Genomic DNA, 60948 nt, shown 5'->3' with positions numbered 1-60948 from the left:
TGGTAGCTGAGGGGGCTCAGAGCCTCAGTCTGTTAGAAGTATCCGTGGGGACAGCAAGGCCTACCTGGCAGCGGGTAGGGAACAGCTAAGATGCTCAGGTATGTGCCCAGACTTGGGCACCAGGGCAGCTGTGCAACAGCTGAAGAAACTGGGGGGTTAACCCAGAGAAAGGAAGGCTCAGGCCCTGGAACGTCTGTCTTCGGTGTCTGAAGCCCGGGCTCCGGGGCAGGGCCGGCCTTTTAGCGGGGATAAGCAGGAGGCAGGATCCTCCCCAGAAGCCAGGCCAGCTCTGTTCGGTGACCTGGATCAGCCAGGCTGTTTCCGGGGGGAGGTCGGGCGCTCCGCATCCCTGGGGAAGGGCAGTCAGGGGGGGCGCAGCGCCAGCGAGGAACGTCGGACCTTGCTGCCTGGGGGTGTACAGAGTAGGGGTGAGGAGGGGTCCCAAGGCCTTCAGCGAGGAGAGGGGGAAGGGTTTCTAGGAGCCCTGATCGGCTGACTTGCAGTCGTCCACAGACACAGGGGCTGGGAGCCTGGCCAGAGAACCGGGCAGGCGCCCAGCACCCTGGGCTAGGCAAAGTGGAGTTGAGGATGGGGTGGGCGTTCAGGCTTCCAGAGCCGGCAGGCAGCCAAGAGATGGTGCGCCTCGAGGTGGTCCCTGACGGATGGGTAAAGGGCGGAGACCCAGCCCCGTCGCCGCGGTGGGCCGACAGAAAAACCCCGGGTGCGGGGTCCTCTCCTTTAACGCGGCCACGGGCGGGGGAGCCCCGAGGGGGAGGGGCGGCGCGGGCGGCGCATGCGCGGCGCGGGCTGGAGCGGCCGGACGGTCCGGCGGCCGGGAGCGCGCAGGAGCCCCGAGAGCGCCGGGACCCCGTGCCGGGAGCGCGCAGGAGCCCCGAGAGCGCCGGGACCGCGCGGGGGGCGCCGAGCGCGGCGGACCCAGCGCCCCGCCTGCCGGCGCCGCTGCCCGCCCGGGCCCCGGGAGCGGCGGCCAAGATGTCCGTGCCGGTGAGTACCGACCGCCGGCCGGGCCCGCTCCTGCCCGCGCCGGGCCCGCGGCCTCGCGCCGCCTGGGGCCGCCGGGCTAGGGCGCCCCGGGCCCTCTCGCGTAGGGCACAGGGGCAGCCGGGGGCGGCTCCCCGAGGCCGGCCTCCGCGCCCCCGCCTGGCCCTGCGCCCTCTCCCTGGGGACCCGGGTCGGGCGGGGTCCGCGCTGGCCCCCAGGAGTCCCCCCTGCCAGGGTGGCCAGGCCCGGCGGGGAGAGGGCCCGGCCGCTCCCCGGGACGCGCTCCAGGAGGCCGGGCCGGCTGAGGGGGCGGGGTCCGCGGCCCCCGCCGGGGGTCCGCCTGGGACCGCCGCCCTGCGGTGCTCAGGGGCCTCCCGGCCGGGGCCCGGGTGCTCCTCTCGGAGACCCCTCGCGCCCGGGCCGGCTTAGCGGTGGGGATCTGCGCCCACCCTTCAGAACCCGAGGGTGCACTCTCCGGGAAGCGTACCTCTGCCGCTGAAGCCTCCAAGGGTGCAGGGCCTCACCTCTTTTTCCCCCTAGCCGTGGGGCTTCTCTTCTCACCTGGCACCCCCTGCTGCTAGCCCAGCAGGCGTCTCGGGCGGCTCCACCCCGGGCTCCACACAGGCCGGTCACCTGGAGGCATCCGAGCCCCGCCTGCGCGGGTGGCCAGTGGTCCCGGCAGCCCTTCGTCACCAGGCCTCAGGTGCAGCCCCCAGCCCGCCTTGCAGAGGCACCCACTGAGGTGGGGGCTGCTTCCCTGCTTCCTGCCGGGAAGAGGGCCTTGTGCTGTAAAGCCCTGGCCTCCAGCCATTGTTTCTCTGTGGCCTTTAGGGGTTTTCCCTCCGACAGGAGGGGGCAGTGGTCCCCGGGTGCCTATCCACCTGGCCTGTGTGTGAAACTGCTTCCCACTTGGGGGACCCCATCCTTACAATGAGGCAGACAGTTTGGGGCTTCTTGGCAGGGCAAGTGGCCTTTTAATTAACCACCATAGAGTGCGCGGAGATTACTGGAGAAGAGACGCTGTGTAAGAGCAAAGCATTGTTATTATGGAATTAAAGATCCCAGCTCCTGCCCGCCTCCAGAAGCGGTTAATGCAGAGTTACAGATGAAAAAATTAGGGCTTCCAGACCGTGCTGTGAACCCCCCACCCCCGTCTGTTCTGGTTCCTAGCATAATTGCCTCATCTTTAGGAAGAAAGAAAGAAGACAGAAAAGGCCTGCCAGATCCTTCTCCTGCCCTGCCTTCCTGCAAGGCTCTCGGTCCTTTCTGGCTCAGGGCATCAGGACACCTTCCCTGACCCTGTTGGGCACTGACCGGAGAGATGAGGTGGACCATCTAAGCCTGCCCGAGGGCCAGAGTCTCCAGGGCACGAGTGGACAGGGAATGGGACTTTAAGGCCACATCGGAGCCTGGACGGCCTTAGTTTGGGAGGTCCGTGCTCGATTTGGTGTGGTTTTCCACAGTCACAGCAAAGGTCTGGATACAGGGTCTGGGGTAGCACTCTGGGCAGCCCTCCTGGGCTCTGCCTCCGTGGCCCCGTCTGTGAGAGGAGAGGGCTGGTGGGAGGGCCAGGTTCTGGGTGTGACTAGCGCAGACAGGCTCCTGTAGACACCTGCCCTGGATACCTGTGACCCACCTCTGCCCCGTCCATCCACACTGCCGGCTCCACATCTTTTGCCACCCTTCCACCTGCAGCTGCAGCCCTCGGAGGTTCTGCAGGGGGAGTGGGGGCCTCACCCTCTGTGCGCACATGCCGGGCTATCGGGTCACTCTGGGCCTCTCCTGGGCCCGCTGGTGATGTGTGAACTGGTGGCAGTGGGAAACCAAGTTCATTTTCGGAGCAGCCATGAAATGCTCCGAAAATTGCTTTCATGTGCTGGTGAGTGGTGAGGCCAGCCTCCTGCTCAAGCCCCGCTCTGGGAACCCAGAATGATGACCGCCCACGTGGTGCTCACAGACACGTTTGGGTTTTAAGCATACCCGTTCATTTGGGCAGTCTTTTCCTGGATGGGGCTGACGCAGGCACTTTGGCCCACAGCAATTACCAGATGCTTCAGAATGGGGTGGGAGGCGATGGTGGGGGGCAGGGGGGCGAAGGGGTTGGGACAGGCCAGATTGGGCCAGGAGGGACCTCCTGAGTGTCAGAGCAGGGGGACCCTAAAGGGATCAACTGGTCTCACTCCATCATCTGACCCACATGCAATCTGGGGCTTCCTTCGTGGCTCAGACAGTAAAGAATCTGCCTGCAATGCAGAAGACCTGGGTTTGATCCCTGGGTCAGGAAGATCCCCTGGAGGAGGGCATGCAACCCACTCCAGTGTTCTTGCCTGGAGAATCCCATGGACAGAGGAGCCTGGTGGGCTACAGTCCATGGGGTCGCACAGAGTCAGACACGACTGTACGACTAACTGGGGCCCAGAGAATGGCATGCAGGGTCCTCCCGACTCCCTGCCTTATATCCCGCCTGTGCCCTGAGCTGAGGGCAGAGTTGACACGGCGCCAGGAGAGGTGCTTCCTGGCTGTTCTCTGACGTCTGCCTTCCTCTCGGGCATGGCTGCTCAGTGCCCAGGCCCGCCTTCTCTCTCTGGGCAGGCAGGAAGCATTTGGTAAGGGAAATGGCTACATCACTCACCCGAGACCCCTGGTGGGCCCTGGCATCTTCTGAATTTAGGAGTGACACTGCCCCCCAGCAGTGTCAGGTAGGAAGCCAGCTTCCAGCTGGTAGAGAAGTTTGCTGCCTGTTCCTTCCTCTTGTTCCCTGTCTGTGAAATGGGCACAGCCGCTCCAGCCTCTCCTCTGCTCCTGTATTGAGGGACGGGTTCTTTCAAGGAGCGAGGTGCTGATGTGTGTGGAGCATTCCCTGTGCTGGGCGCTGGGCTCAAGGACGTCTTGTCGTCCTGCCAGGTCGCACGGCCACTGGGGGATGGGGCCAGACTGGGAACTGAGTCGGGCGGCATCCAAAGCCAGCAAGCGAGCGTGGCCTCTGTAATTGTGGGGGCTGCGGCCTGCTGAGCTGTGCAGAGGCCAGGGCCACTAAGAGAGCGCCCCTCTGCTCGTGGCTTTCTGAGCATGAGTCCGAGTCAGCCCTTCAGCACCCATGGGATGTGGGGCTTCTGGGGCTCCCGGTGGCTAAGCAGCTCTCCAGGGAGGTGCGGCAGGGCAGGTCAGCCCGTTGGGAGGTCCACGGAGCAGGAGTGGCACCTAGTTGAGCCTCTGCCAACCGTCCCAGGGTGCCGTTTGTGCCTGGCTCTGTGTCAGGTGCTGCCACTGCTAGAGAGCTGGCCAGGGGACTGGGCGGCTCCGGCCTGGGCAGCCAGGCCAGCACCCATGGGGGCCTGGGAGAACGGGTGCAGAAGAGAGCAGTGGAGCTTGGCAGAGCCCAAGTCCAAGGTCCTCGATTCAGGCTCCAGAGCGCCAGGCACGCCCCTCCCACGGGCCTTGGGCTCTGCGGGAAGTGACCTCCGACCCCGACCCCGCCTTGCTCCCCGTCCCTCCTCTTGCTCAGCAGAGGGCCCCCTGCGGGAAGCCCTCCAGGATTCCCAGCGGTGGTTGTGCACTCATCAGGGGGGTTGCTTCGTTGCCGTCAGGCTCCTGGGGCAAGACCTGGGCCGCCTGGCTCCTCTCTGTCCAGCCTGCTTTGATCGCTTGCAGAGGAGGTGGTCCTGGGAGCACCGATGACCCCCGGCCAGCCCCCACAGCCTGGGGTCTGCATCCCTGCGCAGGCCCTGGAAGCCCGGCTGGGGGCTGATGGGGCCCCAGAGAGTCGCTTCTGGAGGGACGATGTTTGGCGGGTCAAGGGCCAGGGCTCCAGAATGATGGGGCAGGGTCGTCTGTACCTTGAGCGAACCCCTGAACCTCTCTGAGCCTGTGTCCTCTGTGTTCTGGGGATTGTAAGGGCACTGAGCTCTTGGGGTTTTATGAGATCTTGGCGAGGTTTGCAGAAAGCTTTCCATAAGAGGCTAATAAGTCATAGTAGCTACTGTTGTTGAGGTTATTATCTTTATCCTGCCACTGGTGGCTGGTACGGCAGCCAAGACCCACTCCTGGCTCCTGCACAACCAGCCCCCCTGCCCCTGTAATTCCCCTTGGCCTTCCCAGTCTGCCTCCAGTAGCCCTTTTTTTGTGGCCCGTTCCTGCCAGGGCTTAAGCCGTGGGATGCCCCTGGCTACTCCCCTGCCTGCCTGTGGGACCCCTGTCTCAGCCTTGGATGGATAGGTACTTGCCCTCACTTGGCAGATGGAGTGCCCTTCAGTGGGGCCAACAGCAGGCCCACCATGTCCCAGGCCGGCTGGATGCCCTGCCTTGAGTGCCCCCAAGAGTGAGTGCCATGTAGCAGGAGGTGGAAGCTGCTGGATTGGTGGGCGCCGGGCTGATTTCAGATGTGGCTGGAGCAGCCTGCCCAGCATGGGACAGGCAGGGTCCTGGGTGGGAAGGAGTCACCATGGGGTGGGTCCTGGCCCTTCAAGGAGGGGGCTCTAGTTTGTGGGTGAGGCAGAACCGCAAGGCTAGGAGGCGGCCCTTCCTGACCCGCCTCCCGTGGCCCAGCAAGAGGTGTGCCCCCTGCACTCAGCTGTGCCTCCCCAGCCTCTGACAGGGCTTCATCACAGCTGCTTGCTTTGATTGCATCCTAGTCTAACCCCATCGTTTCTTTGGCTTTCTCTTAGTTTGCTGGACCACTGTCTCCCTATCTTCAAGATAAAGATTTGGGGATAGGTCAGGGACCTGGGAGGTGGTGATGGATGCCTGCTAGGAGAACTGGTCACAAGTTATGGCTTTCAAAGTTAATCCCTTCTCTGAGGGTTTTTTTTTTTTTTTTTCAGTAATTCAGTTTTATTATTTAAACCCTGCCAAATTCCAGTAAGGATTTGAAACAGATTATAGTGAAGGCCGAGTTTGGGATCATCACAAAATCCAGAACTTTGTAATGTATGGGGAAGGTAAGCATAAAATTTAACTTGAAGCTCCCTGATGGCTAGGGCAAAAAGGGTAATGCAGTGGGTTTAGGATTGCAATACCTACTTTTGGGTATTCCTAATGCTTTTTATTGTTTCCTCTGTGATTTGTTTTATTTTTACTAGTTGAGACTCTCTTAACTGAGAAGATTTTCTACATAGTGAAATGGACAGACGTTAGTGTACAGTTGGGTAAATTTTGACTAATGTAGACCCCATGTAACCGTCAGTCGCATCAAGATGATGAGCCCCTCCATCATCTCAGAAAGTTCCCAAGTCCTGCCTTACTGTCAAACGTGCCCCAGCCCTATAGCATGGTCAACATTCTGTTTTTTGTTTTGTTTTTCAGAAGGAAAAACTATGATTATCCCATGATTTTGTTTTAGGAAATTAATTTTGTATTGGTATGTAGGTGATTTTACAGCGTTGTGTTCGTTTCTGTGGTGGTCAGCATTGTGATTTCTCCCATCATGGCAAGGTTTCACCTGTTTTTGAACTTGAGGCAAGCAGAAGCATATTATAGTGTATACTCTTTGGGGTCTGACTTCATTCAGCAAATTGATTTTGAGATTCTCACCCGCAGGGTATGTATCAATAGTTCTGTCTTCGCTGCTGTGCTGAGCAGTCCACTTCTGACTCTGAGTTTATGTATGTCCTGCTCTCTTGCTGATGGATGTCTGTCTCTAGTCCTTGTGTGCGGAGGGCTTTTAATACTGGAACATACTAGTGTTGGAGGTGGTATAATAACCTATTTCAGTATTTTATAAAACCTGATATCCGGGGCTGTGTGCCTTGAGGCATGCCCAGAGGTGTCTGTGTTCCCTAAATGCCGAGTTGCCCAAAGTACCGTGATTGTTCGAGTGGTGTGACGCATGCCTTCTTGTCCACAGCCCTCCCCAGGTATCTGGGGCTTGAATCCCCTCTTCCCAGGTCCTGTACCTGCCAGAGCTCCTGGTGGGGAGAGGCTTCTAGGAGGAGATGGAGCTCTCCCGGGAGCGGCCCCTGTCTCTCCGCCCTCCCTGGTCTGGACGGATTCCTGGGCTCCCCACTTTGTCTCTGGCTGCCCGCCAAGGTTCCCTGCCAGGCAGGCAGTCCACGGTCCGAGGACACCTGACGCCTCAGGAAGCTGCAGTGGGGGAGGCTGGCCTGAGAGCCTCTCCCGCCCCGCGTGCTGCACTTCACACCCAGGCAGTTGTTGGCATGCTTGTGCTATTTTTCAAAAACCTTGACTTACTTTTTTCTGTATAATGAGCCTGAGCAAAAGAGTCACACGCTGCTCAAATGCCACCTCCTCAGCGAGGACCCCTAGCATCTGTATAAAGAAGCCCCTCTCTGTGTCGTTCTCCCCCAGACATTCCGTGTCTCTCCGCTTGCCCCCCGCACCCACCCTGGAGTGGACGTTCCCCGAGGATGAGGACTTGTTTTCTGGCAGTGGTGTCCCAGCGGGGAGCGGGTGCTGGAGGACGTGTCCTGATAGACCCCGTGACGGCCACACCCCAGTCCCCGGGCTGAGGGAAGACCTTGCCCACCTCTCTGCGGTGGCTGGGGGCCTGGGGGCACCTGGGCTTTGCAGAGAGGTTTTTGCTGCAGAACCGTTCAGGGGATGCGGAAACAGGGCTGGGAGGGCGGGGGGGCTTACTAGAGGGGACTTGTGCACGAAGTGTGGGTGCCTGGTGGGGCAGGGCTGGTGTGTAAGGCAGAGGCATGAGTGTGCCTGCAGCATCCTGGCCAGTCCCAGAGGCTCTGAGAGACGCAGTGACCACGGAGGGCCCCACACTGGGTGGAATCAGAGCTCCTGGCCTACAGGCCAACCTGGAGAGGACTGGTGGGCCCGGGGTGCATGGAGCCCCCTGCAGGCTGGAGCAGGTGCGGGCGGGTCCACCGTGGCTGTGCTGTCTCTGCTTTCGCGCCGGCCTGGGCTCCCGAAGTCCTCTCCTGTGACCCCACTGGCCCCCTGACCCCCGCTGATGTCGGGGCCACACCGCTGCCCCTTGGGGGCCGCGGTGGGTGTCGGCACCTGTCCTCTGGCAGAAGCAGGTGGGGGTGGCAGATGGCATGTGCCGTCGCCCCTCCCCTTGCCCTCACGCTGGGGCCGGTTGCCATGGGAGAGGCAGGCAGATGGCGGGCTGGGGCTGCTGACCACACCCTGGCCCTGCCGCCCAGGCTGCCCGCCAGAGCTCAGCCGCCCAGCTTTCTCTCCGAGGACAGGGGCTCATCCCCGGCTCTCCTTTCCCCTACCCCCACCCCCCCCAGGCAGTGTTGAGGGGCCGCTGCGGGGGTGAGGACCCGGGGACTGGGGTCCCGGTCCCAGCAGCGGGGCAAGGACCGGGGAATGAGGGTCCCGGTGCCAGCGGTGGGGGGCAAGGACCTCGGGACGGGGGTCCCAGTGTCAGCGGGGGGGGGGGGGGGCGGGGTGAGGACCTGGGGACGGGGGTCCCAGTGCCAGCGGGGGGCAGGCCTCTCTGTGCACACGGAAGTGCGGGAGCTGGTTGTTGGTTCTCTGAGTCACACTGGGAGGGGGTACAGAAGAGAAGGGGGCACTCAGGCTACTGGGGTGCGCACCCAGGGCTGGAGTAGAGAGCCCCTGGGAAGCGCCCCAGCTGTGTGATCAGAGCCCCTCTCTGAAGCCAGCACCTCCCTGCAGGTGTCTCTGTGCCTGCTTAATTTTCAAATTAGAAAATCAATTAAAAAATTAGGAGACTGTGCTGCCCTTGAAAGAGCCTGAGAGCTGGGGAGGGAGCTGCTGGAAGGTGGGGGCGCAGGGTCGGCAGGGGTCCAGGCCGTGCACCCCCCAGCCCTCCCTCAGCCCCCACCCCTCTGCCCTGGTCCCACCCTTGCACCCAGGCCCCTGGGGGCTGACCCGGGGCCCTGTGAGGGGACTGGAGCCCACCCCACAGCTGGTCACCACCATCATGACGCAGGGACGCCCGTGGTTTCTCCACTGGAGGCAAGACTTCATGGCTCCGGCCCCGGGCCTGCTCTGTCTGAGGTCCCCTGGGTGCTCTTCTGTGGGATCACGCCCTGGTAGCTGGTTCGCACTTTGTGGCTCTGTCACTTCCTGGAGGTGTGACGGGGCACGGCCCTGCCCCTGTCCGAGCCTCTGGGTGGGGATGGTTCTGTCGTGGCCCCGGGAGGGCGGTGTGTGTGGCGGTGGCCGTGTGACAGCGGTTCTTGGTGCAGCCGGGCCCACACAGGGTCCTGCCCGCTCACCCGCAGGGCTGGCTCCGGCTCACAGGCTGCCGTGGAGCCTGCGGGTGTGCGTGGCCAGCCCAGGGCCGAGCATCCACCGCAGCCTTCCAGAGGCATCGTTTCTTCCTGTCCCTACGGCTGGCAGCCCTCACCTCCGGCCTCAGGAAATCCTTTCCTGCTGTTGCGCCCAGAGCCGGCTGGCCCCCTTCAGTGCTGCTGGAAAAGCCCAGGCTAAGGAGAAGGCGGCCGTCTGAGCCACTCGGAGCTAGCCATTTCAGTCCACGCTTCACCTGGCATCAGCATTTTCTTGTATGATTTTAGCCTTTGAAAATGGCCATCTTAATAGCTGCACAGGATTCCACTGAGAGGTTCTGGTGGCCCAACCAGCCCGCTATAGCTGGACACTTAACGTTATGCCCCTCTTTGTTTGCTGTTATAAATGCTGCCACAGACATTGTTGGGGCTAAAGCAAGAACTGTTCTTTGTGCTGTGGGTCTGACGTGGAGAATAAGACCCCCTAAAGCCCAGAGAGCAAGTGCCAGGTCTCCTCACTCAGGGCCTAGGATCACCAGCAGCGCCTGCCCCAGCGGGCCCATGATGGACGCACGGGAACCAGCGGCCTGGGGTGCAGGCCACCATCGGCCCTGCACAGAGAGCTGCTCCCCCAGGGCCTGGGGGGACACCCCAGCTGTGAGCTCGCCTGCAGCCTGGCAGAGGGGCAGGCCACTGGGGTGACTGTGGTGCTCTGGGAGGAGCCCGCGCTCTGCCAGCTTCTTCCGGCCCGTCCATCCAGCAGGGTCCTCTCCTTCCCGGCCACGCGGTGCGCTCACCCTGCGGGGCTGGCCTTCGTGTGAGAGGGGCGCTCCTAGGCCTGTTCTGAGGTCACTTGTGTGAGGATGGTGCTTGGGTTTCACATACTTGTCCTTTGGGGCCTCTGAGTGCGGCAGGGTCCTTGACTTCCCTGGGCACCCGTGTTCCGCGACCTCTTTTCTGTCCTGCAGGTCCTGAAGGTGCTGCAGGGGGTTCAGCGTGGGCTGCGCTATAGCAGCCCCGCCGGCCCTCCCTTCCAGGACTGCACTCTGGAGGGGGGCAGGGGGGGCAGGGGAAACTGGGTCTCAGCCTCTTCATCTGGAAAATGGGGCGAATTGGGAAGCCTGTTGTACAAGATCACTGTGGGCACGAGATGAGCACGTGATCATGGAGGCCTTAGCCCAGTGCTGGCCTGAGCGCTGTCCTGGGGGCTGCGTCCCTTGGCCGTTGGCCTGGGAGGGTCTGCTCCCCCACAGACCCCCGGAGCTGCCCAATGGGCACCCCTCCCCCAGTTCCCCAAGGCAGGCCTGGGAGGGGGCACTCTGCTACCCCTTCAACCCCTCCCCTTCCAGCTCACTGGGGCACAGATCCCGGGCCTGGATTCCAAAGCGGAAATGCCATTCTAGGAGGCACAGTCTTGGGGGGAGTGGGGAGTTTAAGTGGAAAAGGAGCAAATTTTTGAAATGCCTGGGCCAGAGCTGGGTTCTCCTCCCCCGCCTGCCTGCCCACGTGAGCAGCCCCGCCCCCGTTTGGCTTTAATCCGGCCTTCGGAGGAAGGGTCTCTGGTCTTTTCCCTCCAGGCTGCTTCCTCGCTCTCCCAAGGCCGGCCTGACAGGGCTGTCCCTGCCCACCTCTGTGGAGACCTACTGACTAGCTGTGGAGCCTGGTCCCCATCCGAGTGGAGACCCCGGGGAAAACCTAAGGACCCCCTCCACTCAGCATGGACAGATATTCACTCACGACCGGCTGTTCCGATGTTTCCTTGGAAGCGGAGGTGCCAGGCTGAGGGCAGGGCAGGCCCACGGCTTCCTTTCTAACTTTGGGGCGCAGCCTTGGGAACAAGCAGGAGGGGACACCCTTAACATTCCCCTGAGAGCTGGCTCTTCTGTGGGGAATGGAGCTGCTTTGAAGAGTACAGGGGGGCCAGTCCTAAGGCGGGCATAGGGTGGCAGCTTGTCCTGTTCCTTCTTGAGGACTCTAGGTCCCCCTGTGTGCAAACCTTGCTGCTCTTCACCCACACACTATGCTGAGAGTTTCGTCCAGTGGTTCCCCAAGCAGTTTTGGGGGAAGTGCAGATGTCCAGATTCCTCCCACTCCCAGTTTTTCTGGAGGAGGGGACCTAGGAATCTGTTTCTGAACAAGCTTTCCAAAGGATCTATGACCAGCCAGACGTGGGGCATCCTAGCCCAGCTCCTTCCTTTTATAGGTTAGGGAGAGCCTGCCCATGGTAGCACACCTGGAGAGGGGCTGTGTCAGCCTGGGTGTCAGTGGACGGTCACCTTTGGGTCTTCCTCGGGCTTGTACGTATTTTATAGGCCACGCCCGAGGGTTCTCTACAGGATATGCCCCGCTGCTTCGCTGGCATTCCGAGCTGCCTGATGGTGTCTGCACACTCAGCAGGTGGCTCGAGAAGGCAGCCTGTGGGAGAACCCCAAATGTGAGGCGCGGGAGCGTCCAGGTCTGGAGCTGGCTCCTTCCTAGATCTCCCTGCGTGCACCCTGGACCACCTTCAGGGACGGTCACAGCTTGTCTGCTGGGGAGGGGAAGTTCAAAACCATGGTGCCCTCCAGTCAGCTTCCCTGTAGTGCTTCTCCCTCCCGGTCATTCCCATCAGCATCCCTCCCAGCTCCTGCTGCTGAAACAGGGGAGTTGTTAGGCCAGAGGAGTCAGCCCTGGACAGGGCTGACTGAGGGGTCTGAGTGGGGGCAGAGGTCCTGGGGCAGCACTAGGGAAGCTGGATTCAGTTCGGAGAAGGGGTAAATGGACAAGCTTCTTGTCCCCGGTGCGCTGGGGCCTCCTGCACACTGTGGCTTCTAGAACACGATGCGCTCAGGGCCTCCACTCCCCGCGTTACCCACGGAGACAGCTGCCGTCCCCGGATTCCCTGCCTTCCCCGGCGTCCTTGCCGTGTCTTCACATTCTGGGGCTCTTGACACCACAGGCCTGACCAGAGTCGGTGCGGTGGTGGTCGGAATCTTAGTTTTCTGCCAGCTGGGACATACTCCTCCGGGTGCAGATCTGAGTCGGACTTGTTGGATGGACGCGTGTGAAATGACCCTCGCTGGCAGGCGGGGAAGGCGGGCGCCTCCGGGGCTGCCACGGCCGCAGAGCAGGAGGGCAATCCCGGCAGTCTTCCCGGAAGAGGAAGGCCACGGCCTTCGAGGAGGTGCGCGCTCGCCCTCGGTGGAGGGCAGGGACAGGCCTTCGGAGCGCCGGGCAGGCGGGTTCCCGGAGCCCCGCGCAGTCCCGGCACTGGGGGCGGGGGGTGGGGCGGGCCCTGCTCGGCGCCCCGCCCCCGGCCCGGCGGGTCATTTGCATGGGGGCCCGAGTGGCCAATGGGTGCGCGCGGCCGGGCACGACGGAGCGGGGCGCGGCGGCGGGCGGGGCGAGGAGGGCCGGCCCTGGGCGGCGGCAGTGGCCGGGTAGGCGCTGAGGCGGCCGCACCGGGGCCCGGGAGCCGCGCGGCTTCGGGGCGCGCGGGACCCCGCGAGCGCGCGGCGCGAGCGGTTCGCTGTGCGCCCCCGGGGGGAGCCCAGGCCCACCGGACACCATGAACTACCTGGTGAGCTCGGCCGGGGCGGGGTCCGCGCACCCGGGGCCGTCGGCCGAGGCCCCCCGGCCCTGCCCGCGCCCGGGCGGACCCGGCGGGCCCGGGCGGGGAGGGGTTAAGTGAGCGGCATTTCCTGCCGGACCCGTGGGTCCTGGGAACGGCCGCCGCGGGGGCGTGGGGCCGGGGTCCTGGGAAGCCCCTCTGCCCGGCCCGGGCTCGCGAAGGCCAGGGCTGTGGGGCGCCGCAGGCCCCACGCGCCCGCGGGCTGCTGGAAGGACCGGGTTCGGGCGCCGCGGGCCGCAGGGAAGTTCCTGGATCCGGGAAAGTAGCTGGCCGGAGGCCCGCTCCCGCCTGCCGGCCGCGCCTGCCCGGTGACCTTGGGCCTGAGAGCCGGGTCTCCGAGCCCCCCTCCTCCATCGCCTGGAACAGCGACCCGGGGCCCCTTGGGCCGTGAATTTCCAGGAGGCGGGGTGGTGCTCCGTGTGTTTTGGGGGGACGGTTGCCCCTGCCCCAGGCTAGGGATCGAGGGCGCCGGGAGCAAGTGCGTGGTCTTCGGAGAAGTTAATAATTAACCTCGGTCGCCAGCGTTGGACTCCGGGATCCGGGGCGGGCTCCAGTTATGGCCTTCGTTCTCCCAGCGTTGTGGGAGCTGGACGGTGGACAGGCCAGTCCAACCCCACGCGGCGGTCCCATCCCGGTCCCTCGTCTGCGCTGGTGGAGCCTGCGAGCCGGGAGGGGCGCGGCCGCCGCTCGCGTGGCCGAAGCCTGGGCTTAGGTGCCCGGGTTGCTGCTGCGCTCAGCAGAGCCCCGGGTGGTGGTGACGGTTTCGGAGAAACTGAGGTTTGTCGAAGCCTGGGGGAGGTAGGGGAGCGTGAGAGGTTAGAGTCCGGGGAGATGTTGGGGTCTCCCATCTCTAGCTGGTCTTGAGAACAGGGAGCTTGTTTTCTCCCCAGCCTTAAGACTCTCAGCTGGGAGGTCCTGTCCGGGTTTGCTCTGCCGGTTTCAGCCAGGCCCTGAGGTGTTCCTCATCTCCCCCCACCCATGACCGTTTCCTTTCCAGGGTGGGGAGCTGATGCTGGCGTGGAGGCACGTCAGGGCTAACAGGCCTGGAAAAGCAGGAGAGGGGCCTGAGTGCAGGTGGAGCCTGATGGGAAGGGAGTCTGGGAGGAGCTGTTGGCAAGCCCTTCTGGCACTGGCACCTGCCACCCACTTGACCTCAGCAAGGGGAGAGTCCAGTGGGTGCAGGGTGGAGGCAGGCTAGGGCAGTCTCCAACTCTGCCAGGACGGTCAGCCTCAGCTCCAGAGAGCTGCACACTTGCGCTGCGGGCTGGCCTCGTCCGCCCAGGCTTGGGCAGGAACTGAAGCGAGGGCAGTGCCCTGGGCGTCCTGCCCGAGTGAGAGGGGCCGCTGCTCCCTCCAGGTGCAGGTGGGGGCACTGAGGCCAGAGAGGGACGTTACCGTTCTCAGAGCTGACCCAGGGCGTAGTCTCCTGGTGTGGCCCAGCTCGTCCATGTGCTCCCCTCACTCTGGGACTGGGGGGACTGCCAGCTCCGTGGGGTCTCTCACTGGCTCCCACACTGTGCCTTAGTGGCCCCCACCTGGCCTCCGTCATTCTTTTAGGGGTCCCAGCGCCCGTTTTCTCTCAGCCTGGAGAGCTCTCCTCCGTCCCCCAGGAGCCCACAGCTGGCTGGGGCAGCTAGAACCAGCCAGCAGGTGGAAGGGGGTGGGGACAGTGCTTGGTGGGCGCTGGGTCATTCTCCGGGAAGACACTGTCCAAGTTCCTCCTCTCTGGGCCCTGAAGGCCCCGAGTACGGAGCTCCAGGGTGGTCTCCCTCCAGGGGGCGGGCGGGAGAGCCCCTGACTTGACCTGCTCCCATCTCTGCCTGGGGAGAGGGACGAAGTACTGGCTGGCCTGGAACGGGCTCAGGGTGGAGTGGCTGGGCCCCGTCTCAGACCCCTTTTCCAGCACGCACCCTAGACGTCAGGGCCCAGGACCTTTTCTGAGCTGGAGAACTGTGCTCTTTGTGCCAGTGTGTCTCCCTCCTCCTGCTGAAGCAGGTGGTGATGCTTTAAGGGCTGCTGAGGGTTACCATTTAGGACTGGAGAGGGGGCTCTGAACGCCGAGGTGGGGAAACCAAGGCGTTGTAAGGAACAACGCCTCTGCCACCCCACCTGGGCTGTGCCTCTGTCTCTGCCCCTCCAGTGGCAAACCTGGGGGTGGCCGTGGTGGCTTCCCAGGGCCTGATGCTGTCCGTGAACTCAAGGTCGGCCTGTGCTGGTCTCTGCCAAGAAGCCAAATCCTGAGACTGAACAGGCCAGTCTGTCCCAGCGAGTCTGGGGTCTGAGTCAGTTCCCTGGGCGGGTGGCAGTGGTGCGGGGCTCAGGGCGCGAGGACCACTCCCAGCTGTCAGCAGGTAGGTGGGCTCTGGGACAGTGGGCTCTGCTCTAGTCCCTCCCCAGGGGCTCCTCAGTGCCCGGGGCCAGGCCCGCCTCTCCCCACCATCTGGTGTGCTGGAGGCTGCAGGCCATGTTTGCGGCTCGAGGACCCTCTCTGCCCAGCCGCCAGGGTCTGTGCCTGGGACACCCTGCCCATGGCCTGCTTCCCGCCCAGGACCTGAATGCGGAGGCTTTTGCTCTTGCCACTGTTAACCAAGGCCAGGTCAGGGCACCTGCTGGTCTCAGGGAACTGCTGGCCATGACTCCCCACAGCTGGGTTTCCAGTCTGTGTCTGTGGACTTGTTCTGGCTGCTGGGGTCAGGGCCTGGGGCTGAAGACCCACACCCAGCCCCTGCTCTGCGTCTGGGGCTCGGGCGCTGCCCAGTAGGCAGGGAAGGGGGCATGCCTCCCTTGTTCCCCGAGGGTGGCTCTGGCGCAGGGTCTCACCCATGCTTCTCACGCTGAGCACTGAAGACCTGAGCCCAGTCCCTGAACTCTCAGCTGTCCTGGGTGACACCAAGGCCAGCTGTTCCGGAGTTCCATCCGAGATGAGGGTGTGGGGACCCCTGGAAAGGTGAGGGGCTGCCCTCCTGAACCCCCCAGCCCGGAGCAGAGCGGGGGCTTGTCAGGGCCCTGGGCATGGGGCAGCTCTCCTGGGGGCGTCCCAGGGCACGAGTGAGCTGTGGGTGTGGGCTGCGGCGGGGGCACACACACGTTTTGGCTGTATCCGCTGGCCGCAGGGTCTCCTTGGGACAAGCAAACAGAATACCCCAGAAATAAACTTGGCCCACATTTGAGACGGCCATGTATGAAGAGAACCAGTGTTTGCCGAGTGAGTGCCATGTGTGGGGCTCTGTGCTCGGGGCCTGGGTGTGTGTCAGGCAGGGATGGGGGGGTGAGCAAGGCCTGTGAACTTTACGCCCCGGATTTTGTGGACCTGACCAGTGCCCTGGGGCCTCCTGGCTGCACTTTGCCACACAGCTCAGGGCCCCTCTGCCACGTCCTGCCCGCGACGCTGGCAGATCAGGTAACGGTTGCGCACCTCAGTCTCCCTGTCTGTAGGATGGGCTTAGTCTTGGTGTCTCGGGGTGAAGGAGATACTGAGTGTGAAGAAGAGCTGTGTCGTCAGATTGTCACTGAGCCTGTCAGTCTCTCAGCCGCCAGGTAGCACCACCCCCAAGTCTGGGTTTGGGGACACCTAGAGCACACCCAAGACTCCCCGGGGCAGCAGGTGGAGGGCACACCCATCCGACGGGCACCAATCTCCCAGGCGCGTGCCCAGTGGCGACTGTGGCCCAGCTGCTCCGCGCCCTGGGCCCGTGGGTCTGGCACACACAACGAGGGCCATTCTCACCCCAGGCCAGCCTGCGGGACAGCCTCTCAGCTCCCCATGCAACAACCAGGCTGTTGTCCTGGGTGTGCTGATGGCAGGCCGTTGACCAGGGAGTATTGCTTCAGGCTGGGGGTGCCCCTCTGTCCCCTCTCTCTAGGGTGAGGCCGTGTCAGGGGGCTGACCTGGCTTCCTCGGGTGGCTCCCAGGGAGGCCAGGGCACCGCCCCCTCCTGCGCCCGGCAGGTCGGCAGCCCCAGGTTCAGCCCTGCTTGTGCGGGGGTCCCCTGCTAAGAGGGCAGGACCCCCTCCCCCCTGCCGTCCTGGATGCCCAGGTTGGGGGACATGAAGTGGGCAGTGATGAGGGGTGTCGATTGGCACCTCAAGGAGGGTGCACCAGGTGGTGGGTGCCCAGGAGAGAACGTGGTAATTTTCTGGGGGGTGGTGACACCCGAGTGGCATCCTGAAGGAGTAGGATTTAGCGAGGGGCTCCCCAGGTCAGGAGTGAGGGGCCAGAGGTGGCGGATGCCATCCCCGTGGTGCCTGGATGCGGGTGGGCCCCTGTGCTGTGCCCTCCTGGGGGCCCGGCTGTGCCCCCTGGGGCTCATGAAGCCTGGCAGTGATGGAGGCTGGCGGGCCAGGTGCTGTGCCCTCCTGGGACCCTGGCTGTGTACCCTTGGGGCTCGTGAGGCCTGGCGGTGACAGAGGCTGGCGGGCCAGGTGCTGTGCCCTCCTGGGGGCCTGGCTGTGCACCCTTGGGGCTCGTGAGGCCTGGCGGTGACAGAGGCTGGCGGGCCAGGTGCTATGCCCTCCCGGGGGCCTGGCTGTGCTCCCCTGGGGCTTGTGAGGCTGGTGGGCTGGGTGCTGTGCCCTCCTGGATGCCCGGCTGTGCACCCCTGGGGCTCATGAGGCCCAGCGGTGATGGAGGCTGGCGGGCCGGGTGCTGGGTGGACGGGCCCCTCTTCAGCCTGGAGCAAGGACCCAGGCTTGGGCACACGTCCAGTGCAGGAGTGCTCCGGAGTGGTGGGTCTTGCCTGTTCTCCCACAGCGTGCCATGCTGGACACGCTTGCGGGCCCTCCTGCGTCCTCTTGAGGCGGCCTGCCAGTCCAGGCCGTGACCCTTGTGCCCCGCCCGCCCGCCCCACATCACGGCCATGCCCCGTGTGCCCTCTGTGCACACGCCCTTCCCGCATGGTTTCCTGGCGCCTGGTTTTTGCCCTTCGTGAGTCACCTGAGATGTCCCTCTTAGGGAGGCCCTCAGCCCGGCCTCTGTGAGGTGGCCCTGTCACGGTAGTTTTGCGTCCCACTCTTCGCCCTGTCCTGGCAAACCGTGGTATGTTTTCTTGGTTGAGCTAGGCTTGCACCGCCTTGCTGAGGCTGGCCCAACACCTGGCCAGGCGAGCCTCCCATTAAACAGAGCAGCGTCCTGGGAAACCAGGCTCACCCTCTGAACGCAAGGGGTCTGGGTGCTCAGAGAGGCCGCGGGGCCTGCTTGGGGTCCCCAGCAGTGGGCGGAGGGCAGACCCAGGTGGGTCTTGGTGCTGCTGCTCAGACCGGAGAGGGGGGGCATGACGAGCAGCTGGAGCGGCTGGGAGGCCCCGGGGTGGTGCCCGGCCAGCTGGCGCGCGGCAGTGCCCGGACTGTGGCAAGTCCGCCCCTAGGGCTCGGGGTGGAGCGGGGGGGCACCAGCTGACGCAGGCTGAGGCGCTCCCAGTACCAGGCGCCTGCTGCTGTGTGCCCACCCAGGAGGCGCTGCGCAGCCCAGCTCAGTCGCCTGCGGGATAGGGCCCAACTGCTCCACGCGCTCACACCGCCTGTGACTGGGCCTTCCTGGGTGCAGCAGCCCAGTAGCTCCCTGGGTGCCCTCCTGGCCCGGGGGAGACTCTCACCCCGTCCCCCTTTCCTGCTGGCCCTGGCCCTGGGTGGAGCTCTCCAGCACCTGAGGCTAGCACTGCCTGAAGCCCCTCTGCTGGCCCTCCACCCCCGGCGGCCCTCCTCCAGGTCGGGGGCGTCTGTGAGGCATGCCCCTGTCTGCATCCAACCCCTTTGGCTGGAGGGGTTTTCCTGTGACTCACTCTGCTGGCACTTCCTGTGGTCACGGGCAGGGGCTGAGGGGACCCATCCGAGTAGCTCCATGTTCTGGGGTCACTCGCTGAGGGAAGGTGGGCTGGGCGCCCCGCCCCCCCCGCCCCCCCTCCCCCTCCCCCCGATGGAATCAGAGTGTGCTCTGGCGGACTGCAGACCATATTTGGGAAACTTGCTCTTCCTGCAGGCAGCTGGGGCTGGGATCCCGGGATCAGCGAGCTGTGGGGCTCCTCCCAGGCCTCTGCCCTCTGACCCACCTCAGCCTGGGCCATCCCATCCTGCTATGGAGCCCAGGAGGTTGTCAAGACATATGGGTTTTCAGCTCCCAAACCAAAAAATGCTTATTAAATACAAGTTGCAAGTTTCTGAAAAACAGAAGGAAAAAGCATCCTCTCATCGTCTCCAACATTACCCTCTCCCCATTTTTCAAGTTCAAGTGACTTTTTATTGAGGACTCACATATGCCTCTCGTGTTCATAATTGGCCTGGTCTAACAAGCTGCGGACGGTGCCATGTGGGGCCTGAGCCCCAGTGCTTCCCTCGGTGCAGGTGGGCCTCCGCTCCACGCCTGGGCTGACCTCCTTGGACCGTGTCCCCGTGGCTCCCAGCTTCCTGGCCTCCGGCTCTGCAGGGTTGCACTCTCTGCCGACACTCTGAGCCTGGAGTCTGAGCGTGCGGTCCTGGTGCTGCCTGCCCAGCCGGCTGCCTTCACACCGTGTCCACCCCCCAGTCCCCAGCGTGCCAGGGCTTGGAGGGGCTCTTTCTGGCCCCTGAGGCCAACATGGAGGTGGGGGAGACCCCTTCTCTCTTCTCTGCCTGCTGATGAATCCAAGGGACAAGATGCAGGCCCCAGTGGACGCGGGTGGTCCCGCCCCGGATCCCACTGCTGAGGCAGGTCCAGAGTAGGCTCTGATTCTTCAGGCCCCAGGAGATGCAGAGGAGGGGCTGGCGCCCAGCCGGCCTGGCACAATCCTGGTCTCAGGCCTGGCCTTCCTCCTGGCGAGGCCTGGGCCTCTGCTGCGCCCCACCGAGCTCTCCGCCACCCCGGAGGCTGCAGCGGCCCCCGCCCTCTCAGCAGGAGCCAGCTTTGCTCCTGCCCGCTGCCTCCCCCTGCCCGCTGCCTCGCCCCTGCCCGCTGCCTCCCTCATGCCTGCTGCCTCGCCCCTGCCCGCTGCCACCCTCATGCCTGCAGCCTCTCCCCTGCCTGCTGCCTCCCTCATGCCCACTGCCTCGCCCCTGCCCACGGCCTCACCTCTCCCCGCTGCCTTGCCCCTGCCCACGGCCTTGCCCCTGCCCGCTGCCTCCCTCCTGCCCACTGCCTCCCTCATGCCCACTGCCTCACCCCTGCCTGCTGCCTCCCTCATGCCCACTGCCTCACCCCTGCCTGCTGCCTCCCTCATGCCCACTACCTCGCCCCTGCCCACTGCCTCCCTCCTGCCCGCTGCCTCCCTCCTGCCCGCTGCCTCGCCCCTGCCCGCTGCCTCTACCCTGCCTGCTGTCTCCCCACTGCCTGCTGCCTCGCCCCTGCCCGCTGCCTCCCTCCTGCCCACTGCCTCCCTCCTGCCCACTGCCTCACCCCTGCCTGCTGCCTCACCCCTGCCACCTGCCTCCCTCATGCCCGCTGCCTCTACCCTGCCCGCTGCCTCCCTCCTGCCAGCTGCCTTGCGCCTGCCCGCTGCCTCCCTCATGCCTGCTGCCTCTACTCTGCCCGCTGCCTCGCCCCTGCCTGCTGTCTCCCCTCTGCCCGCTGCCTCCCCCTTGCCTGCTGCCTCCCCCTGCCCGCTGCCTTGCCCCTGCCCACTGCCTCCCCCTTGCCTGCTGCCTCCCCCTGCCTCACCCCTGCCTGCTGCCTCCCCCTGCCTCACCCCTGCCCGTTGCCTCCCCCTGCCCGCTGCCTCGCCCCTGCCTGCTGCCTTCCTCCTGCCTGCTGCGGCTGGTCTGGCCGTGGCCCTCCTGCCGGGCCCCTGGGGCACCCTGGGCCCTCACCCTGTGCACGCAGCGGGGCTGAGGACTGAAACCAGGCCCTCTTTCTGGTTCTCTGTCTCCAGGGAGGTTCTGGGCCTGTCGGCACGCTGTCTGCCAGGACTGGGGTCCTGTGTGACCCCAAGGCCTGCACAGGCCGCTGGGCCTTGGGGCCTCTGCGTGGAGCGTTTTCCCTGCTCCGGGGGCGCTGACTCACAGAGAACAGAGGAGCGCCCCAAGTCAGCGGTTCTGGGGCGGCTGTGAGACCTAAGGGGAATTGCTGGAGTAAAGAGCGGGGCTGGGGGGACAGTGCTGCCCTTCTGCGGCCTTCCTCAGCCTTACGGGATGCCTTCCCGTTTTGCTGTATTTTCCCCATTCATTCCTGATGCCTGGCGCATTCCTGTCCCTCCTCCGGAGGCACCTGTGCGAATGTAACGTGTCTGGAATCTGTCCTTGGACAAGTGTCTGTGAAAAACGCGTAGAGTGTTCTGTAGGTGCCTGTGACCCCTGCATAGAGTGTTCCGGGCCCTAGAGCGCCTGTGCAGCCGCAACTCGGGAGGGCATGGCTGGCGTTCCTCGCCGGGCCCCGGGCCCTGCCGGAGCTCAGAGCAGAGTCAAGAGCGTGTCCCGCTTCGCTGGCTGGAGCCCTGGGCGTCCTTTGGCTGTCTTGGCCAGTCTGCCCTCCCTTTCAGAGAACTCTTTGCGCTTTGTGGGTTTTCTGTTGGTGTTCTGGCCTTCTCGCTGCTGATGTGCCGGAGCCCCTCCAGACTCCAGGTTTGATCTGCTTGTCACTGGTGGCCTGCCACCCTGTCAGCTTTCTGTGATTCACCCATCCAGCTGAAACCGGTCACGTCAGTGAGCTTGACTCCCTCTTCGCTCCTGTTGTTGTTACCTTAGATTTGGTGCTTTTGTGGTCCTTTTTCCTGGGGTTTTGTTTTATAATTTTTTCAGCTCAAAGTCCCAGAGATAGTCTCCACAGTGTTTTCTCTGTCACCTCTAAGCTCGTACTTTTCACAGGTGGGTCTTTGTAACGTGAGGCAAGTGTCCAAATGGACCGTTTTTCCCGCGGTGCGTGAGCATGTGGGTTGTGGTCCCGCCCTCGCCGTCGCTGCGGGGTTCCCAGTCGTGGTCCCGAGTCGTGACCTGTCCTCGTGGCAGGAACGCAGTGCCTCTTTGCCTTCCATTTTCAGAACCAACTTGCCTATTTGCCAACCTCTACTTCTCCGTTTAATTCTAGAAAGATTCTTTGTCTTTGATTGACTTCTTCCCTCCCCCCAAAAATTCTGCTGGCATTTTTATTGCAGTTGTAACATTTTAAGTAAGCTTGGCCCAGTTGGTGCGCTTTCTTCCTCTGAGGTCTCCTGGAGTCTGTGCTTGCTTAACTCTTAGATAACTTGCAGCTTTTGTTATCTGCTGATGTCTTTCCCGTGTGGTTGGCTCTTCGTGCTTGTTGGGCTCTTTACACAGATGGCGTGTGCTCTGCAGACGATGACTGTTTTGCCCCTGTGTGTTGTCTGGTCTCTCCCTCCTGGCTGATTGCACCGGCGGGGCAGCAGGCAGAGTGCATCCTGTTCTCTCTGCAGGACGTGGTGGCCATTACTGTCATGATCGCTGCCTTCCCCAGCCTTGGGTCTAGCCAGTAGCATGACTCCGGGAGTATTTGGTTGTTGTTTTTTTTTTTTCAGTAGCTTGGGTGCCATCCTGGAGTGTGGGTGGAGGCTGCGGTCACGAGGGTTTTGAGGCACTCTGCAGGCGTGTTTGAAGAAGCGCCAGCATCAGCGGGGCTGTTCTGCCAGGGGCGGTGGGCACAGAAGCGCGGGGATCCCGCCAAACCCTGTGTAGTTCGTGCCTCGGTGCCAGAGCCATGTGCCTCCCCAGTCCCGGAGGAGATGGGAGCCGGGCGGGCCGTGGGCCCCCAGTGCCGCCTCTGCCCTCACTCCCCATGTCCTCTCCCCAGAACGTGTTGGCCAAAGCCCTCTACGACAACGTCGCCGAGTCCCCGGACGAGCTCTCCTTCCGCAAGGGCGACATCATGACGGTGCTGGAGCGGGACACACAGGGCCTGGGCGGCTGGTGGCTCTGCTCGCTCCATGGCCGGCAAGGCATCGTGCCCGGGAACCGCCTCAAGATCTTGGTGGGCATGCACGACAAGAAGCCTGCTGTGCCGGGTCCGCCCCAGCCTAGCCTCCTGGCCCCCGCAGCCCCGTACACGCCCATGGTGCCAGCCGCCTTCCCGCCTCAGCCGGACAGCGTCTACCTGGTGCCCACCCCCAGCAAGACTCAGCAAGGCCTCTACCAGGCTCCCGGGCCCAGCCCCCAGTTCCAGTCCCCGCCAGCCAAGCAGACCTCCGCCTTCTCCAAGCAGATGCCTCATCACCCATTCCCCAGCCCAGCCCCCGACCTCTACCAGGTGCCCCCGGGGCCAGGCAGCCCCGCCCAGGACGTCTACCAGGTGCCGCCCTCCATGGACGCACGGCACTGGGAGGGGACGAAGCCATCAGCCAAGGTAAGGCCTCCTGGGAGATCAGGCGGCCCTTCCGGGGGGTCTCGCCCAGGCCTAATTGCTGGACGCAGCAGGGCCCAGCCAGTGATCTTTGGGACCACGGGGGTTACTGTAGCAGCTCCATGTTTGGTCTGGGGCCACGGTGGGAGGTAAGTGCCAAGTGTTCACCTGTCTGCTGGTGTCAGGGTGAGCTGCCCAGGAGGAGACATGGAGCTGGTCTTGGGCCGTGAGGTGTCCTTCAGCTGACAAGCCCCAGTGGGAGGGTGTCCCCGGCAGAGGACACAGCTTGTCTAAGACTGGCGTGGCAGTTGGAGCTGGCCCAGGAGGCCTGAGAGTAGGCCAGGACCCTGGGAGCCTGGTACCCTCCTGAGGACAGAGGGTTTGGGGTGGGAGTGACCTGCCCAATCGTGTCCGGGTAAAGCCATTCTGTGCAGAGGGGAGGGCACAGGGAGCCCAGGAAAGGGGAGTGGAGGCGCTTGCCGGGGGTAATTGGAGCACGGAGCGCGAGGCCAGAGTGGCCAGGATCCCAGAGGGACGCACTGGCTGGCGGTGATGCTTCTCTGCCCAGTAGCACAGTGGGGGTGAGCGGTGTGGGGCTGGGGGGCACCTCCGAGACTGTCGGAGTCCGCGGCTGCCCCATCTTGCTGCTCTGCCACCTCGCCTGGGGCCCATAGGCCAAGACGGGGCCTGGGGGAGGCCCGCCAGCGAGTGCTGGGGTGCCCAGGGGCCCCTCGGTGGTGAGCTCGTCCTCCAGGCACCCGACCATCTCCCGGGCCATGGCAGCGAGCTGCAGAAGCCACAGGGTGACCTGCCCGTGACTCCTGGACTGAGGGGCGGACACTGCCTGCTAGACCGTATGGTCGCCCTGAGAGGGCCTCTCGCTGTTGCCCACGGGAGGCAGGAACCCAGCACCCTAGCGGCACCCCAACCTGCCCACGCGCCCCTCACCCCCGGGCCGTCTGCCGTGGAAGGAGTGGGACTGGAGTGCATGTCTTGCCCAGAGCCGCCCGTCTGAGGACACTCTCCTCAGGGCCTCTGTGCTCTGCCGGCCCAGGGCTGAGATGCCAGCTGGGCAGCAGTCCAGCGTGTATGTTGCCCTGGACCTGCCACGGGCAGAGCTTGGCAGCCGGGAGGCCTGGGCGGAGGCCCCTTGTCTCTGCCTGCTCCTTCCGCCGCCTGGCTGGACAGGCTGGGGGCTGGGCTGGGGCGGCCCAGACAGGGACTGCTGCATGGTGGCTTGGGGTGGGGGTGAGGGGGCGGTAACTGGCTGGTGAGCCTGGGGACATGCCAGAGTCACCCACGCACACCCACACAGCTCCATTCCACACACTCCCCGGGCAGGCACCCTCCCCGCCTGCCCCCTCCTTTCCAAGCCTCTGCAGGCAGGCCTGTCCTGGCACAGCTTTGAAGTCAGACACGGTAGAAGCCCCCACCCCGGAGGCGCAGCGAGGCCCCACTGCGGGCTGTGGGCGTTTAGCTGTGGGTCCTGTTTCCCTCCCATGCACTCGGCTTGCTCATAGACTGCTCTCTGGGTTCCCCCCAGCTGGCGAGCTCCCCCCACGTGCCCACTGAGGGGGTTGCCCAGAGCCGGTGTCCCCCAGGGCCCCTGGGCTGGGGGCCCAGGAACCTCACCGACCCCTGAGAAGCCTCGCTGCTCCTGGCCTGGGCAGCCTCGATTGCATCTGCTTTTACTTCATAGTCATGAAAGCTGTGCTTGCTTGTCACAGGCAGGTGCGTAATGTATGAGAAGGCCTGGAGAGGAGCTTCCCCAATCGAGACGGGCTCACTGGGGGATTTCGCCATATTTTGTCTAGTGAACTACTCATCTTTCACAGATTGGTACAGACTTTCGCCTTTGAGGTTATAAATCTGGCATTAGATAGCAGAAGCATTTTCTTGGGTCCCTAAGCGTGATTACAACTGCCCCCAGTTTTGCTTGTCGCCCTCTCTTTGGGGGACAGGCTCCAAGGGGCTTCTGATGGCAAGTGTCTCTGTAACAAACTACAAGACTGTAAACATCCTGCAGTGTTCATCTGTGCCCACATTTCAGGCTGTGCTTTCAGAAGCCTGGGAAACTGAGGCCCCTGGTTCTAGGGCTGGAGGTTGGCTGGACTGAGGGGGACTCTGCATGCAGAGTGTCGGTAGGGCCTTGGGTCCAGGGAAACAGAAGGTGAGTGATGAGGTGGGCGCCCAGGAACAGCGACCTGCCTGCAGCCTGGAGCAGGGCGGCCTGCATGGCTCGGGGCAGGTCAGGGCCACCTCGGGAGTCAGCATCCTTTGGGGCTGGGGCATGGCTTAGGGAGCCGAGGCCCCGGAGGAGGAGGCCAGTCTTGGGCCTCCTCTGGGTCAGAGCTGCAGTCTTGGGCCTCTGGGTCAGAGCTGCAGACACAGCTCAGCCTCGCTCCTCAGGAGGGGGGACCCATGTCAGGTCTGGGCCTCTGTCCTTCGACACCCCAGAACAGAAAGCTGAGGCTCTTAGGTAGGGCTGGGGCCGGAGGTGCCAGACAGGCTGGCCTGGGTCACGTGGGGTGACGCCCATTGCCCAGAACAAGCCCATTGCAAGCTGCCCAGCAGTGGTCGGCTGGGACAGAAGACAGCAGGGCGCTTGCCGGGTCCCGGGGTCTTGGGAGCCTTCAGCCTCCCTCTGTCTCCTAACGGCGCCCTGCGGCACCTGCCTGGTCCGTGGTGTGGATGTGTGTCTGGCCATGGCTGTTGGGTGTGTTTTCTTGGCCTCTGCGTGTCTGTCTCCTGCGCCTTGAGATGTGTGCGTGAGGGAGCGTGTGGGCCGTGTGCTGGGCATTGTGTCTCCTACGCCCGGGGCGCCAGGTCTGCTGATGGGGCCTCAGGTGTGGAGCTGGCAGCCTGTGATTAGGGGCTCCTCTCTGGGGCGTGGGTCTCTCTGACGAGCCCCCCACCCCCACCCCACCGTGGCCGCCTGCTCTGCCCTCTAACAGAGACATCTGTCAGCCAGCATGGCTGCTCCTCGTCCCTGACTCAGCTACAGGCCCAGTCGGGCCCCCGCCCCTGGCCCTCCCATCAGCGCTGGCGGAGGCGGTGCTGGTGGGCGCGGAGAAGCCGGGGCGCACCCCTGGTCCCGCGGTCCCCTTGGGCCTCGCCTCGGGGCCCCGCCGACCCGCCATGTCCCGCCAGCCGCCCCCCCCGCCCCCGGCCTGCTGCTGGCCGGGTCCAGCGTCTGAAAATAGCCCGGGAGGAGACTCAAGTCTGGGGCTGGAGGAGAGGGACAGGCTTGGGAAGGGCTGCCCGCTCCGCCGCAGACGCGCCGGGGGCGGGGACACCGCGGGTGAGCCCCGCCCGGCCGCGCCTCCGACCAGCAAGGGGGCGCCCAGCGCGCAGGCTGCGTAGCGGGCGCGGGGTTCTGGGCGCGCAGAGCTCTGGGGATGCAAGCACGGGGCGCAGGGTTTTGAGGGCGCAGGGCTCTTGGGCATGAGCGCTGGGGCAGGCCTGCCTCCGCCCCGCAGTTCCCAGGGACGTGTGTGGGGAGCGCCTGAGTCACCGCGTCCCAGACCTCCGTTTGATTAGGGGTCAGAAGGGCGTTTTGTCAAGAGGGGTGAGCTGGGAGCCGTGCAGATCCGGGGCCCACTAGTCCCGCAGGGCCGGTGCCCCACAGGGGGAGGCTGCCTGCCAGCTGGCCCAGGGAAGAGCACCGGGAGGGGAGACCTCCCGGCCGAGGCCCTGTCCTTTTGGGTGCGTGGAGGGTGGTCTCTGCAGCCCCGGGGGTGTGGTGCTGTGGGAGCAGGGCTCCTGGTTCCGGTCTCCATCCTTCCTCACACCCACACACAACTTGCCAGAACAGCCTCTGTCCTGCTGTTTGCAGTAGAACTGGCTCTGGGTGCTGGGAGTTCTCAGTGGCCCCTTCCCAGGAATCCCCCAGGGGTGTGGAGGACAAGGAGGGCAGGGAGGCCCCAGGCCCTGACCCCCAGGATCCCCTGCAGGCCCCCTCCTCCTCCCGCCTGGCACCACCCCCCCCTCATCGTCTGGAGCCAGAAAGTGGCTGCCGGGCCCTCTGGTGGGGACAGCCCTGTGGGCAGGCCGCCCTGTGGACAGCGCTGCTGTGAGGCGCCATCGGCAGGGGCACCCCGGGCAGGGGCGGCCCCCTCCTCAGCCCACGTGTAGGCGCCTCTGGAGCCTTGTGAGTCACTGGGCTGTGGACTCCTCTCCTGTGTCCTGCCACACCAGATGGCTGTCAGCCAACAGTGGGGTCCTTGTAGTCCTCGCGCGCTGCTTCATTGACGGGAAGGCGAGGACTACGACAGACGTGCACACCCTCTGCTCTGGGGGCCCTTCGCCTGTGTTCTGCTCACGTCAGGCAGTGGCATCTCCCTGAGGGGGTCGTGGAGGCTGGTCTCCAGGGCTGGAGGTGACGGGTGGCTGTCTGCCCGCAGGTGGTAGTGCCCACCCGTGTGGGGCAGGGCTACGTGTTCGAGGCCCCCCCTCCCGAGCAGGACGAGTACGACATCCCGCGCCACCTGCTGGCCCCCGGGCCCCAGGACATCTACGACGTGCCCCCCGTGCGTGGGCTGCTGCCTGGCCAGTGCAGCCAGGAGGTGGGTGTCCGGGCTGGTGGCGGGGTCCTGTCCTCCCCCTGCCTGGGGCACTGTGCTGTCCAGGCCTGGCCGGGGAGGCCCTGGGGTGCAGCTTGGGGTCCGCCTCCCTGCCCTCAGGTGGCCCTGGCCCCTGCATTACTGCACCTCTCCTGCCCTCAGGTATACGACACACCCCCCATGGCCGTCAAGGGTCCCAATGGCCGGGACCCCTCGCTGGATGTGTACGACGTGCCCCCCAGTGTGGAGAAGGGCCTGCTGCCGGCCAGCCACCACGCGGTGAGCGCGGAGGGGATGCTGCAGCTGCACAGGGTGCTGGGTGTGACTGTGTGCGCCCTGCGGCGGGGGCCTGCAGAGCAGGGGCTCCAGAGACCTGCCTCCAGGACCTCTGTGACGGGGGTGGAAACCAGCCGCCCCTCCGAGCCTCGGCTTCCTCATCAGGGAAGGGGGTCCTTCCTCTGCAGGGCGTTCTCCAGGAGGTTCTTGAGAGGGTCACATGGGATGGCAGGGGGACCACAGCATGCACCGTCCAAACCGGGATTCTTCTCAGAGTGCGAGGAGGAGGATAAATAATTAGAAGAGGCCTCGGGCATGAACCAGGACTGTCCTGGGCAAACCAGGGCATCAGCACCCTGAGTACAGCACGCAGGTGGCTCAGCCACCTATTAATATCTGCCGTAAAGAACCTGCCTGCCGATACAGGAGACGTAAGAGGTGCAGGTTGGATACCTGGGTCAGGAAGATCCCCTGGAGGAGGGCATGGCAACCCACTTGAGTATTCTTGCCTGGAGAATCCCAGGGACAGAGGAGCCTAGAGGGCTACAGTCCATGGGGTCACAAAGAGTCGGATACGACCGACAGACAAAGAGTAGAGATAGAGTAGAAAATACCCCCGTGGTGGTGGTACTGAAGGTGGGGGTGGTAGTGGTGTGATAGCTGACCTCTCCCTGAGTGTTTGCAGTTATACAGAGAATTAAATCGTGTAGTCCTCACAATAAACCCGTGAGGGCGTTCTCTCCTAGGCCAGCGTACAGGCACAGAGAGGTGCACCCAGCGCCTGAGGTCACACAGCTAGTAAGCGGTGGGGCCGGGATTTTGAGCTCTGGTCTGGCCCCAGAGTCGAGCTCTGAAGCATAACCTGCAGGAAGAATTGCGGCGCTCGAGCGCCGGGCTGTGTGCGCGCGCAGATGCCTGGGTCCACCCGTAGGTCCGGGGTGGGGAGGGGGGCAGGGGGGGCAGGTGGACGGGCAGCTGTGACCGCTTCTCGGCCCCCAGGTGTACGATGTCCCTCCCTCGGTGAGCAAGGACGTGCCCGACGGCCCCCTGCTGCGTGAGGAGACCTACGACGTGCCCCCCGCCTTCGCCAAGGCCAAGCCTTTCGACCCAACCCGCCACCCGCTGGTCCTAGCCGCACCCCCTCCGGACTCCCCACCGGCCGAGGAGGTGTACGATGTGCCGCCCCCGGCCCCCGACCTCTACGACGTGCCCCCGGGCTTGCGGCGGCCAGGCCCCGGCGCCCTGTACGACGTGCCCCGGGAGCGGCTCCTGCCCCCTGAGGCGGCCAGCAGCGGCGCGGCAGACGCCGGCGTGTACTCGGTGCCTCCTGCGGCCGAGCGGGAGGCCCCAGCCGATGCCAAGCGCCTGTCGGCCTCGAGCACCGGCAGCACCCGCAGCAGCCAGTCGGCCTCCTCCCTGGAGGCGGCGGTGCCGGGCCGTGAGCCCCTGGAGCTGGAGGTGGCCGTGGAGGCCCTGACCCGCCTGCAGCAGGGTGTGAGTGCCACCGTGGCCCACCTCTTGGACCTGGCAGGCAGCGCAGGCGGGTGTGGGGGCCGGCGCGGGCCCCCCGAGCCTCAGGAGCCTCCAGCTGTGGACCTGCGGGCCGCCGTGGCCGCCGTCCACGCAGCCGTCCATGAGCTGCTGGAGTTTGCCCGCAGCGCGGTGGGCAACGCCACGCACACCTCCGACCGCACACTGCACGCCAAGCTGAGCCGGCAGCTGCAGAAGATGGAGGATGTGTACCAGACGCTGGTGGCCCACGGCCAGGCCCTCGACAGCGGCCGGGGAGGCCTGGGGGCCACCCCCGAAGAGCTGGACCGCCTGGTGGCCTGCTCGCGGGCGGTGCCTGAGGACGCCAAGCAGCTGGCCTCCTTCCTGCATGGCAACGCCTCGCTGCTCTTCAGACGGACCAAGGCCTCTGTCCCAGGGCCGGAGGGGGGTGGCCCCCTGCACCCCACCCCCGCCGACAAGGCCAGCAGCATCCAGTCCCGGCCCCTGCCCTCGCCCCCCAAGTTCGCCTCCCAGGACTCTCCTGACGGGCAGTACGAGAGCGGCGAGGGGGGCTGGATGGAGGACTATGACTACGTGCACCTGCAGGTGGGTGCGCCCGGCCTGGGGAGGGCCCTGACCCCCAGCAGGCTTTCACGGCCAGGGGCAGGCATGGGGCCCGGCAAGGTCTTGGTGAGCCCCTGGGCCCTCCTCTTTTTCCAGGCCAGCCGGGCCCCTGGAGTCCCACCCTCCCTGTCTCAGGCCCTTGGACCCATGTGGCCGCACCATCAGGGGTCCTGCAGCGCCCCCCAGAGATGGCTGCCGGTCACCTGCAAGGGCAGGGCTTGTCTGGCGCCTGCGCCTTGTCCTATTTGGGGAGGTGAATCCTGAAGTGCAAGCAAAAGCAAAGATCCTAGCAGGAGAGGGAGAACAGTGAAGTGACGGACAGTGGGCCTGGCTGGGCCTTTGAATGGAGGCCCGGGTGCTGGCCGAGTGGGCGTCCCAGGGACAGCGGTCAGGGGTGGGTGGGCAGACCCTGTACCCCAGGGGGCGGCCTGGACGTGATTCCCGCCGTGGGGGCAGGGCGGGGCGGCGGAGCCTGACCGCGTGGTTGGGCGCCCGCCCAGTCCTCACCCCAAGCCGGCGCGTGGCCGCGTGGCGGGTACCGGTCTGAGGGCTGGAGCTGAAGGAGGCCCAAGGCCCTGCTGCCGAGCCCCGAGCCCCGCCCTCACTACGCTCGTGGCCGCAGCGCCCCCGGTGGCCGCTGGCCTCGCTGCACCCCCTGGCCTGGGCGCTGTGGCTCAGCTCCATCCTGTGTCTCCCCTGCAGGGGAAGGAAGAGTTCGAGAAGACCCAGAAGGAGCTGCTGGAAAAGGGCAGCATCACGCGGCAGGGAAAGGGCCAGCTGGAGCTGCAGCAGGTGAGGGCGCCCAGGCTCGCAGCCTCTCCTGGCACTGTCGTCTTGAGAGTCTGTTTTGCTAGCTGACCCTCCGGGGCTCCCCAGACCCTCCCCGCTCTGCTCTCCCGCAAAGCTGTCCCCATGTGTTAGCAAGATTTGTGTAGGTTATTGTCAGTCATCGTGGCAGGTATCTTAGCACACGCAGAGAAGTGTGAAAGCAAAAAAGAAGCCACTCACCCTCAGGGGCAGTCGCCATGCTCTGGGGCAGGTTTCCATCCCTGCTCCGGCCTTGGAAGGGTCCGCCATCCGTGGCTTGAGATGTGAATGAAAACAGTTACATCTGCTTTCATCTCAGGACGTTTCTGTGGCATTAAATATTGACCATAAATTGTTTTTAAAGTTAACCTACATCAGTTATAGTTGAATGTTTACTTTGTACCCAGTTTTTCTTACTGTGAAAAACACTGCTGTGTTTATCTGAGGACATAGAATTTTCCTCATTTTTGGCTTGTTTCCATAGAATAGGAAAGGGATTTGTTTTCAGGGAGTTTTATTCTGATTATGGGGATTTAAAAAATTAAAATACAGTCTGGTAAAAAATCAACACAGAAAATATCACCCAGAAAGTTTCCCTCATTTCCCATTCCTTGAGCATGGGGAAGGGTGGTCTAGGAGAGAGCCCACCAGGTTCACCCTGAGACTGGGGACTTGGGGTGTGGTTTTCAAAGCCACGTTTCCCCAGCTGCAAAGTAGGGGACATAGTTGTACCCGTCTTGGGGTCAGTGTGAGAATTCAGTGAGTAAACAATATATAATGCTTGGGAGGTGCTGGGCACACAGAACATGTGCAGCCGAGGTACAGATGCTAATGACTGGCTCTGAAGGGGATCGCCACTGACTTAGAAATGGACATACGCTTTGTCTTCTCTGCCTTCTGCTCCACTCTGGCAGCATTTACCTAACCAGAGAGAACCAAGTGAGTTTCACCAAGTAGCCAGCTAAGAGGGAAAGTCAGGGTTTCAAGTGCTAGGAAGGATCAGTGTCACGCTGGTTTGCTAATTAAATAAAGCCTGAAACCTGAGTCTATGCAGGGCTGGTCACAGCCACCCAGTCAGAACCAGCTTGGGGTGAGGACGTGTCAGTCCACACTGCTAACATCCAGGCCAAAGCTGCCGCTGGTAGGGATTTTTATCACATGGCTTATGTGTACTCACTAACAGGAAGTGAACAGCCCATTATTGTTGGGTGTTAAAGGTAGGTTATAATATGTGTATATATTTAATATATATTTTAGGCTATACATATATATTTAATATATGTATATATCAGTTCAGTTGCTCAGTCGTGTCCGACTCTTTGCAAACCCATGAATCGCAGCACGCCAGGCCTCCCTGTCTGTCACCAACTCCCGGAGTTCACTCAGACCATCGAGTCAGTGATGCCATCCAGCCATCTCATCCTCTGTCGTCCCCTTCTCCTGCCTCCTCCTGCCCCCAACCCCTCCCAGCATCAGAGTCTTTTCCAATGAGTCAACTCTTAGTACACTGTATGTTTCCAGTTTTTATCTTTTCCTGGGGTTGTGGGCAGGGAGGGAGGGCCGTTTGTAGGATCTTAGTTTCCCGACCACAGATCAAACCTGCACCCACTGCGATGGAGGCACAGTCTTAGCCATGAGGCCACCAGGGAAGCCCTCCAGTTTTCTAGTTCAAGAGGGAAAGGGACTATTTGTGTTTAAAGGAAAACGCCTTTGTAGAATAGTCACTAGTTATGGGTGGGGATTTTTTCTGAAATAGGCAAGTACTATGACCTTTTGGTTTTTCCTTAACATTTTTATTGTGAGAGATTTAATACATGTATAAAATTGAAGAAAATAACCCCCCAGGTAAACTCATTGGAGAAAAGGAGCCCCAGGCTTCCCCAGCCCATCATTCTCAGGGCAGCGACTTGTCTACCACATTGTAGTGAAAGCCTTACATCGTTTCATCTGCAAATACTGCAGTGTATAGTTCTAAAAGGATAATTCACCAGAGATTTAACAGATTTCAGGGTGCATGTTACTCTAGGTGATAACTCTCTTCTTTTCTGCTTCGTGTATTTGAATCTTTTCACACTGCATACGTTAAGGAGAATTTTTTTTTTTTAACTTTAAATTTTGAAATACTTGGAAATTGATGGGAAGTTGGAAACAAAGTGTCGAGTGCGTTCCCTTCTCCCAGTCCCCCAGGGATGGCGTCTGAGGTGACTGGACAGCAGCATCCAAACCAGGAGGCTGCGACCCCTCACCCCGCCGCCGCTCACCAGCCCCCTCTCTAGCACTTTTGTCTTTTCAAAGACGTGACACACACGGCCTGCCACCTCTGGAGATCAGTGGGGAGGCCGTCTGGAGAATGTCTGAGGGCAGGCTGGGCGGGTGGGGCCGGGGAGGCCAGTGCGGGCCTCTGACCGGGGGCCCTCGCTCTCCCCCTGGGCTTTGTCCTTTCGCTCCACGGCCTGCTTTTCACCCTGCTGTCCCTCTCTCCCAGCTGAAGCAGTTCGAGCGGCTGGAGCAAGAGGTGTCGCGGCCCATAGAGCACGACCTGGCCAGCTGGACGCCGGCTCAGGCTGCAGTGCCGGGACGGCCAGGCGGCCTGGGGCCTTCGGACCGGCAGCTGCTGCTCTTCTACCTGGAGCAGTGCGAGGCCAACCTGACCACGCTGACCAACGCCGTGGACGCCTTCTTCACCGCCGTGGCCACCAACCAGCCGCCCAAGATCTTCGTGGCGCACAGCAAGTTCGTCATCCTCAGCGCGCACAAGCTGGTGTTCATCGGGGACACGCTGTCACGGCAGGCCCAGGCGGCTGACGTGCGCAGCCAGGTGACGCACTACAGTAACCTGCTGTGCGAGCTGCTGCGCGGCATCGTGGCGACCACCAAGGCCGCCGCCCTGCAGTACCCATCGCCCGCCGCCGCCCAGGACATGGTGGACCGGGTCAAGGAGCTGGGCCACAGCACCCAGCAGTTCCGCCGCGTCCTGGGCCAGTTGGCCGCCGCCTGAGTGCTGCCCACGGAGGGGCAAGGGCAGGAGGGCAGGGCGGCACGGCCCAGAGAGCTGCCACACCGCGCGGGGCCAGGCGCCCAGACTGCGCAGGGTAGCGTGTGTATTTATGATGGGCCAGGAGGTGGGGCAGGCCTCCTGGCGGAGCCCCAGCAGAGCCGAGGCTATGAGGGCTAGCAGTCTCTCCCGAACGCACTGCAGGCCCAAGGGGGCCAGGCTGGGGTCCACAGGCCTCACCACCCACACAGCCTCAGGGGACCCCTTGGGCTGACCAGTGAGGGGGCCACATCCCCCGACAGGGCAAGCGTGGCTGGGGGTATGTTCTCTGCACCAGGAGAAAACCCTAAGAAACTATTTTTCATTATTGATTTTCCATTCATTTGACTAATAGTCTACATTTAAATAAAATTTAAAATGAAAAGCATCCTCCTGAGGTATGAGAGGCAAGGCTGCCAGGTGGGAAGGCAGGTGTGCCGCAGGTGGGCTGCCAGGTTGAGGGGTTTCCAGGGGTTTCAGGCTGAAGCTGTGAAAAGGGTGAAGAGAAAGTAGGTCTCTTCAGAAAATGAAGGCCTGGGGGAGCAGGGCTGGGCCTGGAGAGGAGGCAGGGAGCCCGGGCTGCTGGAAGGAGGCTGAAGAGCAGCGTCCGGCGGAGCCCTGCGGCCAGAAAGGCTCAGCCTATGTGTGGCCAAGGGCACAGCCAGCACTGAGGTCTGATGAAAATCCACCCTGGTTCCCGGCAGTGGCCGAGGGGAAGGCGGGTGCAGGGGTGGGAGTTGCTCCAGGAGCCAGTGAGCCATGCTGGGGCCCCCACATCTAAAGGCAGAGAGCCCCCCACTGCAGGCACCCCTGGGGGACACAGGACTCCATGCAGAGAAACCCTCTTTCACAGCCCTTGTCCAGAACTTAACCCTTAGGAGCTCTTAATTTCAGCTTGTGGAACTTCTCCAGACGTGTTCCATCTGAATTACACTGAGACTTGGCTTCCAAGTTGGGAGGTAGGGGACCAGTGCCTGCTAAGTTGCTTCAGTCATGTCTAACTCTTTGTGGACTGTACTCCCCGTGGACTGTGGCCCACCAGGCTCCTCTGTCCATGGGATTCTCCAGGCAAGAACCCTGGAGTGGGTTGCCGTGCCCTCCTCCCACGAGGGGACCAGCTGTCACCGTGATGCATGTAAATCTGGGCCTCACTCCCCATCTCCGTGAAGAAGGGCATAGGGCTGGGCGATCTGCCAGCCCTCTCAGCTCTGAACTCCAGAGGGCCCTCAGGAAGGGCGGCCACCCTCCCACCCTTCATCCAGCCCAGTGAAGACGCAGAGGTGAAGATGCAAGCAGTTTTATTTGGGTTTTACACAGATGGGAGCTGGGGTGGGGCAGAGGCTCAGTTGGCCTCCAGAACTTCAAGAATCCAGGGAATGAACTTGGTGACCCGGGCATATACGCCAGGTAAGAATGGGCTACACCGGCTGCTGCCCCAGGACACGATGCCCGCCAGGGTCCAGGCTCCGTCCTTCTGGCAGACCAGGGGGCCGCCTGAGTCACCCTGCAGAAGGAGACAGGACTTGTGTCCAAGCCAGAAAGAAGGTGCCAGGGCCCTGCTGTGCCCATACCTGGCCTAGTCCAGGGGATGCAGACCAAGGGCAAGTGGGGGCCCAGAGGTTGTGCACAGACACTCGGACCTGCTCAGATGGCAGCTCTGCCCCCTACTCCTGAGGGGCCTGGGGCAGGGGCTGATCCTCTCAGCCTCCCCATCACCTGTAAAATGGATGGAAATGTCCATCTTGTGCGGTTGCTATGAAATTAAATCCGTCTGGAAGCACCATACCACGCCTGGTCAGAGCCAGCTCTCACCAGGGGCCTCTGATAGTGCTGGTCCACGCCTTCACTGGGACACCGGGCAGGGCATGAGGGTGAGGAGGTCGTGGCAGAGGGGCCGGCCCTCCTGGCCTGATCAGGGGGGAGCCTGTGAGGGCGGGCAGGGTAGCAGGCAGTACCATGCAGGAGGAGATGCCGCTGGCCCCCGCACAGATCATCACGTCAGTGATCTTGCTGCCCCAGAACTCTTTGCAGTCGGCATTAGACAGGATGGGCAGGGTGGCCTGCTGCAGCTTGTCAGGGGTATCGAAGGCTGGAAGGACAGAGGGCGTGGGGTCAGGGCCCAGGGAGAGGAGACCAGCGCCTGCTGGAACCCTGCCCTCCCGCGGTGTGGTCCTCCTCCATCACGACAATCGTGGGTGCTGAGCGCCACCTTCCAAGAGGCTGGGAGGAGGTCCCTCTCCAGTTCCACACCAGGCAATGCGTCTGCGCTCCCAGCACAGTTGGTCAAGCAAGTCCTGCCTGCCGGGCCCCTGCGTCCTGGGCCAGCCCGGCCCTGCGTGTGGGCAGAGGGGCCATCCCTCCTCCCCAGCCCTCCTCTGGCTGGGGACGCTGGAGGGACCCATGAGGGAGCACCTCCCTGTTCTGCCCTTTCTTGGCTGCTCGCATTGTGTTAAAGGACCAGCTGGTAGGCTGTGGCCATGGTGGAGGAACTCAGGACAGAGGAAGAGCCTGAGGAGGCTAGAGTCAGGGAGGGAGGGGAGACCTGGGCGCTCGGGCCTGAAGGTGGCCTGGACCGTGGGCTCCCAGCGCAGACTTCAGGGATGCTGGGCACAGCCACCCTTCTCACTCTACCTCCGTGCAGATTAGAGGGGTGACACTTAGGTGCTGGCACTTAGGTGTCTCTTTGGAAACTGTTTAGGTATATATGGTTTGTTTTTATTTTTGCTTGATAGGTTTTTAATAAAGAGGGTTAAGTGGACTTTCCCAGTGGGTCAGAGGGTAAAGCGTCTGCCTACAATGCGGGAGACCTGGGTTCAATCCCTGGGTGGGGAAGACCGTCTCAAGAAGGAAATGGCTACCCACTCCAGTGCTCTTGCCTGGAAAATCCCATGGACAGAGGAGCCTGGTGGGCTACAGACGAGGGGGTTACAAAGAGTCGGAGACGACTGAGCGACTTCACTTTAGCTTTCTTTAAGTAAAGGGAAGGTTGATTGTTGCGATTTACGATTGTGCTCAGGACTTAGCTGGAAGCACAGAAGGAGTCTGGGCCCTGAGCAGTCCTCATGAACACTCACCATTGTACCGGGTCTTGCCCCAGCCGGTGACGGTGCACAGGGAGCCCGCGGGGAAGCTGGTTTCGGCGCTGGGCAGGCAGACGGGGGCCACGGCGGCGGAGAGGCGGGCTGGTGCCGCCAGCTTCAGCAGGGCCACGTCGTTGCGCACGGCGCGCAGGTCCCACTGCGGGTGTTCGAAGACCTGCGCAGGACAGCGGGGGGCTGGGCGGGCCACGGGGGCAGGGCCGCGGGGGCGCAGGCTAGCGATTGGGGGGTGGGGGTGCAGAGGGTGTTGAGGGAACACAGATGCGGCCGAACAGACCAAATGGGGGGAGTGGCATGTGACATATTTTGCATTTTCTTACGATGAGCAAAACAACCTTGAGTGTTTGTAAAGGAGCTGTGTTTGGGAAGAACAGAAAGTCGGCCTAGAAAGGTGCCGGCTGGGTGAAGCGCAGCCACTGGTCAGGGTCCTCAAGTCCACGACCCCCCACCCAGCACCCCCCTCCTCCCCGCCCCAGCACTCCCCCACCACACCGCCCACCCACCGTGAGTACCTCGGCGACCCTCAGCACCTGGCCGGCCTCCTCCTCGGAGCCCTGGTCGGATACCCCGGCCACCACGAGGTGACCCTTCCTAGAAAGGAAGCCACAGTCGGAGCACAGGCTCACAGCTGCCCCCGCAGAGGCCTGGGCACTGTGCCAGGTGGGCGAGCCCACCCAGGCTGAGCAGTCGTGCGGGGACCCCAGGGCACCCCTGTTCTCCCTGGGCCTCAGTTTCTCCATCTGTACTGTGAAGGCGGAGGCCCAGACACGCTATCCTGGACCAAGCTGGGGTCTGGAGGCCGGGGTGCTGGCAGCGGTTGGGGGATGGGGGACGGCTTTTCCTGGAGACTGTTCTGCCTGCAGGTGGGGAACAAGAGCAGCCGCCCCCAGCCCCTTGGCAGCCCCCCCCCCCCCGCCCCCAGCAGCCCCGTGCCCACTCCCTGAGCCTGCTTGGGGCTGGGAGGTAAAGGTGGTCCCTTTGAGCAGGTGAAGTGGGGCCTCACCTGACCCCACAGTGGGCGGCAGTGACCACCCAGTCCTCACTGATGAGGGAGCCCCCGCAGAAGTGGAAGCCGGAGCTGGTCTGGGGAGGGGGTGGGAGAGAGTCAGCCTTGCCTCTCCCACCTCAGCCCCCTCTGTCTAATCTGCCCCTCCTCAGCACCCCCTCACCTGCAGGGACACCTGCCAGGGCCAGGAGCCGGGCACGGCGTCCTCCCCGTTGACAATTCTGGAGAGGCCACTCAGCACAGGGTCGATGGCGGGGACCCCGCAACCTGAGGGGCAGAGATGGGGTGGCTGGTCTGCAGATGGTGCCTCAAGGGGTATCAGGGTGCAGATGCAGCTCTTCCAGGCCTCCGCAGCACCCTGGCACCCAGAGCTTTGTCTGCTGCAAGACATTTAGCCCCCTCCCGGCTAGCTGACAACTGCCCTTAGGCACTCTTGTGGATGGTCCCTGAAGCGGAGGGTCTCTCCCCGGCCTGCTGTGTGCCCTGAGGGGGGTGTCCGTCCCCTCTGAGCCCAGGATCCTTTCCCAGAGGCTGGGATGTCCTGTGTGAGTCCTGGGTGCTCTCATGGCCTCTGAGTCTTCAAGGGGAGCGGCTTTGGGTGAGGGTATTACCTTGTACTTTGGCCACCTGATGCAAAGAACTGACTCATTGGAAAAGACCCTGATGCTGGGAAAGATTGAAGGCGGGAGGAGAAGGAGGCAGCAGAGAATGAGATGGTTGAATGGCATCACGGACTCAATGGACATGAGTTTGAACAAATTCTGGGAGATGGTGAAGGACAGGGAAGCCTGGTGTGCTGCAGCCCATGGGATAGCAAAGAGTCGGACACGACTTAGCGACTGAACAGTTGCCACAGGTGGGGTGGCACCAACCCAGGAGTGCGTCCAAACCCAGATGGTGGAGGGGCCGGGCAAGATGGACGGGCTTGGGGAATATCCCTGAGGCAGAATTCACATGGCTTGGTGGCAGGTTTGGAGGGTAGAGGAGCCCAGACCACCCCAACGCTTCTGAGCGAATGGAGGAGACCAGACCAGAAGTCCAAGGGACCTCCAGGTGGTGGGGGGCCCCAGGCCCAGCGGAGGAGTGGGGAGCCAGGGGTAGGTGACCAAGGAGGGTCAGAGGGGCACCTGGAGGGGTGGGCGGCAGGGGTGGTTCAAGGCATGAGGACTTGGACCCTCGTGTCCCCTGCTTCTGGGTCTGGGGCCAGGGCGGGGCCAAGGCTTGACCGGGGTCTGCCAGGTCTGCCTGAGCCCTGCACTTACCGAAGCTGCTGCCAAAGAGGAAGAAGCCAAGGACAACCCAGAGAAGGGCCATGGTGTGCGGCTCAGCAGGGGAGATGGGGTCTGCCCGAGGGACCCCCAGTATATTGCCCCAGCCCACCAATCACAGCCTGCCTCGCCATCCCCTCCTTATCAGAAGACCTTGGGCTGAGAAGCACCTGACTGCGGCACGGGCCTGGGAAAGAGACAGGCCTTGGGGGCCACTCCTGGGAAAGTTTCCTGGAGTCACAAGTGTGTGGGGCCAGCACCGGACTCCACCCCCAGGTCCCCCCTCCCCAGGGCAGGCCTTGAGCACAAGGAGCCAAGGGTTGACGGGGAGGCAGGAGGCCAAGGTGCCCCCCTCATCTGTGTGCACCCCTTCTGGCCACGCGTGGGAGGTGGACTAACAAGGGGCCCTCCTGGACACCATCTGCCACCTGGTTCAGTGAAGGTCCAAGTTCAGGAGAAGAATGAACTCCCAGAAACCCCAGCACAGGACACAGACACCATCAACATGTCTTCCACCGGTTTATTGCGGCTATGTAGGAGCAAGGTCGGCAGGCAGGCCAGCGTGAGGCTGGGGGCTCAGTTGGCGGCCAGGGTCTGCTGCACCCAGTTGACGAGAGCAGTGACGCGGGCGTACACGCCGGGGGTGGACGTGGAGCACGTGCTGCTGCCCCAGGATACGATGCCCACCAGGGTCCAGGCTCCATTCTTCTTGCAGACCAGGGGGCCGCCAGAGTCGCCCTGCAGGACAGGGAGGAGGGGGCTTGGAGCTGGCAGGCCAGACTCATGAACGTTGTTCCCAGCACCCAGTCCCAGGCCAGACAGCCAGTGGAAGCTCAGCACATGCATATTAGAAGGATTGTGAAAGAAACTTCAGCAGCTCCTGTGGTTTGTGCCCCTGGAAATCTGGGTCACCCCCTGGGGTCCTATAACAGAGGCTCAATAGAGCAGGTTTGATTGACAGGAGGAAAGTACAGGTGTTGCTGGCTACGGGGCCACAGGGAGAGAGAAAGGTCTGCCAAGCCCCTTCAAGAGCCTTTAGGGCCGCCATGCTCTGCTGCCCAGGCTGTGCACTGCACAAGATCAGGAAGTGCCACTGCTCATATGCAGATATCAAGGGCATCTTGTAACATGGAGCTTTAAGCTCTGAGAGCAGAGGCCCCTGCTCTAGTACCCCTCTGCTGAGGTCACTGGGGGTTCTCCAGGAGCTCTATCTTCCCAACTACTCTGGCAGGAATGCTCCAGAAGAGAATGGCAGGCCCTGAAAGAGGGCTGCCTACAGCTTCCATTTCCTCCGTCTTTGCCCAAGCCCTTGGCCTGAACCCCCCCGAGGCTGGGAGGCCCTACCATGCAGGAGGAGACACCGCTGGCGCCCGCACAGATCATGGCATTGGTGATCTTAGTGCCCCAGTATCTCTTGCAGTTGGTGTTGGACAGGAGGGGCAGGGATGCCTGCTGCAGCCGGTCAGGGGTGTTGGCATCTGGAAGGGCAGGGTGGGTGGTCAGCGACTGTGCTCCCCACCTCCCAGCCAGCCCACCCGTGGTCACCCCTCACTCACTGGTGTATCGGGTCAGGCCCCAGCCTGTGGTGACGCACGTCGTCCCGGCGGCGAAGCTGTCGCTGGCGCTGGGCAGGCACACAGCGGACACAGTCTGGGAGAAGCTCGCAGCCGTGGACAGCTTCAGCAGGGTGATGTCGTTGTTGATGGTTAACGAGTTGTAGTTGGAGTTCTTGAAAACCTGTGTGTGTGTGTGGGTGGGGGAGAGACAAATAGCCGCTGTTGGGGTCTGGGGAGAAGTCGCGAAGGGAAGAAGCTGGCGGCGTTGGGAGACCCCTCGTGGCGTCCGCGCCCCCGCTAGATGACAGCCTGCTCCACTCGGCAGCTCCTCCTGTGGCCCCAGGAGCCCCAGCCCAGGCTCAAGGTCAGACCTTCCCTTCCTGGAGCCTCGCACACCCTGCCCTCTGCTTTGCCCCATCATGATGGGGTATCGGGGTAACCGAGGGGAGCTGGAGTATCTGGGACTTAGTGTGGGCGGCCACTCCCGAGGGACCGCCTGGGGTCACACCTGGACGACCCTGGGGGCCACCATACCTTGGCAATCTTCAGCTTCTGGATGCTCTCAGAGCTTGAGCCCTGGTCAAACTCCCCAGCCACGACCACATCGGAGGTTCTGAAGAGAGCCAGAGAAAAGAGAGGTTCCCGCTGGAGGCGGGTAGGTGGGGCACGGAGTACGCATGGCGTCGGGGCACGCGTGTGTGGGCATCTGCGTGTCTTTGTGCATGTCCTCACAGGGGCGTGGTGTGAGTTGGAGCTTGAAGCTCGGAGTCTCCACTGTGCAGTGTCGCTTGCCTCGTGTTTTCCACACGACGCCGGGAGACCGGCAGGACCTGGATTTGCTGCACATCTCAAAATTAGAACCTGGGAAGCGGGCGGCCAGACGTGGAAGCTGCAGCTCAGGCTGCTGAGCATGCGGAGCAGCCTCGGGGCAGCCAGGTGAGAACCTTGGAGTTGGGGCTCGAAGCCTACTAGTTGTCCAGCTTGGCTAGGGGCAGCCTGCCCTCCGCTCCAGGGGAGACCCTGGCCTGGGAGAGAAGGAGACCCCGGGGGAGAAGAAACAAACAAAAAGAAACTGGGAAATGGCATTAAAGGGCAAGACAGTGCTGGAAGAAACCACCCCAAAGGGTTTCCTGGGGACCCTGGGCCCTCACGTGACACCGCAGTGGGCGGCGGTGACCACCCAGTTCTCGTTGATGAGGGAGCCCCCGCAGAAGTGGAAGCCGGTCCTGTCCTGGAGGAAGATGGGGAGGGTCAGCACGTGCTGGACACCAGCAGCACTGACTCGGGCAGCGGCCCCCTGCCCAGCTGACCCCCCCGTTCCTCCCCCTTCATGCACAGAACCCCTCTCACCTGCAGGGACACCTGCCAGGGCCAGGAGCCGGGGACAGCTTCTTCCCCGTTGACGATCCTGGCGAGGCCACTCAGCACAGGTTGGATGGCGGGGACCCCGCAGCCTGAGGAGGGAGGAAGGGGTGAGGAGTGGAGGCCAAGGTCTCACCCAGGACCCATGGCTCCAGGAATACCCTAGGGACAGCACAGGCCGATGTAAGTCTCAGGCCCAGCAGACCAAGTGCCATGTGGTGGCAGCGCCAGAGCATGGGCTAGGAGGCTGGGCTCTGTGGGTTTGAACCCAGCCCTCTCACACCGCCCAGAGCTTTCTGGCCCTCTGGAAATGCTCCCCTTCCTTGAACAGGGTCCACGCTCCTTGCACACGGGAAGGTCCACCTCCACCCTGGGGACTTCACACTGGATGGTGTGGTCCAGTCTTCCCAGCTTCCTCATTCTAGGGATGTGAGACTCAGAGAGGGAGAAAGACCCGCTCAGGCTAACACCAACAATGCATGGCTGAACTGGGAGCAGGGACCCCGCTGCCCTTTGCTGATCTGGGGGTTGCTGGAGCCAGCACCCCTTCCAACAGTGGGTGGAAGGGGAGACAGCCTTTCTGGCCTCTGCCTGCCCAGGTACTTACCAAAGGCTGTGCCCAGGAGGGCGCAGCAGGAGAGAAGCCAGAGGAAGTTCATGGTGCTGCCTTCAGGGAGGTGTGGGGTGCCTGCTGCAGGGCTCCCTATTATATCCCTGTGCACCAGGCTGTTATCTGAAGACCTTGATGTGATAATCCCTTTCCTGGGCATGTGCCCTACTGGGTAGGATGTGCCAGAGCAGGCCTGGCATCAGGGCCTGGGATGGCAGCAGCTGCAACCATGGCCGAGTTTGGGCCAGTGAGAACAGTAAAGGTGGGGCCAACCAAGGTGGCCCTTGACCAGCTAAGGGGAAAGGACAGTCAGGTTTCCTCCTCCAGGCCCTGCTTCTGGAGGAGCCCTTTGAGCAGCAGCCAGGTCTGGGCAGGATTTGAGCCCAGTTCAGTCTCTCATAGTCTGGAGGACCTTGGACAAGTAATTGAGTTGGTCTGCAGTTGTTCAGTACCCCATGGGCAGTGTGGTCAAGGAGGAGGAGGGGCAGGGACCGCAGCATGGTGAGGGCACGGGTGGCCGGTCGGCTGAGAATGCTCCCCTGGTCTCGGGATGGCCAAGAAGGCTCACTGAAGGCTCAGTTCACTGTCAGCGCAGTCACATGAGCTGTGTGCCACATGGTTCAGAGGGCAAGCCACCCACTGCCTGTTCATGTGGAGCCAGGCCCCCCAACCAGGCATCTTGCCCTTAGAATTGAGCACATGGCATCCAAAGGCAGGACTGGGCTCAGGGCCAGCCAGGGGGCCTTTGCCCTTGTCCCTGCAAGAGCTGGTGGAGGCTGCACCAGGTGGAAAAGCAGGAGGCAAGGCCTATTTCCAGTGAGTAGTAGGACACTTTCCCAGCAATTGGGAAACTGGGGAGTGAGAAATTTGAAGGTGAGGCCGTTAGGCACAGGGCAAGCACCCCAAAACACATGGGTAAAATGGTATCTCATGGCTATTTTTCATTTCCATTGCACTGATGACTGTAGTGTTGTGGTTCACAGGTTTTGGCACAAAACAGCTGTGGGGGCCTTGGGCAAGTTACTTAGCCTCTCTAATCCCTTTTGTAAGTATTAATATGTAAAATGGGGATGCTTAGAGTACAGGTCCTACTTCATGAAAGGCCTGGCCCATCTTCAGCAGTGCTGAGACCAGACCTAACCTAATGCACGTTGGTCAGCCCTGTTATTTTTCCTTCTTGACTTGCCAGCGGGGCTCTTCGTGCTTTCTAAAGGACTGCCAGTGACAGGAAGGGACGGCCACAATGCATTAGGTGGGAAAGCAGGGCATGAAACAATGCAGAGTGTGGGCCCTGTGTATATGAAACCCACCACCTGTTCAAGTTCATCCATCTTATCAACCAGAGCTTACCAGGCTGCCACTGGCACAGAACAAACAAAAGAAAGAAACACAAAGTCCTGCCTTACGAGCCTACGTGGGAAAGGAGTGGGGAGTTTATGGAACGGTCTGAAAACACACACAGACAGTAAAATATACATTACCACCAGCCAAGGCGTTATAATTATTGTTGTTATTATTACTAATACCAAGGCAGGAGGGCCCCACTCCGAGGGAGAGATTAACCTGTGATCTACCAGTCTGCTAGCTGTCTGGGTGGGGCCGGTGTCAGGGAGCAGGAGGGCACAGGCCTAGTGGAGCGAGCCTGGATGGCAGCAAGCGCCGGGAGGGCACGAGGCAGGGGGAGGGGCCAGGGGCCGCTGGAGGGGCCCCTGGTGAAGCACAGATGCGAGGAGGCAGCCGCCGAGCCTGAGTGGGCTGGGTCGCGGCCGGTGGGAGAACACGACCGGGGCCGACCCGTGGCGGTGGCCTTGGGAACCGACAACCGGCCCGGGCCCTGCGGGCGCTGGGAAGTCGCGCAGCTGCAGGGCGGGCCGGGCCGGGGCGGGCCGGGCCGGGCCGGGCTGATCCCTCTGGAGGCGTGGCTAAGGCGGGCCGGGGCGGAATTAAGGCAGGACCCCTCTGGGGGCGGGGCTAAGGCGGGCTGGGGCGGAATTAAGGCTGGACCCCTCTGGGGGCGGGGCTAAGGCGGGCCGGGGCGGAATTAAGGCTGGACCCCTCTGGGGGCGGGGCTAAGGCAGCCCGGGGCGGGGCAAGCGGTGCCCTCCCGCGCGCGCCCTTGAGACTGCGCGCTCTGCCCGCCCCCGCCCAGACAAAGGACCCCTGAGGGCGGAGTGTTTCTTCACAACCCCGACTTCTCGGCTCTGGACCTTTTCCCTCCGCGTGGAACAGCCGCCGCCCTCCCGGCCCCGGCCCCAGCGGGGGGCGCCTCCTCACAGGTCGGAGGCCGGGGTCTTTGGACCCCGCGGTTGTCTGGCCAACCCAGTCAGTGTACAGTGAAGAGCCTTTTCCTGTGTTCCCTTTGCCGCGAATACTTGTCTGGCCCGTCCCCGTGTCTGAAACCTTGCGTAGACTCCCAGAGCCCAGACAAACGCCCAGGGGGAGGTGCGGCCCCGGCCGCGGGTGGTCTTCCTGTCAGAAAGCCTTCACTGCGCACCTGTTCGCTCTAGAATGTTCAGGGGGCCGTGCGGGAGCCAGCCCGCAGACAGGTGTGCCTCAGGGACCGTCCCTCAGGACAGGAGACGGGGCCACCCGGGAGCCCGGGTCAGCGGGCGGGGCCCGGCCGCCTCCTGGGGTTTGGCCCCGCGCGGGGTCGTGTCAGGGCTCAGCCCGCGCCTCTGGAACTGTGCCCTCTTCCTCCAGGCGGCACCTCAGAAGGCAGTCTCCTCAGGTTGGGGAGCTCCTCCTCTTGAGGGGGTCAAATCCCAACCCTCTTTACCATCAAAGGTAAGATATACTGCATACAGTTTGCACATGGTGAAACGCATAGATCCAAAATGAGCAGATAAGTGCTGACTTATGTAGATGATAGTGTAACAAACCCCACAGCCAAGATGTAAGATAATATCATCACTCCCCAGAGTTTCCTCGTGCCTATGTCCATCTTCCCCTTCTCTGAGGCAGCCAGCAACCACTGTCCCGATGTCTTTCACCATAGATTAGTTTTACCTGTTCTAGAAATGTATACGCATGGAACCATACAGTATGCTGTCTTTGTGTCTGGATTCTTTCACTCTACCAGATGTCTTCCTGAGTGTGTCAGCAGTGTGTTCCTTTGTGTTGCTGAATGGTATTGCACTTCATAAGTACATAACACTTTCTAAAAAGATCTTTTTGAGGTATAGTTGCTGTGCAATATTGTATAATACACCTCACTTAAAAAAAACTTTCCTTTTTAATCTTTTCGCCATGCTGCTTGATATGTAGGATCTTAGTTCCCCAACCAGGGATGGAATTCACACCCCATGCTTTGGCAAGGCAGAATCTTAACCACTGGACCGCCAGGAAAGTCTCATACACCACACTGTATGTACCCATTCTCTTGCTGGGACATTTGGGCTGTTACCCATCTATCATCCCACTCGCTTTTTGCTCCATGAAGTGATTCTCAGCCCTAAACACAGACAGGAAAGAAATGCAGGTTTCTTTATTTTGCTATTACAGATTGAAATTTGAACTTTGATTCTTTATTCTGCCAGGAGTCTCACTAGAGAGTCTAACAAAGAGACTTTCTAATGGCACCCCACTCCAGTACTCTTGCCTGGAAAATCCCATGGACGGAGGAGCCTGGTAGGCTGCCGTCTCTGGGGTCGCACAGAGTCGGACACGACTGAAGCGACTTAGCACCAGCAGCAACAAGGGCTTAGGGAAACCATAAGGAGATGCAGGTGCTCAGGGCTAAGGTCAGTGGGGCTGGAAATGCAAGAATGATTACCTGGCCCCCAGGGAGGGTGACAAGCAAGGAGGAGGCCGCCAATAGAAGCTTGGCCTTTGTGGAGATCAGTAAAGACCACCCAAATGAAGACCAGCAAAGACTGTTCATTCAGAGCTTGCTATACCCAGGTAGTCAGGCAGCATCACTTGCGTTTGGCAGAGACTCAAAGGCAAGCAGAGGAGAGGAAATGCTTTATAGTGGAGCACTTCAGATGTACCCGTAGGAGGTGTGGGCACAGGGAAGCTGGAGGAGGGCCAACTAGAACCCAGGCATCCTTTGGGACTGATTAGGAATACACACTTAGCTTTCTGCAGTTAGTCCTAAATTGGATGCAGGGCCAAAGATTAGGGATCGTGTACCTAGGAGTGGAATTGCTGAGTCACATGGTGGCTCTCTGTTTAATCTTTTGGGACTCTGCCAGACTGTTTTCCACAGGAGCTGCACCATTCCCACCAGTAATGTACACAGATTCCAATTTCTGCACAGCCTCACCAAATCTTATTTTCCATTTTAAAAATTATAGCTGTGAAGGGGTATCATTGTTTTTTTTTTCACTTTTCAAAATTGTACTAAAATATTAATAACATGAAATTTACCATCTTAATCATTTTTAAGTGTACAATTCAGAAGGTACAAAGTACAGTCATAACTGTTGTACAGCCATCACCACCATCCATTTTCAGAGCTCTTTGTTTTTTTTTTTAATTGAAGTATTGTTGATGTACAGTATTATATAAGTTACAGGTATACAATATAGGGATTCATAATTTTTTAATGCTATTTATATTTATAGTTGTTTATAGTTATTGGCTTCCCTGGTGGCTCAGATGGTAAAAGCACTTTCATAAGGTGAAGGTGAAGTTGCTCAGTCGTGTCCGACTCTTTGCAACCCCATGAACTGTAGCCTACCATGTTCCTCCATCCATGGAATTTTCCAGGCAAGAGTACTGGAGTGGGTTGCCATTTCCTTCTCCAGGGGATCTTCCCGACCTGGGGATCGAACCCGGGTCTCCCGCATTGCGGGCAGATGCTTTACCATCTGAGCCACCAGGGAATCATTCACTTTCATAGTTATCAGCTACATTTGTAGTTATTGTTGAATATTGGCTGTATTCCTCATGTTGTACAATGTGTCCTTGTGGCTTTTTTTTTCTTTTTTCTTTTCCTCCCTGAGGCATGCAGGATCTTAGTTCCCTGACCATGGTTCTTCCAGGGGTTGGCCAGGGATTGAACCCATACCCCCTGCAGTGGAGCACAGAGTCTTAACCACTGGACTGCTAGGGAATTGCCCCCTGTAGCTTATTTTATACAGAGTAGTTTGTGTCAACCCACAGCAGCCTCTCAGGGAGGGGACCCAGAGAATAAATAGTTGACTTCTGTCTCCTCCCCTGTCTCTGGCCTTGACCCCAGTAGGAAGTCAGAGAGGCAGGGACGCTGTCGTGCAGTCTCATCCCTGAAGGTCAGTCTTGCTGGAGGCCAGCAGGATGGAAACAGTGGAGAGTAGTTCTGCAGGGAAAACAGAAGATACCCGGGACCATTCTCACATTTACTCTGCGTCACTGAAGATGCTTTTCATAATAAAACACTTGGCTGACAGTGGCTCAGCAGCAGAGATTTGCTTTTCTCACACAGCAGAGATCTGGAGGTGTGCAGGTGTAGGCTTTCGCTTAGCCCTGGGCGATGGTGTGGTTCTGGGTCAGGGTCTTTCCTCTCTGGATCTGAGGACGGCAGCCAAGGCGCCAAGCACCGCCTCTGCACGGGAGTCAGCCAAGGTGCATGAAGGGAAGGGCAGGGGTTCGCCTCACCTCTGCCTCTGCCGGCTTTTGTTCATCAGAGTCCTCCCCCCGAGAGCTGGGCTGGGGTGACCTTCCAGGGGAATCCTCCTGGAAGACAAGAAGGGGAAAATGGCTTTAGGCAAGTGGCAAAGGCTGTCATTCCTTGTGACAAGACGGTCACCCTCATCCTAGGGGTGCTCACCTCATGGTCTGAAAAATCTCTATGGGCTAGGGAAGCGCCCCCTCCCCTGTGGTGAACACCCCGCCACCACCCCACCCCTGCCAAGGCCTTATCCCTCCTGAACTCTACTTGGCCAAGAGTTTACTTTCCCCACAGTCCTCAGGAGCCAGTGACCTCAGGCTGCTTCTGCCTTCCAGTCTGGAAAAATCCCAGAGGCAAGGAAATCACAGATGGCTTTGCTACCTGCTTGGAATGAGTGAAGGAAAAACAAAACAGCAAATGTTAATGTTTCCATAAATTACCTTGGCCAGGAATTCAGTATGGATTATCCCTTGTGCTCAAAGCCAGGGCTGACTTTCCTGGACTGAACCCAGCCTGTTAAAATATCAAAAGTGGGTCTTCCCTCGTGGTCCAGTGGTTAAGAATCTGCCTGTGAATGCAGAGGACACAGGTTCAACCCCTGGTTGGGGAGCTAAGATCCTACATGCTGTGGGGCAACTAGAGAGGCCTGCACACTGCAATAAAAAGCCCATGTGCGGCAACGAACATCAAGCACAGCCAAAAATAATAATAATTCTTAAAAAGTCAAAAAGCTGCAGACTCAGTTACCAGACAGCTGCTGGCCCCACTCCATTTGCCCCCTGCAATCCTCCCCTCAGAGACAGGGCTCAGGGCCTCTGTGGGCCTGTCCCGGCCATGGCCACCATTCTCACTGGCCAGAGCGTCTGCTCAGGAGTGGTTAAACATTTTGAGCATCCCCCTGCAGAGAACTCTAAAACAAAGCTGAACTCACAACTTGGAGACAGAACTTCAAAGCTGGTGAAGTCCAAATCCAGACCCGTAACACTGTCCTGCTTGCCCTGACCAGCTTCTCTCTCAATGCCTGTGGCCCCGGGACCGCAGAGCCCTGGACGTCTTGGGAATAGACGCAGTTTGCCCAGCTGGCTTATTTTCCTTCTCAGACTGGTTTATCGGTGAGGCCCAGCAGATCCGGAGCAGCAGATTTCCAGACCCTCTCCTGGTTTCTCGGACCCCGCAGGTTCTTTTCTTGTTTGTTTCGCTTCTGAGTCTCTCACTGGGGTCTTGGCCCCATGAGGGCAGGGGTGCCCTGCTCTCTGCCCCTGTGGGTTGCCCCGGGGTCCACACCAGGCCCTGGCCCAGGGGAGAGAAGGACCCGCGTCCATGGTGCTGGAAAGTCTTCGGCTTACAGCGAACACACCACTGGCGTATTACCTACATCTGTCCTCTTCTCGTTGTTCTGTGACAATTAACATCCTTTTTTTGCCATTTCCTCAGTGTATCACTTGATGGTGCTGAATCAAAGCCCCATCTTATCTGAAACTCAAGCTTCGTGCAATCACCAGTTCCTTCAGTTGTGAGGTATCACGGGAGGAGAGAATGTGTGTTTGAGCTTAGCAGCAGGTACGGGACAACATGGCTGCCAACCTGCAACCTGCCTGTGACCAGCCATGGGGGTGATTCCTTCACGTGCCCTCACACAGGCTCGAAGCTGGCTGGTTCTGAGGTGACCTCCGGATGGCCCAACATCTCTGTGTGATGCTGTGCTTCTAGATGAGTCTCGCATTGAAAGCACTCTTTGCTGAGAAGCCAGGGCCCCCCAGTGATGACCTGCTGGGATTCTCTGCAGCCAGTGCTGGGACCGCCTGTACTTAGGAGCTGGGAATCCTCCCGGCGCACTGGGAGCAGAACCCACTGCCCTGTGTCCTGGCTGCCCCGAGCTGGGCCCTGCAGGACCTGAGCTCCCAGCCTGGGCACTGGCCTTGACCTCAGCGCCCTGGCAGACTCCTGGGCGACGTTGTGCCAGGGCAGCTGCCCTTTTCCCAGGTGCTGGGATGTCTGAGGCTGAGAGCCAGTTCAGTCAGGCTTACAGGGGGGCTTGACCCCTCTGTCTCCCAAGGTTCCTAGATAACGGGAGGGAGGTGGCTCTCGGGCTGGGCGGAGCCCTTGGGGTCCCATATGATATAAAAGGAGCCCAGGGCAGGCGCCCTGTATCCCCCGGAAGCAGAAACATGGCCCCTCTCTGGCTCCTCTCCTGTTTTGCCCTTGTAGGGGCCGCCTTCGGTGAGTGCCAGGGTGCATTCAGGGCTTCCCAGGTGGTGCTAGTGGTGGAGAGCCTGCCTCCCGATGCAGGAAACATGAGAGACGCCGGCTCGATCCCTGGGTCAGGAAGATGCCCTGGAGGAGGGCATGGCAACGGGCTCCAGTACTCTTGCCTGAGAATCCCATGGACAGAGGAGCCTGGTGGGCTGCTATCCATGGGGTCACAAAGAGTTGGACATGACTGAATGACTTAGCATGCAGGGCCATGGCCGGCCAGGTCTGGGAGGTGGCTGAGGAAGTCCCTGAGTCCCTGGGCGCCTGACGGCCCCAAGCCAGGCCCCATTAGAGGGCTGAGGGGCTCTGTCTGAAGCGAACCGGGCCTGGCCAGGAGGGAGATCGGAGGCCTGCCCTGCCCGCTTGGGCCTCACCCTGACAGGCAGGGCCTTTGGGAGCTTCCCGAGCCTCACACCCTGTGCCTGGAGCAGAAAAGTCCAGTCTGAGCCGCACCGAGTTCTGGGGCCCCAGACGTGGCTCAGGTTGGGGCGCTGTGGGCAGAGTGAAGGTGTAGTCACAAGAGCCTCCCACAGCCTCCTTCTGGGACTATACTGTTCGAGGCACTTTCCAAAAAAAAAAAAAAGTGGAAAATACAGAAAATAATACCACATCTTTGTACCTTTCATTGGACTTTAGCAAATGTTATTTTTTTCCAGATTTGCTCAGGTATTTCTTTTTAAAACATAGAACCATTTGAGCTAAAGTCCCCTCTCTCCTTCTCAGAAGGTGATCCCTATTTTGAACTCACCGTGTATTATTTCTGTGTGGGCTTTTCAAATTTACCACACGTTTCTAAATCCACCAGCACAGTGTAATATTTATAAAAACTTACATGAACTGTATCATTTGCTACATCAGGTTTACAACCTGCTTTTCCCTATCTATGTAGTTTTAGATTTATTCCCATTAATGCAGAGACCCAGCTCATTCACTTTAATCGCTGCAGAGCATTCAGCTGGGTGAATACATCACAGTTGATACTGAATCTTCTGGCTAGTTAAAAAAAAAAAAAGTTGTGTTGATGACGTGTATTTTGGTGATGAGGGGCTGGTCTGTCCACATGGGCAGGAGACACTGGACTGGGCCTGTAGCAAGGCCCATATGGCCTCCAGGTGGTCATCAGGGCTGTACCTGCCCAACACTCCTCACTGCCACCGAGTTGTAAACCTGTATACAGGTGCCAAGAACTCAGCTGGTCCCGAAACAGCAGGTGTGTCCCGGACCCATGAAGTACACCTGCCTTTTCTCATTGCTTTGTGACCGTTCAGGTCCTCCGTTTTCTGTTTTCCTCAGTGTGTCCTTTTATAGCATGGAATCAAAATGTTGTTTTATTAAATAATTAAAACTTTATACAATGGAGACTTCCTGAAATCTCTGGGAATAGAGATTTCAGTGTAAAACGTTCCCCATCAGCTGTCAGCGTTCTGGGTTCCCCAGGGCCTGGGGTTATCAGATTTTAACTTCACAACCCCCAGACCCCACCAGTCTAACAAGTGAGCTTTGACTTGTGAGGTGGCGTTGCTTGCTCCCCAGCGTCCTGAGGAAATGGGATCTGGGGGCCGGTGGAAGGCCTCCCGGCGAGGAGGGGCGGGCCTCGGAGTCCAGGCAGGACAGCCCCTGTCTCAGCCTGTCCCCTGCTCCTTCAGGCAGGGTGGCCCTGGGTGGGGGCGGCTCCACGCCTCTGCATCCACAGTGGGCTCCTGGGGTCGGTAGGCTGTGTGAGGGGATCCTTGAGCCCACAGGGTGCCAGGAGAAGCGGGGAGTGTGGCGGTGGGTTCTGGGTCGGCCTAGACATCTGAAGTAAAAGCGAGGATTTCCGCAGACTGGCTCTGGGTCTTAGCGCTTCTTCACCCTCCTGTCACCCTCCCCAGGCTGCGGGGTCCCCGCCATCCAGCCTGTGCTGAGTGGCCTCGCCAGGATCGTCAACGGGGAGGACGCCGTGCCCGGCTCCTGGCCCTGGCAGGTGTCCCTGCAGGTGAGGGGGCTTCTGTGAATGAGGCGGAGGCACCAGGGGCTCAGCTGGGCAGAGGGCCGCTGCCACGGTCGGTGCTGCTGCTGTCCAGCGCGCGCTGACCCTCCCCATCTTCCTGCAGGACAGCACCAGCTTCCACTTCTGCGGGGGCTCCCTCATCAGCGAGGACTGGGTGGTCACCGCCGCCCACTGCGGGGTCACGTGAGGACCAGAGCTCAGGGTTCTGCTTCTGGCTTCGGCCTGGGCGGGGGGAGGGGAGCAGGGCGCAAGCTCAGTCCTTAACCACCACCTGATTCCCCCAGAACCTCCGACGTGGTTGTGGCCGGAGAGTTTGATCAGGGCTCACAGACCGAGAACACCCAGGTCCTGAAGATTGGCAAGGTACGCACAGGCCTCGCTGGGTGGGCCAAGGGACAGCCGCCGGGCTGCAGGCCGGGGCTGGGGAGGGGGCAAAGGGAAGACCCTTCAGCCCCTTGAGAGACAGGAGCCAAGTGGATCGAGCCAGTCTCAGGTCTGGGCTCCTGTGGGTCCGTTTGTCCTGAACAGATCGCCAGGAAAGATGGTCTAGAAACCCGCGGATACCCCAGGGCCTCAGCTGTCTTTCTGGGCCTTCCCTGCAGGTTTTCAAGAACCCCAAGTTCAGCATTCTCACGGTCCGCAATGACATCACCCTGCTGAAGCTGGCCACGCCGGCGCAGTTCTCAGAGACCGTGTCGGCTGTGTGCCTGCCCAGCACCGACGAGGACTTCCCTGCTGGGATGCTGTGCGCCACCACAGGCTGGGGCAAGACCAAGTACAATGGTGAGCCTTTCTGCCCGCCAGCTGGGGGTCTGGGGTGGGGGCTACCTGAGCCCAGGAGTCTCCAAGTGGCACACGCATGGTTGTTTAAAGATGTTTTGGTCGTAAATTCCTTTACAGTTATCAACCTCCCCATTTCTTTATTTAAAAACACTCAATTAAAAACCTATCAAACGTGAATAAAAATAAGGTTTAATAACACATACATGAACAGTCAGCTTCGGAAGAAACACCTGAGTTCCAGCAAGTGTCGCCCCCTCTAACCTCCATGGAGACGGACTGCCCAGACTGCCCCCGAGACTGAGGAGGGCAGCTGTGTCCAGCAACCCTGAAGTCAGAACCCGGAGCCCAGTGTCCAGGTCGGGTTTAGGCCTGAGTGCCGGCCACAGCCTGCCGGTCCTTTAACAGGGCACAAGCACCTAGGAACAGAGGAGGAAATGGCAACCCACTCCAGCGCTGTTGCCAGAAAATTCCACTGACGCGGGAGACTGGCGGGCTTCAGTCCCTGGGGTCACGAACAGTCGGAGATGACTGGGCTACTAAGCACACAAGCAGCCAGGAAAGGGCAGAAGAGAGAAGTGCTCCCCCTGGGTCCCCCCAGCGTCCCCAGGCAGAGGAGGGCTGGGGAGGAGGGACAGCGCCTCTGCCCACACGCAGGGCCCGGCCCGGGGCGCAGGGGCTCGGAGGCAGGACTTGCTTGCCCAACTGTGCTGGGAGCGCAGACACACTGCCTGGTGTGGAACTGGAGAGGGACCTCCTCCCAGCCTCTTGGAAGGTGGCGCTCAGCACCCACGACCGTCGTGATGGAGGAGGACCACACCGCGGGAGGGCAGGGTTCCGGCGGGCGCTGGTCTCCTCTCCCTGGGCCCTGACCCCACGCCCTCTGTCCTTCCAGCCCTCAAGACCCCTGACAAGCTGCAGCAGGCCACCCTGCCCATCGTGTCCAACACTGACTGCAAGAAGTACTGGGGCAGCAGGGTCACCGACGTGATGATCTGTGCGGGGGCCAGCGGTGTCTCCTCCTGCATGGTACTGCCTGCTACCCTGCCTGCCCTCACAGGCTACTTGCCCCTTCCCCATCACCACACTAGTCAGGCCTTGAGGCCCACTCCTCTCTGCCATGCCTTATTTAACCTCAGGCCCTGTCTGGTGCCCCAGTGAAGGCAGGGACCAGCACCAGGAGATGTCCCTGACGTGGGCTGGCCCTGACCGGGTGTGGTGTGAGACTTCCAGGAGTGTTTAATCTCACACTATGCCCACAAAGCGGACATTTCAGGCCATTTTACAGGTGATGGGGAGGCTGAGAGGATCAGCCCCCGCCCCAGGCCCCCCAGGAGTAGGGGGCAGAGCTGCCATCTGAGCAGGTCCGAGTGTCTGTGTACAACCTCTGGGCCCCCACTTGCCCTTGGTCTGCACCCCCGGACTTGGCTAGGTCCAGGCACAGCAGGGCCCTGGCACCTTCTTTCCGGCTTGGACACAAGTCCTGTCTCCTCCTGCAGGGCGACTCCGGCGGCCCCCTGGTCTGCCAGAAGGACGGAGTCTGGACCCTGGCGGGCATCGTGTCCTGGGGCAGCAGCACGTGCTCCACATCCACGCCCGCTGTGTACGCCCGCGTCACTGCACTTATGCCGTGGGTGCAGGAGACCCTGGCTGCCAACTGAGCCCGGGCCTCCTGGCATCCCACCCCGAGAGTCCCTAATAAAATCCTCTGTACATAAGCACGGTCTGCACATGGCTCCCTGTGTGGTCGGGGTGGCATGGGGCTGCAAGGTCCCCGTCAACCACCAAGGGGATATTACTGCTCCCTTTCCAGGCTGCCAGTACCCCAGCACCGCCCCCAACCCCACACACTTCTCAGGAAGCTGAGGCTTTGAATCCCGTTCTCCCTGCTCAGGACTCCATCCTGGGGTAGAACCCAGGTCCTAATTGCTGGAGCCACCTTGGCCCATGGAGCATTCTGGAAGGCAGGAGTCTTGTGCCATCCAGAGGGGTGGGCAGTGGGAAGCTGTGCGGATGGTTTTCTAGTGCCCTTGGTTCCTCACCTGCACATTTCTGCACGACCCGTGTATACTGATGGCACCTGTCCTTTCTGTCACGGAGGGGCCTGGGGCAGAATCCATGGCCCCAAAGCACTGGGTTTAAGGAGGAAGCAGACAGAATTATGACAGTTCATTTCCCATTTTATCCTCCCAGAGCGAGGCCTACAGCCTCCACCATCGGTCCCAGCACTCATCATCACACACACATGCACACACACAGCCCCCGCTCCAGTCCACATTGTCCTCTCCCAGGTCCCATACACACACACACAAACACACACACACCCGCCCCGGTCCACGGTCCCATACACACACACACACACACACACACACACACACACACACACACACCCCTGCCCCGGTCCACACTGTCCTCTCCCAGGTCCCATACACACACACACACACACACACACACACACACACACACACATACACCCACCCACCCCGGTGCACATTGTCCTCTCCCAGGTCCCATACACACACACACACACACACACACACACACACACACCCCGGTCCACACTGTCCTCTCCCAGGTCCCATATACACACACACACAGACACACACACACACGCACACACACACACACACCCGCCCCGATCCACACTGTCCTCTCCCAGGTCCCATACACACACACACACACACACACACACACCCGCCCCGATCCACACTGTCCTCTCCCAGGTCCCATACACACACACACACACACACACACACACACCCGCCCCGATCCACACTGTCCTCTCCCAGGTCCCATATACACACACACACACACACACACACACATACACCCACCCACCCCGGTGCACATTGTCCTCTCCCAGGTCCCATACACACACACACACACACACACGCACACATACACCCACCCACCCCAGTGCACATTGTCCTCTCCCAGGTCCCATATATACACACACACACACACACACACACACACACACACATACACCCACCCACCCCGGTGCACATTGTCCTCTCCCAGGTCCCATACACTGTCCTCCCCCAGGTCCCATATACACACACACACAGACACACACGCACACACAGACACACACACACACACACACCCGCCCTGGTCCACACTGTCCTCTCCCAGGTCCCATACACACACACACACACACACCTGCCCCGGTCCACACTGTCCTCTCCCAGGTCCCATACACACACACACACGCACACACACACACACACACCTGCCCCGGTCCACACTGTCCTCTCCCAGGTCCCATACACACACACACACACGCACACACCCACCCTGGTCCACACTGTCCTCTCCCAGGTCCCATACACACACACATACACACACACACACACACACGCACACATACACCCACCCACCCCAGTGCACATTGTCCTCTCCCAGGTCCCATACACTGTCCTCTCCCAGGTCCCATATACACACACACACAGACACACACACACACACGCACACACAGACACACACACACACACACCCCGGTCCACACTGTCCTCTCCCAGGTCCCATATCGTGATGTTTCCCTCTGGAGTTCCTGCAGATCTTGTCTCGGAGGAGGCGGCCTGTAGCCCAGGCTAACGGGGCATCTGGGAGGGAATGGCATTGGTCTCCTTGCTGCATTTCCCTGTCAGTATCCTTCCTAATATCTTTCTCCTCCCAGTGAAATTTTAATTGTTCTGATAGTGGGTCATAGTATGTTGAAATTAAGGTTACATACACAGTTTAGTTAGTAATGAAATAGAGAAAAAGCCCCCAAACAGTTAAACCTGATTTGGAGAATGAACAGGTGAAAGGGTGAAAAAGAAACATGAGAGAGAAGGGCTGGGCAGAGGAGTGGGTATGAAGTAAATTATTTAAAACGTTACTTAAAGCCCAGTGTCTTAAGGAACACTGAGGGTTTGAGATGGGGAGACTGCTCAAACTCAGGAGACCAAAGGACAAGCATTTCGTGTCTACATCAAAACCGTTTACACACAAATGGATGTGGGATGTGCTCCGAATTAAAATGGGGCAGCGAGCACAAGGCTGGTCAAGCTCCTTTCTCACTTAGTAGCAAGACCTGCCTTCACCTCTGCCCACCATCCCACCATCCCACCTCCCGGAGTCTGAAAACTTGAATGCCAGGATAAAATTGCCACCTCGTGGCCTGTGTGAAAGCTGTGAGGCTGTGTCTGGCTTCTGGCTTCCTAAAGAAACGTGCGTGCGTTCTCAGTCACTCAGTCGTGTCCAAATCTTTGCAACCCCATGGACTGTAGCCCACCAGGCTCCTTGCACATGGGATTTCCCAGGCAAGAATACTGGCGTGGGTTGCATTTCCTCCTCCAGGGGATCTTCCCGACCCAGGGATCGAACCCGAGTCTCTTGCGTCTCCTGCTTTGGCAGGTGGGTTCTTTATCACTGCAGCACCTGAGAAGCCTGACTTAGAAATGTAATGTGAGCCAAATGGATGATTTTAGATGATATTATTATAGCCTTTCTAAAAGCATCAAAAGAAATATGTGAATTAATTTTACTTATGTATTTTCTTTAACTGAGTATATCCAAATAATATCATTTCAATATGTTTTAAAATTGCTAATGTTATATTCTGCATTTTTTCTCATATTAATTCTTTGAAATCCAGTGTCTAATTTGCACTTAACAGCACATTTCTATTAGGATGCTAAATTTTCAAAAGGAATATTTGCTCCGTATTTAAATGTCATAAAAATTGCAGTTTAAAAACTAGATTGGCATACCCAAGTAGTTTCCAATTAGGTGTTAAACTGAAAAGTATAGATAAATAAAAAGTTCCATTATTGAGAGTCTGTCCCAGTTTGTAAACAGACCCACTGTAGAGAAGGGTCTGCTTATGGGCCCTGCTGAGGCTGCCTCAGACAGTATTCTTTTTTTTTTTTTTTTACTATTTATTTGTAATTTTTAATTGACATATAGTTGATTTACAAGGCTGTGTTAAGTTACTGCTGTACAGCAGAGTGATTCAGTTATGCATATATATCTTTTTCATATTCTTTTCCATTATGGTTTATTAAAGGATATTGAATATAGCTCCCTGTGCTACACAGTGGGACTTTGTTTTTCATCCATTCTGTATAATAATCTGCATCTGCTAACCCCAGACTCCGAACCCATCCCTCTCCCACCCCCTGCCCCTTGGCAACCACCAGTCTAACGTCTATGTCCCTGATTCTACTTCTGTTTCATATAGGTTCATTTATGTCGTATTTAATTAATTTATTTTTGGCCTGTGCTGAGTGGTGTGCGGAATCTTCCCCTACCAGGGATTGAACCCGTGTCCCTGCAATGGAAGCACAAAATCTTAACTGCTGGACCGCTAGGGAAGTCCTGTGTCATGTTTCAGATTCCACATGTAAGTGGTATAGCGTGTCTCCTCTCTGACTTACTTCACTTAGCCCATTCAGGGTTCCTGTTCTGTGCTAGACACAGTGCATGCTGCCATCCTTTTCTGTCTACAGATGACCGGGCTTCCTGCTTAACTGTCCGGACAGATCAGAAGGCAGTGGTCGTCATTCACATGTGGAGGGTCGCACCATTCACAGTCATCCATCATCCAGCATCTGTGCCCACAGCTGGTGGCCGCGGGCATGATCTGCCCAGACCCTACTCCAGGGCTGAGGGACACCCCAGCTGCAGGGAGTGTTGCCCACGCACAGCCCTCAGCGGTCAGTGCTCACAGCTTCCTCAGCTGCAGGGAACCCTGACCACGGGCATGCCACCTTTCTAGGCCGTCCACATCCCTGATTGGTCAGCTCTGTTTTAAAGTGCCGTCCCTTCCCTTTCCAGGTTTTGATCCCAGAAGCCTTCCCTGATGCATTTCCTGGTGCCAACCTCTGGCTCAGCCTCTGCTCCCTGGAAGCTCAAACAGTGCCTGCTGCTCCCAGGAGCGGGTGGAGCCCAGGGAGCGGATGCCAGGAGGGTGCTGGAGCTGCTGCTCTGCCGCTGGCTTGAGGACCCTTCACCCTTGGTGGTGGCACACCGCCCGTGGCACAAGATAACAATGAAACTGTTGTTGAAATGCCCACCGCGATGGACTGATGGTAGTCTGCTGGGGGAGAATTCACTAGTGGGGTCCATGTGTCAAGAGTTTGAGAAACGGAGAGGAAGGGAGCAACTCCAAGGTTGGTGAGATGGCATGGCCATTGCTAAGACAATTCAGGCTTCAGGGAAAAAGGAAAGGAAAAGCTGAGAGTGATTCACTGGCAATTAAAAAGCCAGGCCTGAAGGCCAGGGAGCCTCCCTGGAACCCAGAAGGAGCTGCCCCCCAAGCTCACCGCCCCGGCCACCAGGTGAGAAAGCTCCAGGGTGAAGCCAGCGCCGCCCAGCTCCAAGGTTAAACGTGCAACCCAGGCAGGTCTGCTCCCCAGGGTCAGGCCTGGCAGGATCACAGGCTCCCGCAGCCTCCGCCCGCCTCCTGTCCGTGCGGCTCTGATGAGAGGAAAGAAGCTGTGTCCCGATGCAGCGGCAGGCCTGTTGCCACCAAGGCCAGTGAGCCAGGGGTCAGGCAGGGTCAGACCGTGAAATTGCATCCGGGAGAGCTTACTGACTAGGAGCCTTCTCCCAGGGTATAGGATTGATCACCCCAGCGGAGTCCCCTGGGGATGGTGCCAACATGCTGCCTGGATGGCTCCTAGAAGCTGGAAAACAGCACCCGACCAGACGCCAGAGTGACCGTGTCAGATGGTGGGAGAAGGGCGGTGAGGCTGGGAGACGCAGGCTTGGAGTCTGCCTGTTCTGCAGGAGGGCCGGGAGCACGTGTGCTGTTGGAGGGGCCCCAGCCTGGGTGAGGAGTTCTCCGGCTCCCCCATAGGCCAGCTGGGGGAGACGCTGCCACAGTAACTGCCACGGCGTGCAGAGCCCATGGTGATGGCAGCGAGGCGGGAGGGGCCGCCGTGTCCTGGTCCTCAGGGTCACGGAGATGGTTAGGGGCTCCTGGAAACCCTGGGGCAGAAGAGATGGAGCACTGTTGGGGCCCTGCTCAGCCTGTGGGACTGAAGGAAATGAAGGACGGGTGGCCAGCAGCTGGGCTCTGTGCAGCTCCTCTAGTTGATCAGGCCTCCTTTGCCTCAACCAGAGTTAGGAGGCCCTCCTCCGAGCTTGCACGCAGTGCCTAGTCCTCCCCCAGCTAGAAGCTAATGATGGTCTGTTGGAGTCATCTGTTCACTGGACCTTCTCTAGCTAGACTGTGGGCTTCAAGAGGCAGGAGCCCTTTCTCCACGCTGCAAAGCAGTGCTCTTAACCACCAGCGAGAGTTCTCCGAGTGGGGTCTTCAGGCCAGCAGCTGCAGCGTCACGTGGGGGTGGGCTGGCTCTCTATCCAGTCATGTGACTGGCAGTGTGTTTGACTCAGTTGTCGTTGAAGTCGATGTCTTGGCAATCCAAGGATTGTCAGACACTTGCATTAAAGTTTAGAAAAACAAAGTTTATTCTAGAAATTGGTGAGAATACACCAAGCAACATAGAGGTTTGCTTACACGTTACTTTGGGCTGCTAGTATTTGTGGAATTAAAAAGAATCAGATACTTCCGTACTTTACTTTTAAAATCTGTGTTCTTTAAATTCATAAC

The 60948-nt window shown here is 60.6% G+C and overlaps 4 protein-coding genes across 7 annotated transcripts; 2 read left to right on the top strand and 2 right to left on the bottom strand.

Annotated features, from left to right (window-relative positions):
* Positions 821-34220, top strand: BCAR1 (BCAR1, Cas family scaffolding protein). Of its 4 annotated transcripts, none has more exons than XM_018061718.1 (7): positions 821-1005; positions 22493-23041; positions 27442-27603; positions 27763-27879; positions 28876-29973; positions 30694-30783; positions 33284-34220. In XM_018061718.1, exons 1-7 carry the CDS (start codon positions 994-996, stop codon positions 33794-33796), a joined length of 2541 nt encoding a protein of 846 aa, XP_017917207.1. In that variant the 5' UTR covers positions 821-993; the 3' UTR covers positions 33797-34220. The 4 variants fall into 4 exon arrangements, with proteins under 4 accessions (XP_017917207.1, XP_017917208.1, XP_017917206.1 ...); XM_018061719.1 differs by lacking the exon at positions 821-1005 and adding an exon at positions 5860-5939; XM_018061717.1 differs by lacking the exon at positions 821-1005 and adding an exon at positions 12584-12735.
* Positions 35114-39250, bottom strand: LOC102176156 (chymotrypsinogen B). Its single transcript, XM_018063145.1, has 7 exons — positions 39199-39250; positions 38100-38203; positions 37934-38013; positions 37443-37521; positions 36907-37087; positions 35788-35921; positions 35114-35336 (listed from the first exon to the last, which is right to left on the bottom strand). Exons 1-7 carry the CDS (start codon positions 39248-39250, stop codon positions 35175-35177), a joined length of 792 nt encoding a protein of 263 aa, XP_017918634.1. The 3' UTR covers positions 35114-35174.
* LOC102174148 (chymotrypsinogen A) lies at positions 39709-42808 on the bottom strand. The gene is made up of 7 exons (XM_005691801.2): positions 42730-42808; positions 42111-42214; positions 41912-41991; positions 41295-41373; positions 40761-40941; positions 40549-40682; positions 39709-39942 (listed from the first exon to the last, which is right to left on the bottom strand). The coding sequence occupies exons 1-7, from the start codon at positions 42779-42781 to the stop codon at positions 39781-39783; spliced, it is 792 nt and encodes a 263-aa protein (XP_005691858.1). The 5' UTR covers positions 42782-42808; the 3' UTR covers positions 39709-39780.
* On the top strand, positions 50478-55065 carry LOC102173875 (chymotrypsinogen B). The gene is made up of 7 exons (XM_005691800.3): positions 50478-50542; positions 52447-52550; positions 52669-52748; positions 52850-52928; positions 53168-53348; positions 54241-54374; positions 54845-55065. Exons 1-7 carry the CDS (start codon positions 50491-50493, stop codon positions 55004-55006), a joined length of 792 nt encoding a protein of 263 aa, XP_005691857.2. The 5' UTR covers positions 50478-50490; the 3' UTR covers positions 55007-55065.

This window comes from Capra hircus, chromosome 18 (assembly GCF_001704415.2).
Source record: "Capra hircus breed San Clemente chromosome 18, ASM170441v1, whole genome shotgun sequence".
Lineage (NCBI taxonomy): Eukaryota > Metazoa > Chordata > Mammalia > Artiodactyla > Bovidae > Capra > Capra hircus.
Note: the sequence above shows the minus strand (reverse complement) of the source record. Positions and strands in the feature narration are given on the sequence as shown.

Excerpts from the sequence above, each read along its gene's own strand:
- BCAR1 (XM_018061715.1), top strand. The coding sequence starts at position 22,400 with ATGTGCCTCCCCAGTCCCGGAGGAGATGGGAGCCGGGCGGGCCGTGGG. Across the intron at positions 27,880-28,875 it reads TGCCGGCCAGCCACCACGCG|GTGTACGATGTCCCTCCCTC; the intron begins GTGAGCGCGGAG and ends CTCGGCCCCCAG. Across the intron at positions 30,784-33,283 it reads GCCAGCTGGAGCTGCAGCAG|CTGAAGCAGTTCGAGCGGCT; the intron begins GTGAGGGCGCCC and ends CCTCTCTCCCAG.
- LOC102174148 (XM_005691801.2), bottom strand. The coding sequence starts at position 42,781 with ATGAACTTCCTCTGGCTTCTCTCCTGCTGCGCCCTCCTGGGCACAGCC. Across the intron at positions 40,942-41,294 it reads AGAAGCTGAAGATTGCCAAG|GTTTTCAAGAACTCCAACTA; the intron begins GTATGGTGGCCC and ends ACACACACACAG. Across the intron at positions 39,943-40,548 it reads GCGGTGTCTCCTCCTGCATG|GGCGACTCTGGCGGCCCCCT; the intron begins GTAGGGCCTCCC and ends CCTGTCCTGCAG.
- LOC102176156 (XM_018063145.1), bottom strand. The coding sequence starts at position 39,250 with ATGGCCCTTCTCTGGGTTGTCCTTGGCTTCTTCCTCTTTGGCAGCAGC. Across the intron at positions 38,204-39,198 it reads CCTCTTTGGCAGCAGCTTCG|GTTGCGGGGTCCCCGCCATC; the intron begins GTAAGTGCAGGG and ends TCTGCCCCTCAG. Across the intron at positions 38,014-38,099 it reads CCTGGCAGGTGTCCCTGCAG|ACCAGCTCCGGCTTCCACTT; the intron begins GTGAGGGGGTGC and ends CCCCCTCCCCAG.
- LOC102173875 (XM_005691800.3), top strand. The coding sequence starts at position 50,491 with ATGGCCCCTCTCTGGCTCCTCTCCTGTTTTGCCCTTGTAGGGGCCGCC. Across the intron at positions 53,349-54,240 it reads GGGCAAGACCAAGTACAATG|CCCTCAAGACCCCTGACAAG; the intron begins GTGAGCCTTTCT and ends CTGTCCTTCCAG. Across the intron at positions 54,375-54,844 it reads GCGGTGTCTCCTCCTGCATG|GGCGACTCCGGCGGCCCCCT; the intron begins GTACTGCCTGCT and ends CTCCTCCTGCAG.